Source organism: Capsicum annuum, chromosome 2, assembly GCF_002878395.1.
Source record: "Capsicum annuum cultivar UCD-10X-F1 chromosome 2, UCD10Xv1.1, whole genome shotgun sequence".
NCBI lineage: Eukaryota > Viridiplantae > Streptophyta > Magnoliopsida > Solanales > Solanaceae > Capsicum > Capsicum annuum.
This window is the reverse complement of record NC_061112.1, coordinates 59,543,389-59,615,477: the sequence shown is the minus strand read 5'-3', so window position 1 is coordinate 59,615,477 and position 72,089 is coordinate 59,543,389. Positions and strand designations below refer to the sequence as shown.

Genomic DNA, 72,089 nt, shown 5'->3' with positions numbered 1-72,089 from the left:
CTCCTGTATTAACACAGCACCTAACCCAATACTTGAAGCATCATAAAATATGGTAATCCCAAGCCCTCCTTGGGCAAAGTCAATATAAAATCTGAAGCCAACAAATCCTTGAGCTTTTGAAAGCTCGTCTCACAAGTATTGAACTACTAAAAAAATCTTCTTCTGAGTTAACTTGGTCAATGGAGATGTAATGAATGAAAAACCCTCAACAAAATATCGATAATAACCTGCCAAACCAACAAAACTTTGAATCTCGGTGGGCAAAGTAGGCCTAGCCTAATCACAAACCATTGCAACCTTAGCTGGATCAACCATAATACCTTCTTTAATCACTACATGACCCAAGAAAGAAACAGACTCCAACCAAAACTCGTATTTAGAGAACTTAACATATAACTTCTCATCCCTCAATCTCTGAAGCATAATACGCAAATGCTCCGTATGCTCAACCTCACTGTTAGAATACACCAAGATATCATCTATAAATACAATAACAAAGGAGTCAAGATACGATTAAAACACCCAATTTATCAACTCCATGAACGAGATAGAGGCATTGGTCAACCCAAATGACATGACCAAGAACTCATAATGCCCATATCGAGTTCGAAAAGCTATTTTTGGAATATTCGAAGCTCTAATCCTCAATTGGTGATAACCGAACCTCAAATCAATTTTTAAAAACACTACAACACCCGAAGCTCATCAATCAAATCATTAATGTGAAGAAGAGGACATGTATTCTTAACTGTCACCTTATTTAATTATTAATAATCAATACATGACCCTTCATTTTTCTTCCCAAACAAGACACACACACCCTAAGGTGAAACAATAGGCCAGATAAATCCCTTATCCAATAACTTCTGCAATCGATCCTTCAGTTCTTTCAACTCTGCTGGGGCCATCATTTAAGGAAGAATAGAAATAGTCTTGATGCCTGGCTCAACATCAATACTAAAATCAATAACTTGATCTGTAGGCATACCAGGCAAGTTCATAGGGAATACATCCATAAACTCACGAACAACACGGATAGAATCTAACGAAGGAGGCAAAACAACACTGGTGTAACGAATATGGGCAAAGTAATATAAACATCCCCTCTCAACTAATTTATGAGACTGAACATAAGATATAAATCTCTTAGGACCCGAATGAAGTATACCTTTCCAATCTATCCTTAGCACACCCGACGAAACTATATTCATAGTCTTGGCAAAGTAATCTAAGAAAGCATGATAAGGAGCCAACCAATCCATGCCTAAAATAACATCAAATCGACCATATCTAATACAAAAAAAACTACCAAAGTTTTACTCCCACCAACAGTCATAACACAAAATTGATGCGCCTGATCCACCACTAAAGAATCACCTACTAGGGTAGATACACGAATAGGCATGGTAAGAGGCTCACTAACAGAATTAAAACCCAAAGCAAAATATACAGAAACATAGGAGAAAGTCGATCTGGGATCAAATAATACAGATGCAGGTCTAAAACAAACGGGGACGATACCTATAATCATAGGATCAAAAGCTACTACCTCAGGTCTGGCTGGTATAGCATGACACTGACCACGACCACCAACTACTTGGGAGGTCGTGCTTCGGTGGACCCACGACCACCCCCTCGAGCTCTACTTTCTCTACCTCTCACACCTCTGGTAGTACCCCTACCCCTTATAGCTGGAATAGGAGTAGCACGAACCACTCGGTGGGGACAGTCCTTGGCCACAAGGCTAATCTCATCACACACATAGCAACCTCTATGACCAGTCTCAATAGAAGAAGGTATAACTGGGCCCGAGCGGCCACCCTGAACTGTTGAACTAGAAAATCCACCACCTGAACTTTGTAAAGCTGCTTGCACTGGCCTACTATGGTATCCATGAAAACTTCTAAAATCACTACCTCGAGAGGTCTGACTCCTGAACTCACCAAAATGTCGCACCTTTTTGGCACCTCCCTTAGATGTACTAAAAATACTCTATCATCTTAGCTTGATCCACTATACTCTAAAAAAAAAACCCAAACATAACCATCTGAGATAATGTAGCAAACTAAAGAGAAACATCCAACCCCTCCGTGAACTTTCAAATCTTCATAGACTTAGTGGAAATGCTATCATAGGAATAACTGGACAGGGCAGGTAAACATGCCTCATACTCAACAACTATCATGTAGCCTTTCTCCAAACGATCCGACTCATCCCACATTTGATACTTTAAACTGTAAGGTACGAATTTCTCTAGAAAGGCATCAACAAAATGATCCCATGACAACTCAGGAGCATCACTAGGCCTACAACCGACTAACAATCTCTACAAATCTCTCATAATATCTCTCAATTGATAGTAGTATAAGCCACACTATCCACGCTGAAAGAGTGAAACACAACTCAAAACACAAGTTATGAAAGAACTTCACACGATAAAGAATAAAATGATAAAAATTTCCTAAAGATATCCTATAGCCTCTCAAAGATAGATACGAACATCTACGTATCGATCTATGAGACTCTATTAGACATTCTGTTTTTACACTGGTGACACCAATGAAACCTAGCTGCTCTGATACCAATTTGTCATAAACTAAAAATGAAGGTCATGATGGCACTTATCGCGGCATACCTTGACAAGTAAGTCTATCACCCAAATTGATATAAAGAAAAAGCAAAAAAATAAAAATATCTCAAGGTAAGGTTTCTAGAACGAAGCCGAACCATGTCAGTAATCATAACAATGCAGAAAGAACTTATCCAAAATACCAATCATGCCCAAAACCAAGTGTCGATAGTGTAAGAACTACTAATACAATCCAATATTCAAATACATTAGTAAAATAACCACAAAGGAATAATATCTATCTCTGAATGCTAATAAAGACATAAGTACTATAGAAAGATAGAGGTAAACTTCAGATGCATGAATGTCCAATCGCTACCTTGGAAGCTCCAACAATCGCTCAAGTCAAGTTATCTGAGGCACACTCGAGTTATGACCTACACCAAAAAGAAGCAGTAGGCATGAGTACGATTCAATTATACTCAGTAGGTATCATAGGCCGACCAAACAACAACAACAATAAACCCAGTATATTCCCACTTAGTGGGGTCTGGGGTGGGTAAAATGTATGAAGTCTATACAACTACCTCTGAAGAAGTAGAGAGGTCATTTTTGATAGACCCTCGGCTCAAGACAAAGGACCATAGTCAAACGTCGCAAGCATACAACATGATAAAAATAACAATGATATAACAACCACAAAAATAGAGTACATTGACCAACGAAGGACACCTCCCCCCTAACCCTAGCATTACCAACCAGGATACACCAAACTCTCCTAGCTACAGCCTATGACTAGACTACACACCTTAGCCCTCTGCCCTAATACTCTTCCTCCAAACTTTCCTATCAAGGGTCATGTTCTCAATGAGCCATAACTGCTCCAAGTCACGTTTAATCACTTCTCTTTAATATTTCTTTAGTCTACCCCTACCCCGCTTGAAACCATCCAAGGCCAACCTCTCACACCTACGAAATGAGGCATGCATGCCTCTTCTTATCACATGCCCAAACCATCTCAACCTCACTTTCTGAATCTTATCCTCCACCGATGCCACTCCCACCTTCTCCCAAATAATCTTATTTCTAATCCTATCATCCCTCATTCATCCACATAACTAACGCAACATCCTCATTTCTGCCGCCTTCAACTTCTGGATGTGAGAATAAATAAAACATAAAAAATATATACGAAGGGCACGTCACCTGCAATAAAAAAATATCCTACAATGGTAGCCCACACCGCTTGCACTAACAGTTTTAATATATCTCACATATATCGCAACATTACACCAAGATAGAATAAAAGTACATATTATATCACATATTAGAAGAACAAGGAGGAACATGCATATACGATATCATCAAATACAAGTAAAAAAAGATACGATAAATACATAGATGACAAGTTAATATGGAAATACAACACAACATAACACAATAAAGTAAATGAAATGTATATGATGATGATGCACGAGGTTGACGCACAACCTTCGAGATCGTCGCACAATTCCCGTATACACCTATGGAGGCAAGCCTCTCAATGCAGGACCCATGGGAAGTTCGTCAACCCATATACATTCCATATATCTCATATCTTCTTTCCAGCACATCCCTCAGAAAGGGTTTCATAAGGTGTTACAATATTTTTTCCCCGGCACATCCCTTGGGGAGGGTTTTAAAAGGGTGTTGCCAGTGTTTCTCAGATGTTGCCACGGTGGTACCAATGTTTCATGAATGAATATGATATGAGGACAATGAGTATTTTTACAACCAATCACAATGATATATTTCCACAACTATGTGAGCCAATATCCACTCATTATTTTAGTTTCATCCACGAATTTCCACATGTCTCATATGCCAAATAAAGTATGAATGTAATCACAATACATCAGTGGTATCATATTAAGCATCTTAACAACTCAATACAATTATTCACATGTATTCAAGGCTATTAATATCACATAGGACCCTACACGGTCACACATATCATATAATGACACAATTTTGATAATTACATCACATATAGGCCCCTACAAGGGTGCAACGCAGAAATAACCACTTTTCATGATTAGTTCTCACCCTTAACATGAATTTTGTATCATCATTTACTACCCAACCCAATCTGAAAGAGTTAAGCCATAACCTACCTCAAAAATCAAAACTGGTCCGCTACACTTCGAACCCACGACCTTACTTTTCACAAATAATCTTGAACTCCTCTAAAAATATCAAATATGGAATCTATGTATCAAAACAAATCTAACGACACCCATAGTGGCTACTTTAGGTTCAAAGTAAAAAATGAACCCCCGAAATGAGTTTTCAAAAAAGAAGGGCAAAATTAGAACTTTACTTCAAAAACACTTTACCCATATTTTTAGAAATCTACAGGTCAAAATCAAGTCAAATCGAGTAAAAATAAGGTTCAAATTGAAGAAAAATTATTTTTAAGCTTTATCGGGTACAATCTTTGAAATCCAGATTAAAAACAAGAATCAGAGTTGTTTTAAGGGTTAAATTGATGAAAACTAGTAATTATAAGGTAAAAATATTATCAAGTGAAAAGAAGTAAAATTGGAGTTTAAAATTAAGTCCTAAAATTTTTGAGATTTTGAGAAATTAATCAAGAAGGGTGAATTCTTACCTTAAATTCATAATAAAATCAAGAAATGGGTGTTAATCTAGCTTCCCAAGCTCTTACAAACCTTAATTTTAAGCTTCCACACTACTTTAGGGTTTAACTCTCAAGAGGCAAGATGAAAATGAGCAAAATGGATCAAAAATAGGTGAAATCTGCTATTTATAGCAGATTTTCTACAATAACTATTTTTTTTGTCGATCGGACTTCGACGGGATGCCCGAAATTCATTTGAATTTTGATACATACTATGTAACCATACTAAATTCGATGTTCCAAACGCGATGGAGATATCATATTTTCAAAAAAACATCATTTTCACAAAGTTGCCCCCAAAATTCGAAATCACAATTTTCCAAACCGAGGGTCGAAATGAGATTTAAAAGCCGTAAAATCATAACAAACATGGTAACACCCTAAAATAGAATTTGGGATCTACTAGTGAAGTTATATTTTCCATCCGAGATCGTTTCAATCAAATGTGGGTCCCACACCCATGTTTCTAATTTTTCAACTTTCCGATCAATAGGTCGAATGAGCTCGGGTGCACTGAGACCCAAACCAAATATCTACCCAGCCTAAAATTGATATTTCAGAGCTGCTGGCGCAGTCCATTCGGCCATCCATTGCACGGATCAAAAGATATCCACATAAGTCCAAAATAAGGCTCTCGAAGCCATCAAAAATCACAATATTGCATAAATGATACCAAAATGCATTGAAAAATCATATCAATCACTCCCATACCCCAGAAATACTATAATGCAACTATGGGGAGGGGTAAAATTGTCAAATCACATAAATCACAAATTTCACATATTTCATCAAATTTTTTAGGTCGTTACAATCGTTGTTCAATGAGCCATACAAATAGACCGTGACAACATCCATTAGGCGCATATCAAGATTTTCATGAACCGCCAAATTTATTATATATCTGAAGGTACTTCTATCCACCACAGGAGAATATGTGCCTACATAGTCAATGTCAGGCCTTTGCGAAAAACTTTGTGCCACAAGTCGTGCTTTATATCTTACGACTTCACCTTTTTCATTTTATTTTCGCCCAAAAACTCATTTGAATTTCACTGGTTTGACACCTTCAAACGTTCGGACTATTGGTTCAAAAACTTTATGTTTTTCAAGTGAAGTCAATTTCGCTTGAATTGCATCCTTCCATTTTGGCCAATCATTTCTCTGTCTAAATTCATTGACAAATTTTGGTTCTATATCCTCATCTTGTTGCATTCTTTCAGTAGCAGCATTGTAAGCAAAAATATTGTCAACCACAATATTATTTTGATTTCACCTATTTCTCGTTGAGATATAACTTATTGATATTTCTTTATTCTCATTATTTCAAGTATTTTAACCTCCTCAATGGTCTTATTATTTGTTATATCTTGAATATCTTTTTGAGAAATTTCCATTATATCGTGATCATTCTGATCATTTATTTCTTTTTTTTACGAGAATTTTTATCCTTGGAACCAATTGGTCTACCACATTTCAAATGTGGCTTTGACTCATTTGCATTGACCATTTGTCCTATCGGAACATCAACTTAAACTGAAGCATTCACAGTTGGAATATAAGATTTAATAACCCTTAGAAGGTTAGTAAATGCATCTGACAGCTAATTTGCAACATTTTACGAGTAAATCATCTTTTGAACCTCTTGCTCACATTGATTTGTTCGAGGATCTAAATGAGATATTAATAATGCATTTCAATCTATCTCATATTTCAGCTTCTTATGTTCTCCCCCTAATGTTGGGTATACTGATTCATCAAAATGACAATTACCCCCATTTGGATTGTTTCAAGGTTATTCGCCAAAATAGGTATACTGGGTAATACCTCTTGAGGGATTATTTTGAGTATACCCATTTTGTCGAATAACTATGAAACTTAACAAGTTTATGTGAGATCAATGACCAATATCGCCCCCAGGTAGTAGTAATAAGGTCGCTCTTCCAAAGCCCTCAATTAACTTTGTGCTACCAGATATTATATTAACATAGACCATTTCATAATTAAATTAGAGAAATATTTCTTTTCTCTTAATATAGTGTGAGTTGTAGCACTATCAAGAAGGCATATATCTCCATTACCCATCTTGGATCCAATTGAAGTTTGGAGAAATTTTATTATCTTCACAAAATAAAAATACATGATAAGAAATGTGAAATCTCACAATCTTACAATAAAAGTTAAATACTTATTTTTTTATTGAAACGTAAAAACAACATAATGGAAAAACATGATAAAAAGAAACAACATAATAAAACAACATTATTTATTTTCCCAATAACTTGATCAAGATTTATTTTTGATCTCCAAAGAAGTCTTCAACTTCCAAATGAGTTATATCATCAAGACCGTCAAAATCATCATCTTTCAAGACCAAGTTTGCCGCAACATTGTCATTATATTTTTGTAAATTTTCAGCCTCATCATTATTTTTTAAAGTCAAGTGTGACTCCATTCGGGCATTAGAAGAGGTCCCACCTTCATTTTTCTTTATTTTGAAAGATTCTTGATAAAGCCTAGCAAAATGCTTAGGCGCCCGACATTCATTCTTCTAGTGGCCTTTCATGCCACAACGATGACAATTACCTCTTGAAGGATTATTTTGAGGACTCATTTGGATCTCTCTTTTTTGGTTACCACCACCACGATAATTATTATATCTTCCCCTATCATTGCCACGTCCACGCATATTATTATGACTCCGATCTTACCGTCTTTCAACTGGCCATGTGCTTGTACCCCATTTTCTTTTGGTAGTAGAGCAGCTTCAGTGGGACAAGCTTCATGATTTTTCATCAAAATGACATTGTGTTGCTCAGCCACCCGAAGGCATGAGATCAATTCAGAATACTTCCGAAAATCTTTTTCACGATTGTTACTACAATATCACATTTGAGGCATGAAAAGTAGTAAGTGTTTTTTCCATTATGTCCTCATCATTTATAGTTTTCCCACATAATTTCAATTGGGAAACAATCCTGAATACATCAGAATTATATTCAACAATGGTTTTCAAGCCTTGAAATCGTAAGTGCATCCACTCATAACGAGGTTTAGGCAGTACCGTGGCCTTTAGGTGGTCATACCTTCCCTTCAAAATCAGTCCACAATTCAAGTGGATCTTTCACTATAGGGTATTCAACCTTCAGTCCTTCATTTATATGATGACGAAGGATAATCATAGCCTTGGCCTTGTCCTTGTCCTGGCTCGACACTGCATTATCTGGGGTAATAGTAGCATTAAGACCCTTAGCAGCTAGGTGAATCTCAGCGTCGAGAACCCATGACAAATAATTTTTTTCGGAGATATCAAGTGCCACAAACTCAAGCATCGACAAATTGACATGATGAAAACTATCATAAAAATAATGAAGTTAGACAACAGTACAATAACATAATCTCAAAATAGTAGACCTTTTTTTTAAGAGTTAATACATTTTTTTAATAAAACCGTGTGTTACTTTTTTTTTTTCACAAATACAAAGGTTTTTAAAATACCCCTATAAAAACATCAACCCAAATAATAACTATAACAAAACACAAAATATTAAATTAAAAAAATTACACCAAAAATGTTACTGTCTAACAATTTTAAAATTAAATTTCATGTTGTATAGGATAAGAAAAATTAAGTGCTAGAGACATACAAACTATGATAGTGAGAAAAAAATGAAAGTGACAACTTAGTACATCAAACATGCAACTTATTTTTCTAGCATGAATATAAAGGTGGCCAATGCTATTATATTATTTTAATTTTGCATGTGTAACCTTTAATGTTAAAATTAAAAGTTTGGTAAAAAAAATAACAAACTGCAATGTTCAAGACAAGTAAGTTGATTATACCTGACGGATGGAAAACTTGAAAAAGAGTAGTCATGTTGATAACGTATTTCAATATTAAGAACAAGACTAGTAATGTAAAGAACAAAACAAGAGGAACAATAGAGAACAAATAACAAGAGAGCAATATAAAATGAGTTTCTTCTTTCTTTCAATTATATAAAACATCTTCCTCAAGACCTCTATTTATAGTATTACAAAGAGGGACTTCAAGGGGTGTCATAAACATGACATTAACTCATGAGAAGGTGGGAAAGAATATGGAGAGTGGATGACCAATGAGGAGATATTGGAGGTGTGAGAGTTGCTAACTTAATGGAGGAATTACACCTAGAAGTTATGGAGGAATTACACCAAAAAATTATGGAGGAATTATACCAATGAGTGATGGACATCCACATTATTACAACGATTTACAATATAATGCTCATACTCAGATTTCTCTAAATAAATACGAAGGTATGTCTTTTCATGCTTAATTTAAATTTTTTAGTTATTATTATTATTATTATTATTATTATTATTTATGATTAACCAAAAATTTATCTTTTGTCATAGATGAATCTAAAGAAGGTGAAATTTCCACAAATGTGATGTATGTAAATAAAAAAAATACAAAATAAATATATGAGAAATCGATAACTACAATTGAGACTTAAAATATAAAGAGGAGATTTAAAAAATTATTTTTGTAGAAAATAAATGTAAAAAAAATTCATATCTACTTTTTTCTAGGAGATTATAAAATAATTTTGTAGGCATTTAGATATTGTTGATCTATTTTTCATTGTTTTACTTGCAAATTTACATCTATTAATAAATTTTTGTTATTGATTATATGCATTGTTTAAAGTATAAAAAGTGGTATTTTTGCATCTCTTCTTAAATAATTCCATGCATTCTTGAATTCTTTTAATCATAAGAACAAAGTTAATAAATTTTTGATTTGATTTAAAAAAATTAAAATTGAATATGGGATAAAATTATTTCCAATAGAGGTGAAAGTGTTTAGCGAGTTTGAAGTTTAAACAATAAATATTCCTAACAAATTAAATTAGATTATATTGAAGTTTTCTTCTACTCTATATTTTATTTGGTAAATCTTATTCTCGATTTTATTTTATTATTTCTATTATGCATGATAAAACTTATAATTCTAACTTTATGTCATACAAAACTTATTAATTATAAAACATAAATAGATAAAATAGTTAACAAATATTTTAATTTATATTATATAAATAGTATGAAATTATAATTTACAACTAAATACTTTAAAATATCTATATTTATATTTTTAAAGAACATAATGATTATTTTTAATATTTTACAAATTTATTAATTTTAAATAACATAGGAAAAATGTAAAACTGTGAAGATAATAAAGAGTAGCAAATTGATCTTCTTTTATTCCATATTTGTTAATGTAAGAATATTTTTGATTTCAAATATGTATCTCAATTTTAAAAAATAAGTTATATATTACATTTAAAAACCAAGAATAAGAAAGAACATTAAATTGATCTTCTTTTAACAAATGATATGATATTTAAATTTAAAGTCAAAACAAAATTTGAGTTAGATAGAGTTCTAACTTCTAGTGTAGACAATGAAAATAAAAATAATATATATATATATATATATATATATATATATATATATATATATATATATAAAATAAATCAAATAGTTTTTAAACTAATTTTTAAAATATACTGAAGTAATTAGATGATACACATATTGCTATCCATAAATTAAAATTTTTTAAAAAATAGAATAAAAGTACAAAAAATTCATAAGTAAATAAAATAAAAATATTTATTTTATAGTAATAAAAGATGCGAATTTTTCAAAATTTGTGTTTGATATTATTGTTCTTCTTTTTATTGTTGTTTTATTTTATAGTTTTTATGTATTTAATTCAATTACATGCAATTCATAATTGTCTGATATCTTTATTTATTATCACATTCACATATTTACTTTTTAGGAGAATTATAAAACAATTTTATAGACTATTTGATATCTTAAATTTATTTATTCTCTTTCAATTTTACTTGAAATTAACATTTATGTATAAATTTTTTTTTTAGTGATTTTTGGGCGTCACTTAGTTTTATAATATAAAGAAAAAAAATAAGAGCACAAAGATGAATTATAGAATATGAGATAAGATTATATTCGATAAAAGTGTTTAACTTAAATTTTAAAATATAATGACTTCTAAAAGATTAAATTTAACTTAAATTTTAAAATATAATGACTTCTAAAAGATTAAATTATTTTGAAGTCTGCTTCTAATCTATATGTCATTTATTTTACTATGCATGACAACACTATCTATTCTAATTTCTGTATTTTGTGATAAGAGTGAAGAAAACTCAATTGTTTATGCGCGTAACACAAAATAATTTAATTTTAAATCAAATTATGAAAAAATAAAATAATTAAAATATAATAGAAAAATGCACACTAGGGATTGGTGGTGGTGGTGGTGGGGATTTGAATTAATTTTTAGAATATAATGAAGCAACTAGACAGTATTATAAATATGTTACTTTTTATAAATTTTACAGTAGAAAAAAATTACATTGTTTTTAACCAGAAATTTTTAGATTGAACAAAATAACAAAGAAAAACATGAAACATAAAAACTTTTTTGAATTACATGATTATTTTTACTTATATAAATTTCATTAAAGATAGGGTGAGGGGGGATTAGCAATCTATTATCTTTAAATTGTGAATAAAATAATTTAAAAAAATATGAAACATACTTTTTTTTTACAATTACATGATTGTTTTTTCCGTATAGATTTGATATAGATAGAGGGATTGGGATGGGTGAGGGTGGAAACGTGGGGGAGGGGTAAAATTTTTATATTTTTAAGAAAGTTAGAATTTACGAGAAGAAAAACTTATTGAGTTTGAAGAAAATTATTTTAACCAAAATAGGTTGTTAGTCGTATGAACAAGAAAAAAGCCATTCGAAATGAAATACTAATTTTTTTGAAAGACTAATTTTAGGAAGAAAAACCAAAGGAATCAATTTAATCCATTTAGACAAGATAAATTAGGTGGAAAAAATTATAAATTAAGTGAGAAAGTCGAGATAAAATAAGACGGTAACATCATGGGGAAACACTAGATTAATTAATTAAAGTTTTTTTTTTTGGTTTCCCATCCGGCGTCCGGTACCGCATTGGAGCCCGACTAATCCAGATTTGGCCCGCGTAGGGCCCCATTAGGGGAGAAGCGCTCCCTAACAGTGTTTTCTGCATACCCAGGATCGAACCTTCGACCTCTGGTTAAGGATGAAGCAGCCCCATCCACAGCCCATGTTGGTTAATTAATTAAAGTTCGTGTTAATACAAATAAACAAGTATAAATTGTAAATTATAAGAGACTAAAATATAAGAGTTGGGGTTGGGCTCCTCTTTGGGCCCATCAACAAGCTGCCCAGACTTTGGGCTATCCATTCCATGGACTTTAAGTCCACTTTAACAACTGGTATATCAACTGTATATCACATCTGTATTCCTTTTGTTTTCCTGTATATCCAGTGTATATATGACCATATTTCAGTCATATACACACAACTTTAGATCTCCCCCTGTATAATCAACTTCCTTTTCTCATATTCACCGTATATCACCTGTATACCAACCTCCTTGATGTATATATCGCTGTATACCAGTGCAAAAACTATCCTCTTGGGACTTGGAATTAAGGTTTTAATGCGATGTTGGGTTGGACCCAACGAGGATGCAAGGAAAGAGTCCATAAAGGACTCAAACGAGTTCATGCACAAGAGATAAAAGGATAAGGATTAGTATCCATACGAGTACGCAATAAGGATGAGAATTAACCGAAAGAAAGAAAAACAAAACTAGTGCACTTTTGTTCACCATGAGACACAAATCATAATAGTAATTACAACTAAAATTATAACTCTTTGTTCACATCCATTTAATATACTTTACATCAAAGAAATATACTTTAGCATATTTAATTAATATACAGAGTCAAAATGTATCATAATTAGGTGATAAAAGAGTAAAATAAAAATATATGTTGTTATAAATTTGGTGTACAAATATGTTTTTATAAATGAGTTAACATAGGCAGTTTATCATTTCAAGGCATATGTCTTGGTTTAAACAAAATCAAATCGATGCCAAACCTTGCTACAACAAGCATAAAGAAAAGTAGTTCCCAATTTGATAGTTTTGATGAATAGCCATACATTCACAAAGCAAACCTCTATTTTCTCATAAACTATAACACTTCAAAACAAGCCACAAGCGGGATTGACACGCCCCGAAATCGGGCCATGTCGTGTGGCATTATAAGCCCAACTTGGACTGAATATCGCCCCGTCAACCCAACCTAACCATCTATTCAACTCATAAGGGTCGGATAAATTTCGACCAAATATCAAAGTAGCGAAAAATAAAGCTAATAGTCAATACTTAGACCATTTTATTAAAGGCAATAATCTAGCCAATAAGCCCAAGTACGCAGTCATCCACAAAACCTCTACAAATTTGATGTCTAAACATGCCGGGACATGCCCCCGACAATAGCCAAAACTAAGTCAAGATAAATCAAGTCTATGACTTAAAGTAAAAGACTATGAACTGTATGCCTTCCGGAGAATGAAAGCTCACCACTTCAATGTCAACACACAATCCGTTAAATACTTGGTCACCGCATAGAAAAAGAAGAAGAAGCACCGAAACCTATGTCGCGTGGGGACATAGCATCTGGAGACGATTAGCGGTTGGAGCGCTAGCATGTATCTCATGGATAAGGATAAAATAGCGCATTAGTTCAATCCAAGTCAAACCATCATATGAATTACATTTACATTAGAATAGACATATATGAAGAGACAAATACACATGTTTATATATAGCATACCAAGTCATGGAAAGAGTCACAGTAATCATTCTTAAAGCATTCATTCATGAGATATGGAGTGAACAACTTTCAACCTTTCACCTTACCAATTCTAGAACCTTAAATTTCTCCATTAAATTAGTCAAGGGGATCCGAACCTCCAACCAGCTCAACCAATTCAACAAAACTCATTAGGAAAGGGACTCAAACCATAAGCCATTCATTAGACTAGGGACTCAAACTACAACTCATTTTATTGGACTAGGGACTTGAACCACTAGTCATTTCATTGGGAGAGAGACTCGAACCACAAGCCATTCATCGGACTAGGGACTTAAAAAACTAGTCATTTCATTGGGCAAGGGACTGAACCACAAGCCATTTATCGGACTAGGGACTCGAACCACTAGTTATTTCATTGGGCGAGGGACTTGAACCACAAGACATTAATTGGACTAGGGACTCTAACCACTAGTCATTTCATTGCCATTATTAGATGATATTTGAACTATTAACCCTTTTTAGTTCATGAATTAACATCCATTCAATCCATTTCACATTTAAGGGCTTGAATCATTTACCCACATTAACACCATACGAAGCCATAAGGTCTTCATGGAAGTATTCATTGATTAACCACTTTGTTAGGCCAATGCCTTCACTAAAATCATCATTCAATTCATATTATAGTCATTAAGACCCTTACAAGTCATTCAAGCTTCATTAGCCTTTCTATACCACACTTTATTCCCACATACAATTTAAATTCATGTTTAGGGAAATTAACCCCTTTCTTAGCCATCAACCAACATGGTCATAATTTAACTAATTACATGGCTAACAATATCATTACAATGCCATTTATCAACCATTCATACTTATTGGGACATCACACCATCTTAAGTCATAAATTAATCCATTAAATGATTAACAAGGTTCATACCAACCATTTACCAAGCATTCATATTCATTATGACTTAATACATGGCCAACAATGCTTTTACCAGCCACTTATCAAGTATTCACATTTATTATAACAATATTATATCCTATTAATGTTCACTAGACCAATACCATAGTTCAATACACCATTAACATGTGTCTGGACATTTCAATTAGATATTTTCACAAACACCTTGTGTGCATACCTTTATCAAGGCCAAGTTCATGGTAGAATTCATTAATATTAGGGTTAATCAAGACCCATTTGTTTAACCACATATAACAAACACCCACATATGCAAACCACCACCAATATCATATATAATCACATATCTAAGCAAGAGCAAACATAATTCATCATTTGACAATAAAATCCCTTTTTATTTGATTTCAAAATCACCATGTACACTTACTAATCCAAGTGTGAAATACATGATTTTTGAGTTATTTAACAAGGGAGAGAGATACATGCCTTAAACAAGATGATCTACCAAGAAAAACTTGACTTCTCTCACCCAAAAGATGAACTCCCTTAAAACCCAAGCCTCTAAATCTTCCAAAGTGTTTGAGAGAGTATTTTCGATGTTTGATCCACTCAAAATGTGTTTTAGGAGGCCATATTCACTTATATAGTGAGGGGACTTAGGGTTTTGGGGTTAGGAAATGACTATAGGGCCCATAGTTAAAAGATGAAAAATGGCCACGATATTGGCTTTGACTCACTTGAGTCAACCATACCCTAGGGTATGAGTGGTACCGTAACTCATACCTTAGGTCCCACCTAGGTCATCTAAACTCATCATGGTACGACTTCACACCTTTGAGTCATATCCAAAGGGTTCAACTCATGACCTAAACCGTACACAACACTCGTACCAAAAACAGTCCACTCTAACCAAGTGCCAAACACTATATAACTTACCTAGGTACAAATCATACCTTACTGTATGATTAAGGGGAGCCTAACTCATATAGTAGACAGTATGCTACCTTCTTAGGCTGCTCAAGGTATGAGAAGAGAGGTAAGAAATGGTATGACTCATACCCAAGGGTATGAGTTGTACAAGTGACACACCTAACCATACCTTGGTCAGAATGCACCCTTCAAGAGACTTTTCTTAAGGTCCAAAACCCAGGTATTTCAATTCTCCCCTAATTGGATCATTCATCCATGAATGATGGGTAAGGCAAGCATAAACACAAGTTAACACATTATCATCCATCAAACCAACCTTTTAACAAGCTAGAACAAAGGATACAACAAGGATACCACACATATCATGATCATCATCGGTCGACTATTTATTTTATTGGCTTTGGGATTCAAACCCATCATTTATCGAAAACACTTGATCAATTTAAATCTTAGGGACTTGAACCCATTGTATACCAAAGACATACATCAAATCAAGAATATTAACATATACCTCGATCATGAGTTTTTAGAATGGGAGACGAACATGGATACTTGGACTTCATGCCTATTTCGCCTTCCAAGTAGCTTTCTCAGACTATTGGTTCCTCCATAGAACCTTAACCGAAGCCACTTCTTTCATTCGCAACCAAAGAACTTGCCAATCCAAGATCCTTACTGGGATCTCCCCATAAATGCCAACATCCTCTAAAGGAACAACCAAGGAAGGGTCACCCACACATTTTTGCAACATAGAGACATGAAAACTCGGGGAAATGGAGTTCAATCTAGAAGACAACTCCAACTCATAGGCAAGATTGCCAATTCTTTTCAAAATCAAATAGGGACCAACATAACGGGGACTAAGTTTTTCTCTTTTTACCGAATCGCATCACTTCCTTCACGGGAGACACCTTCAAGAATACCCAATCACCAATACTAAACTCTAAATCTCTTTGCTCACATCCGCATAGGGCTTTTGGTGACTTTGAAAGGTTTTCAACCTCTTACAAATCACCTTCACTTTTTTTAAGGCTTGGTGAACTAGATCGGGGTCGAGCAACTTACCCCCACTGAATTTCTACCGTCCTCTAGAAGAACGACATCTCCTACCATACAATACCTCAAACGACACCATGCCAATGCTAAAGAGAAAGTTTGATTCAACTTATAGCTTTTCGGAGATATACCAGTATGAGTGCTTGAGTCTAGCTATGCAACACCACCTCCATGTTCTAGCCTATTCAAAGCTAAAAAGAGTTAAGACACCGAGCTACATTCCTTACATCCATCCCAAACACTGTTCTGCTTCATTACCATTATCATATGCAAACCACAAGTAGACAACATAGGAAAAATATAACCAACTATTTTATCCAAAATCACCAACATATGATTGAAAATTCAAAACCACAATACAACTATGCCATAAAATAATTCATACACATGCCTTTCCAAACCTCTTAAGTGCCCAACACGACTATTGGTATATCTACCAACCGCAAAACTTAAGCCTACTATTTTTTTTCCCGTGGTATGATCTATCCTTCCCAAGATCTAGCACTCCTTATCATTTCCATAATAGTTTTCACCGTCTGCTTTTTTTCCTACTCCTTTATCATGACAACAACCTTACCTCACCTTCCCAAAACCTTAGTTCTAAAAGTCTCTCTAGAATATCCTCCACTTAAGGACTTCTACATTTCCCCATTCCAAGATATCACCGTGTTCTCTAAGCCACTATTATCCTAGCACAAGAAAATCATTAAGAAACCAAAGTACAAAAATTATCCATACCACTCAAGGCAAGACAGAGATCCCCAAAACAAGACACAACACCATAGCCACGAAGGATTTCATAGCAACCATCTAGGTCATAAATGAGACCCATCCTGACATAACATACCAAAGAAGGAGTCCTTAGGTCTAGACACCAAATCAAAATTCACCACATATACCATTGGTAACATAATGTAAGGTCAATACTCATACTTGGGGACCAAAATATATGCAAGATACAGAACTTAGGCGTAAGGTCTAATAGAATGCATTCGCCACTAGTAAAGTGCCCTCTCGACCCAGATAGGAGAAAATCACTAAAGTATGCTCCTCCACATTCCTTGGGGACCACCGCTAAAAAAAATTTAGGATCAATCTTTGACCTTTCTTCTATTACGCCAATAAGCACAATACTCCACTCTAATAGGTATCACCGTGGAGGTACACTAGGGACACTTGGTTTTCTTATACTCAAAAAAATTCTATAAATGAGGAATACGAGTTGGACTAATGTTTGAAACAAGATAAACCCCATACTTAACCTCCCTATTCATCAAATCAAAGAATGCCATGGGGGCATTGATCAACCCAAAGGACATGACTAAGGACTCGTAGTAACTATACCTAGTTTTAAAGGCGGTCTTATGGATATACGCTTCCCTAACCTTAATTTGATGATAACCCAATGATGTTAGGTGTATTTATGCATTCTAGCATCATTATTCTAGCTTTTTTAGCCTTGTTTTGAGGATGATTCATGTGATATATGAGTTGATAATGAGATAAATATATATCAAAGTGTTTAAGCATGTATTTATGATTTTTAGAGTGACTTCCAAACAAATTTGTACCTAAAAGATTCATTTAGAGTTCAACTCGAAAAACTAGCATTATTAGCTTGAGCTAGGTGCTTGTCTAGTTGATTCTGGTGGATTCTATTGTGTTTAAGGTGTTCCAAATAGTCTTTATGAATGATTAAGAGTGGAATAACTTGTTGGGAATGAGAAAATTTCAATTGGAATGAGCATACAGCTTGAACAATATGTGAAATATCAATGCAAACTAGCATAGCTTAGCTCTTATTTTAATTCGTCATAATGGGTGTTGTGTTGTGTTTCTCTTTTGATTCGTGTGGTGTGATAATGTAGAAGGTATTTGGAGCTGAATATGATGATATTTTAATATTAATGAGGCTTTAAATTCTTGGGAAAGATGCCACAAGACAAAGGATCAAGAGGGGAGACTTAACACTTAACCAAAATTCAGAGAGCAAATTCTAGAGGAGCAAGGCGATGGAGAGGCGACGCCCCAAATGGAGCAGGGATATAACTAGGGAGGCTCCCTATCTATAGTGGGGGGATAACCATGGCGACTCCCCACCTAGTCCCAGCCTCAATAATTGACAGTTTTCTTGGCCAACACGGTTTTGGCTTGCTCCTACACTATAAATACATATTGTATCACATTTTTACATACTTTTGGATGACTTTGGAAAAGAGGAGGCTGATCTATATATTTTTTTAGGTTTTATAATTCTTTAATTTAGTTTATTTATGGTTTTTATCATCAATCCAAGGGATTGGATGATGAATATTTCCATTAAAGGCTAAAATTCCTTTTCCGAGGTTAAGGCCAAGATCATGACTACTTTTATTTTGAATTGATTTCATTTAAGTTGCTTATCATTAATTGTTTGTTTATTATTGTTTTAACTATTTTAAGGATAAGCTACCCTTAGAATACATCAATTATCAACCTTGTGAACTCGGGAGAGGTAATAGGGCGATAGAACATGGGAATAAACAAAGTATGGTTTGTCTTCTTTGATAAAATAAGGAATTCAAATTAGCGTCTAGGACAAAGATGTACTTAGATTCCTTACTTGATTCACATGTAGGATGATATCTTAATACACTTAATTGGATTATTACATCCTCGCTCAATAATGTAGTTGTAATATCCAAGTTAGGTAAACGGTTAGAGGTCGGGAGACTACAATCGTGCGATTAAACCTACCAATCAACAACCAAGATAAGTGATTTAATGAATGAAGTTCAATAATGTAGTAGGATTATTCGTAACCCTTAACCCTGGGCTTCTATCCATAGATTTTCCTAAGTCATTACGTTAATCCAATAGTTTAGTTTATTTTTAATTTTAAAACTCTATTTGCTACTCTCCTCAATTGGTTAAACTAGAATTGGATAGTCGGCGAACGCAAGTCCCTGAGATATCGATACTTGGGCTTCCTTAAAGCTACTTTACTATTTGATAGACCACGTATACTTGCATGTGCGCTTGGGCACTGTCAAGTTTTTGGCGGTGTTGCCGGGGACTTGTAACTAGGAAACTATCTTATTTTTAATTTTTCTATATTGAGTTGTAATTATTTTTTTTAGTTTATTGTTATTTTCTTTTATTTCTCTTTTTATCACACTTCTTGATATGTGAGCCTGGGATAGATGATTTTCGATTGATGACAATTCTTGTTGTTTCTATGGGGGACCACATCAAGCAGCTTATTATCCTGATTTTAATGAAAGTACGTGGATAGGACCTTCACAATGTGATGTGGATGTTGTTCTATCTGTGGAGCAGACTGCAACTTGGTGTTTGGTTTATGGTCAAAGTGGTCATACTGCAGCTATGTGTGCTGTTAATCCCAATTCAGAATTATTTGTGGGCTATGCTGAAAGGCAAAATTATATAAACTACTATAATCGAACGAGGTTGAATTAGTTACAAATTCAATCATGGACCAACCAACAACAATTTCAACAGCAACAACTAAACATATATGCCACTACTCAAACGAGCAATTTGGAAGAGATAAAACAAGTTTTGGTCTCTCAAGTTGAGTTGTTGGCATACATGAAGACCCAAAGGGAGGCTGCAGAACAAGTGACTTCCCAACCTGTTGTAGATGAAGTTGTGGATAATTTAAGGAAGTTTGAGAACTCAGAAACTAAAACTGTTGAATAGGTTGAGGAGATACCATTGCCACCATATTTACAGTGGCTAAGAAAAGAAAAATTTGAGGAGGATATTAGCCAATTTATGGAGAAAACACTAGAATCGTAGCCACTCGATTGGTATCTTTATCTTGAGATTAAAATTGAGAAGGTGAATAAAAGTGAGTGTGTAGTAGATTGTGTAAATTTTAAAGTAGGATTGGTTTGACCTCACTCAAAGCACTTTTCCACATTATGTTTAGATTATGTCTTGTTTGTGGAATCATTTAAAATAGTGGAAGAGTGTGAAGATGAGGAACAAGAATCCTATATTCTTAATTTTATACCGGATAAGAAATATAAAAACACACCTTACTTCAAGACCGAGTGGTTTACCATGCACATCCCATTACTCGGTTCCTTAATCTTTGTACCACCTCCCTATGATCGAGGAAAAAAGATAGATGCGATGTTGGGGGTGAAATTTATATCCTCACGGTGGAGGAAAAATTTTATTTGGGTCATGCCGTGACACTAAATTAGGCGCTTTTTAGGAGGCAACCCAATCTAAGGTATGTTTTCTTTTTAGTTTTTAGATTTTTACTTCACGTAGTTTTTGTTTTTGGTTGAGTCACAGGTTAATGGGAAGTCTGAGTACCATAAACTTGAGCTAAGGAGCATGGAAAAAACTGAGTGTGGGGTCCCATGAATTTCCTTATGTGAAGATGCTACTAGCTAAGACTAGAGGCCTCAGGGAGTATTTCTATCTCTTAATTTAAAATTTTACTTTGGGGACAAAGTAGATTTTTAAGTGTGGGATGGGGAAATTTTCAAAATTCCCAAATTTTTTGCTCAATTTAAAAATTTTCAGGTTAGGAATAAGTGAGATATTTTTGTTGGTGCTATTTTTGATTAGATAATGCAAGTTGATTTGTTTGTAAAAGCATGTTGATTGATGTGAATTGCTATTTTGTAAGACTCTTAGGCTCATTTTTGTGACTCTTGTACTTTTTGGCTTAATTTTGAATTCATGCTATTATTTAATTGGGAGTCTATGATGATCCTATTGAGTTAAGCATGTGCCATATGCATGTGAGATTTTTGTATATTTCTTGTTGCATGTGATGTTTAGAACTTTCCCGGTTTGTGTGTGAAGCAAAATAAAGAATGTGGATTTAGGAGATGATATAGACATTTCTTTGATAACCTTGTTTTATACCTTCTATTTGTCGTACCCTTGTGCCTAATCCTAGTTAACCTCCATTGAGCCTTTAGCTTTTTATTTGGCAACCTCATATGTAGCCTAATCCCTTTATTTGATAGACCATAATTTGATCCAAAAAGCTCCTAAGTGCTTTAATTGATAAAAATTAGTTGAAAAAGGAGTTTGAGAAATTAAAGAAGAAAAGGGAGAAATTCATGCCCCAAGGTAAGAGTTATTGGTGTTTATAATTGATTTTTGGTGGTTGGGAGTGATATAAGTAGTGTTAGAAATATTCCCATGGTTGTAGAGAATAAAAAAAAATTAATCTTCAAGGAATAAACAACACACCTACCATATGTTTGTGAAAATGCTTGAAAGAGATGGGGCAAAAATAAAAGATATGGGTGGATGAAAAGGTGTAATTTGGTTGTTAGAAGTTGGTTCTAGATGTATAATGTAGTGTATTAAGCGCTTAGAGAGGTTAGTCACTATTTTCAAATAGTTCCTACCCATCCCTTAGCCTACATTACAACCCAAAAAAGTCCTTATTGATCCTAAGATTTACATTCGATTATTAGTGAAGCATTACACTAAGGGCAAGCCTATGGTTCATTGTGTGTAACTTCTGAATTCTTTGTGAGAGTGAGCGTAATTTGATTTTTTTACCCATTATGTTATGAATTGCTTAATTGTGAGTGATTATGGGTAGCTCTTTTGTTGTGAGCGGCACATGATTGATTAATGTGGGTGATTTGTATGACATCCTTAATTGAATTATAAGAATGAGTTTTCCAACTAGGTGAGTCAATTCTTAAGGCTAGGATGTTTTAGAGTAGTGTTCATGAGCTTTCAATTGTGTTTATAACATGCTTAGAGTAGAAACTTACATTTCGTGTAGTCATGGTAGTACTAGCTTGAGTGTCTTGCACGTATTAGAAGTGTAGAATCTCCAGCTCATGATACTTAGAGTGAAGATTTGTTCGAGGACGAACAGGGCTTTAAGTGTGGCGTGGTGATGTTGGGTGTATTTATGTATTCTAGCGTCACTATTCTAGTCTTTTTAGCCTTGTTTTAAGGATAATTCTTGTGATATATGAGTTGATAATGATATAAGTGTGTATCAAAGTGTTTAATCATCTGTTTATGATGTTTAAAGTGAGTTCCAAACAAATTTGTACCTAAAAGATTCATTTAGAGTTTAACCCAAAAAACTAGCGTTACTAGCTTGAGCTAGGTGCTTATCTAGTTGATTCCGGTGGATTCTATTGTGTTTAAGGTGTTCCAAATAGTTTTTATGAATGATTAAGAGTGGAATAACTTGTTGTGAATGATAAAAGTTCAATTGGAATGAGTCTACAGCTGGAACAATACGTGAAAGATCAATGCAAACTAGCATAGCTTAGCTCTTGTTTTGATTCGTCGTAATGGGTGTTGTGTTGTGTTTCTCTTTTAATTCGTGAGGTGTGATGATGTAAGAGGCTTTTGGAGCTGAATATTATGATATTTTGATGTTAATAAGGCTTTGAATTCATGGGAAATATGCCACAAGACGAAGGATCAAGAGGGGAGACTTAACACTTAACCAAAATTCAGAGAGCAAATTCCAGAGGAGCAAGGCGATGGAGAGGTGCCGCCCCACCTGGAGCAGGGATATAACTAGGGAGGTGACCTATATTTAGTTGGGGGATAACCAAGGCGATGCCCCACCTAGTCTCGGCCTCAATAATTGTCAATTTTCTTGTCCAACATGGATTTGGCTTGCTCCTACATTATAAATACATATTGCATTACGCTTTTACATACTTCTGGATGTATTTGGACAAGAGAAGGCTTCTCTACACATTTTTTAGGTTTTATCATTCTTTAATTTAATTTCTCTATGGTTTGTATCATCAATCCAAGGGATTGGACGATGAATATTTCCATTAAAGGCTAAAACTCTTTTTTCCGGGGTTAAGGCCAAGATCATGGCTACTTTCGTTTTGAATTGACTTCATTTAAGTTGCTTATCATTATTGGTTGTTTGTTTATTCTTGTTTTAACTCTTTTAAGGGTAAGATATCCTTATAATACATCAATTATCAATCTTATGAACTCGGGAGAGGGAATAGGGCGATACAACATAGGAATAAATAAAGTATGGTTTGTCTTTTTTTATGAAATAAGGAATTCAAATTAGCATCTGGAACAAGGATGTACTTAGATGCCTTACTTGATTCACATGTAGGATGATAGCTTAATACACTTAATTGGATTATTACATTCCCGCTCAACGATGTAGTTGTAATGTCCAAGATAGGTAAACAGTTAGAGGTCGGGAGACTATAATCGTGCGATTAACCCTACGAATCAACAACCAAGATAAGCAATTTAACGAATGAAGTTAAATAGTGTAGTAGGATTGTTCGTAAGCCTTAACCCTGGGCTTCTATTCATAGATTGTCCTAAGTCATTACGTTACTGTAATAGTTTAGTTTATTTGTAATTCTAAAACACTATTTGCTACTCTCCTTAATTGGTTAAACTAGAATTGGGTCAGCGAACGCAAGTCCCTGAGAGATTGATACTTGTGGTTCCTTGAAGCCACATTACTAATTGATAGACCACGTATACTTGTGCGTGCGCTTGGGTGTAACTCTCCGAATCTGGTACTCGAAATGCTACTCGGTGCTCATGACTCCGAAGGACCACAAGCTAACCCATGACTGATATCTATACCTGTACACTGCATAATAAACTAAATAAATGTAGAAATAAAAGTTGTAAGGCCATAAGATTCACACTGAATCATAAATGAAATAAAAATATTTGAATAGTAAGGTATATCAATACCAAAACAAAACTGAAAACAACTGAGGTCTGAATCAAATCTGAAAGCCTCTAAGTACTGTCTGAATATGGAGTAGAAGGAACATGTCTCCAACTAACTCCGTCTAGAAAAACTGAGCTGAAACAAATAATAACATAAAGTAATGATCATATCCTCGAAGGATGAGGACTCACTACTAATTTTGACTGTGGAAACTGGGATACTACTGATGCCCTGGAGCTCGTGCTTTTGAACCTATGGTATAAGACACCATAGCGTAAATGCATCAGTACTTTGAATGTACTGGTATGCATGTGAGGTAGACTGAATGCGTGGGGTTCATATGCATAAACAATACTAAAGGGCTAACTAACATGAACGTGAGAAAGCATGCATGAACACATATTACTGTAAATGAGATCGTGAAAACATGATTACTGAGTTTGAGTACTGATAACATGACTTTACTGATATATCTGATAATATGGGTGACTGTATCTGACAGTCCTGAAACTAATGAAACTAGCTGAGTTTCGTATTGTATATGACAGTACTGAAATCTGAAGAACTATCTAAGTTCTTTTACTGAGACTGATTCTGAAACAGTGATAGATAGTTATCTAGCCGACATTCCCCAAATGCGCTATAATAGCTAAGCTGGGGTCCAATCTGTGCCCTGATTGGAAGGGTGTCAATACCGTACCACTGGTAGAGACAAACTGTGCATAATCCTTATTTGACAGTGTCCCCAAAAGAAAACAGTGGGGACCTCATCTGACAGTTCTTATCTACCTCATCAACCCTCATCTGACAATGTTGATTTCTCAACCTATGCTGGCTACATAGTTTTGGAACGCAAGGATGACTTCTAAGAATCATACCCTCACCTGACAGTGTGTGTTCCCATCCTTGGGTTCACTCAGTGCTAATTCCTACTCCCATCTAAATAGACATTGAACATGATTAACTGTACTGAACTAACTGGATTCATAAAGTTTCGTTGACTGATGGAATACTACTGAGATTACTGAGTTGCTGAATTTTCCTGAGTCACACGACTGACTGAATTCTATTAAAAATGGCTTGACTGAGAGGATCGTGAAAATATGACACTGGATCTAGGCACACAACTATCTTTTCGGGTACAATTACCCCCAGACTCGATAGAAGAAAACTGACATAACATGACAATTCTTGATCATAGGAATAAAGCCCACAATTCATAATTCCATAAGTTGGGATTTCATACTACACATAGTTCTCACAATTTTATACATGGAAGGGAATTCATATAACAACATGCCAAGTCCATCAAATCTAGTTTCATGAACATCCCATCAACAATCATAATGCATATAATATCATAGAAGTCATTGTTTTCATAAGGGTGTAACATGCATTTGTCATTTAGGCCACAATTTAGCTATAATACATGATTTCTAGTCTCCTAGATATTTTATCAAACACCTTACATGCACAACTTAGGCATAGGTGTAATCATCAAATTATTCATCATGAACAACCAAATTTACATGTTTCCAACTGATATGATATCATAGCTTCATAAAAATACACAAAGACCCTAACTTGGGGATTTTACAACATCAACTGCATGAACAAATCAACCCACAACATAATAACATGGTTCATAATTTAAAAGAGGGTTCTTGAGCTTTATGGATGGAAGGAATTCATAAATAAACACAACGCATACCTTAGATGAAAGTTCCTTAACGATCTACGGTGAAATCTCTTAGATTTGGATCTTCAAATTAAAACTCTTGTTGTTCTTCTTGATAGAAATTGATGAAAAGAAGTATATTTTGGTGTTTTGAGGGCTAAATTCTATGTTTTTGATATATATAGGGGTGGAAAAATGACCAAATTACCCCTCAAAGCACGGAGGTGGAATGCTGAAAAATTGAGCACAAAGGCTATAGCAAGGCGGCGCCTTTTCCAGAGCCTTTTGCAGCTGGGCGGGGCCTTGCTATTGAGGGAGGGGGCCAAGGCTATAAGCTGGGCGGTGCCCCCTTATAGCCTTTATCTACTAGTTCGAAATCTAAACGTGCCCTAAACGAATTTCAAAAATTTTGAAACTCAGCCGGAATGTTCTATGGACTTGCCCCATCGCAACACAACTTTAAAATTAGAAAACGGAGGTAGGAAAGGTCGTCAACTAAATCCTCAAAGTTTGTAGGCTTAAAATGAGACTGAGTGTTGAACACCTAGCTAAAATATTCTAAGTTTTGAACCTTCCAAAGAGCTTTTTGGAGATAAAAGAGTTGATTATCAATGGAAGATTTTACGGGGTCTTACAATATCTCCTCCTTGGGAACATTCATCCTTGAATGAGATTGACTAAGAGAGGAGAAAAGATAACTGACGTGAATACTGATCATGAACAGCTGAAATATGATTTCATGACTGACATGACCGATTAGTTGAACATATCATACTGAACATGCATATGTGATGCATGTATAACTGATACATGAATCTATAACTGACTGTTCTGATGAACTATGTTTCTCGTAATGAGAATGCATACCTGATGCATATTATAGAACTAAACTGATACATGAATGCATGACTGAATATGTAATGGAATTTGATACCAATTTATAATAGGAATATGAGCATGAAACTGGATATTAAGTTTGTAATAAATATTGGACATGAAGCTAAAAAGCTTAAGGAGAACTGTTACCTTGAGCTTGATCTGAGTTAGTGGAGAAGAGGTGAGGATACTTGGTATGCATGTCTGCTTCTACTTCCTAATTATCTCCCTCAATGGACTAATTTTGCCAAAGAACTTTGGCTAGTGGGACTTTTTTGTTCCTCAGTTTTCAAGTCTGATAGTCTAGGATTTCGACTAGAATCTCTTCATAAGAGAAGCTGTTCAGAACATCTATGCTCTGAATAGGGAATACAACTACTGGGTCACCTATGCACTTCTTGAGCAAAGAGACATAGAAGACTGGATGAACTGAGGCTAGATCTGAAGGTAACTCGAGCTCATAAGCTGCCTTTCTGAAACGACTGAGTATCTTGAAGGGACTGACATATCAGGGACTGAGCTTTTCCTTCTTGCCGAACCGCTTCACTTCCTTCATGGGAGAGATCTTTAGATAGGAATAGTCACCAATCTCAAACTCAAGATCTTTTCTATGAATATCTGCATAAGACTTGTGCTGGCTCTGATCAGCTCGAAGTCTTTCTCTGATCAACTGGACTTTCTCTAAGGCATCGAATACTAAGTCAGTCCCTATAACTGAGGCCTCACAAACTTCAAACCACCCGATTGGAGATCTGCATTTCCTACCATAGAAAGCTTCGAATGGAGCCATCTGAATACTGGAATGATAATTGTTGTTGTATGCAAACTCAATCAAAGGCAAGTGGTCATCCCCACTTCCCTTGAAATCAATTGCACACGCCCTTAGCATATATTCTAGAGTCTGAATGGTCTTTTTTGCTTAACCATCTATCTGAGGATGAAAGGCTGTACTGAAATGGACTTGGGTACCAAAAATCTTTTGGAATGCTTTCCAGAATGAGAGTTGAATTTGGTACCTCTGTCTGAGATAATAGATAGCGAAACACCGTACAATCTGACCAACTCTCTAATGTAGAGTTTGGTGTAATCCTCGACTGAATACGAGGTATGAACTGGAAGGAAATGAACTGATTTGGTCATCCTGTCTATAATGACCCAAACCAAATCATTCTGATGACGGGTTTGGGGTAAACCCGTCATGAAGTTCCTGTTTACTTCTTCCCACTTCCAAGTTAGAATAATGAACTCCTGCATAAGACCACTAGGCTTCTGATACTCTATCTTAACCTATTGACATGTAGAGCACTTAGCCATAAGCTCTGTAATATCTCTCTTCATCCCACTCCACCAATAGATTTCCCGCAAGTTATGGTACATCTTAGTGGCCCCTGGATGAATAGAGTAGCGCGCACCATGCGCTTCTGCAACAATTTGCCGCCTAAAGTCATCTATACCTGGGACATAGAGATCACCCTGACAAGCAATACACCATATTCCCCTTGGGATAAAACCTTTACTTTTTGATCCTTGACTGACTCTTTCAACTTAACAAGGCTGGGATCTCTATCTTGCTTTTCTTTTACCTCAGATACTAGAGATGATTCTGAATAACTCTGAACCCATATATCACCCTCTTCTGTATCGACTAAGTGAATGCCTAGTCTGGCAAGCTGATGCATTTCCTAAGCTAACTTCTTCTTACTGTCCTCAACATGAGCAACACTACCCATGGACAGTCTACTGAGAGCGTCGGTCACTTCATTGGCTTTGCCCGGATGATAAAGGACACTCATGTCATAATATTTCAATATCTCTAACCACCTTCTCTGACGAAGATTGAAATCTTTCTAAGAAAAGACATACTGAAGGCTCTTATGATTCGTGAACACATCTACATGAACTCCATAGAGATAATGACTCCAAATCTTTAAGGCAAATACTACGACTGCTAATTCAAGATCATGAGTAGGATAATTCTTCTTATGGGGTTTAAGCTGTCTAGAGGCATAGGCTATGACCTTACCATGCTGCATGAGGACATAACCCAAACCTACTTTGGATACATCACAATACACTTCAAACCCATCTGGACCATCTAGTAATGCTAGAACTGGATTTAAGGTGGTCGAGTCTTAAACTCCTGAAAACTCTTCTCGCAACGATCTGACCACAGAAACTTGACCTTCTTCTGAGTCAATCTTGACATAGGGGATGTAATAGAAAAAAATCCCTCAACAAACCGCCAATAATAGCCAGCCAAACCCAAGAAGCTCCTGATATTTGATGGAGAGACGGGGTGAGGCCAGTTTCTTACCGCTTCGATCTTTTGAGGATCTACTATAATGCCATCATCGAAGATAATATGACCAAGGAATGCTACTGACCTTAGCCAAAATTTGCACTTACTGAATTTGGCAAACAACTGATGGTCTCTGAGAGTCTGAAGTACTGTTTTGAGATATTCTGCATGATCACTCTCACTGTGGGAATAGACCAGAATATCATCTATGAGGACTATAATAAACATGTCCAAGTACTGCTTAAACACACCATTTATCAAGTCCATAAAATCTGCTGGGGCATTAGTAAGATCAAAGGACATGACTAGGAATTCAAAGTGACCATATCGAGTTTGAAAAGCTGTCTTCGAAATGTCACATTCTCTGACTCTGAGATGATGATAGAAGGATCTGAGGTCTATCTTGGAGAAGCAACTGGCACCCTAAAGTTGGTCATACAAATCATCAATTCTGGGAAGTGGATAGTTGTTCTTGATCATGACTTTATTGAGCTGACAGTAGTCTATGCACATTCTGAGAGAACCATCTTTCTTTCACACGAATAAGACTGGTGCACCCCAGGGGGAAACACTGGGCCTAATGAATCCCTTATCTTAGAGATCCTTCAACTGTTCTTTCAGTTTCTTGAGTTCTTCTAGTGCCATTCTGTATGACGGAATAGACATAGGCTGAGTATCTAGAAGAAGATCAATGCCGAAGTCTATTTCCCTTTCGGGAGGAATGCCTGGAAGATCTTTGGAAAAAATATCTGAATATTCATTCATAACTGGGACTGACTCAAGGCTGGGAGTTTCAAAACTAGTGTCCTTAACTCAAACAAGATGATAGACACATCCCTTAGATATCATTTTCCTTGCCCGAAGGTAGGAAACAAGCTGACCTCTGAAAATGGACACACTACCCTTCCACTCTAAGACGGGTTCATTTGGAAATTGGAACTGGACTATTTTGTTTTTGCAGTCGACTGTAGAATAGCAGGAATGAAGCCAATCCATGCCAAGAATGACATCAAAATCAGTCATCTCTAATTCAACTAAGTCTGCTGAAGTGACTTTCTGAAATATCATAATCGGGCAATTCCTGTATACCCGTTGGGCTATGATGGTTTTACCCACCAGGGTAGAGAATCAAAAGAGCTCTACTAGAATTTTGGGATTGACTCTAAAATCGCCTGCTATGTAGGGAGTAACAAAAGACAAGGAAGTACCTGGATCTAGCAACGCGTAAACATGAACATGAAAGATCTGTAACCTACCATTAACTAAATCAGGAGAATTTTCTTGATCCTGTCGAGTCTGAAGAGCATAAAGACGATTTGGGCGTTGCCCACTAGTAGCACTGGAAGTGGCACCCTGCTAATTTGGGCAATCGGACTGAGCTGGGAAATGGTTCTGTTGACCCTCATAACCCGACTGAGGACAATCTCTGACTCTGTTGTTGACACCCAATTTTGACCTCCCGATATCATTTTTCGGCCACTATTTTGTCAAATTTATTTAATTTTAATTATCAATATTTTGGTTTCGCAGGTTCAAATAGTCGTTTTTACAAAGTTCCGATGAATCGCTGGGATGTTAAACGTAATATTGTTATAGCTAGTTGTTTTTTTTTATTTTGTATTATTCGATTTGTAATATCTTTGTATAAACATTGTTCTTAATGTAATAATAATTTTAGAGGACTGCTTCGGGGGGCGAGGACTTACGTGCTCTATGAGTTGGGTAAGTAGGCACAATTTAGGTTCATGTGCAATACATGTTACGTAGTTCATCTAGGCACATAAATTTAGGATTCTATGAACATGTGAGACTGTCAATCTGTTTACTAATGATTCTAGCATATTAATACGTCTTTGGCAAGTCGAACATTAAGCGTAAACGATTTAATATGTTCAGCATGTTAATACAATTTTAAGCATATCAACTTGGCATTAAGTATGTGTTTTATCATGTTGAGTATATTAATTCGACATTAAGCATATTAATGCATTTTTGTCATGTTGATTATTTGAATTAAGCATACCTACATTATTTTCAGCATGTTAAAATAGATTATAAGCCTAGTAATATTTTCTTACATGATTAATAATTAATTCAAGCATTTTCGCATGTTTACATGCAAGTTATTGCGTTAAATGTTTCCTACTTGTTAAATAGTCTATTGAGCATTTTCAGCATGTTGTACAACTTATTTAATATTTTCCAGCATGTTTAAATGAAGTTTCCAACATGTCTACATTAAAATAACTGTATCAATGTTTTTTACATGTTAACGAACTCGCAGTATGTTAAACAGTTTACCTAGCCACATTTAGCATGTTCACATTAATTTTTTGCGTGCCTCACGTGTTAATTCATTGTTCATTAAAAATATAATTTTGGCATAATGAATCTAATTCCATCATGTTTAAAATGCTAGTTCTATACACTTATAGCTTGTTAAAATATTAGTGTTTAGGCATTCTTGGCATGTTTTCAGCACATCAACATGAAAATACTGCGCCTTAATGTTATTTTCAACATGTTTAATTAATTTTTATGCATCTTTAATTATTTTTTTTAGCATGCTTAAGTAACTTTTCAGCATGATTAATTAATTTTTCAGTATGTTTAATTTACTTTTTCAGCATGTTTGATTAATTTTTCAGCATGTTTAGTTGACTTCCAGCATGCTAAAATACTAATTCTCTACATTATCTACATGTTAATTTGTTCTCTGCATTTAAGTGCATCCCTATCATGTTAACGCATCCTTTAATATTTTACTAGTTTCTTATATTCTCCTTACAGTTTGTAACACTTAATTCACGAGCACATCTCTTGACACAATTACCACACTCGTGACACCCCTCATGAACAAAAATCACATTGTTGCATACACGAGTCATAGTTGTCCTTTGTCACCACTTTATTGAACATGTAGACATCATACCTATAGGTTAATGACATAATAAATAATAACTTGTCTTCGCATGCTATCACATTAACAAACGTTAATCAACCAAGAGGCAAACGTGGGACTATTATTTGTTAGTTGCTATCCAAAGTGTTACGCGTTTTGAGTCCTAAGCAACATATCTTTCTTTGCGTCTAGAACACCGATCCAAAATAGTAAATTCCAATGCTTCTTGGACGGTAGGTGGGACAATAAGTATTACTAGATAACGTTAGTTTTATCGTTGTAATAGAGCACCCTTAGACTTACATCCAGCCTAGGTGGGTTGGGACGGGTAGTTATTTGGAAATGATGATCCCAATAGATATTAACGGCAAGGCTAATGACATTATTACTTGTCTAAGAGTTCGGCCCTTGGGTCGGATGATGATTAACAAGTTGGGTTTCTGATCTGAATAAAACCAAAAAATTTCTTTGTTTGACTTGGACGATATTTTTAGTCTTTTTTATTTACTTTACATGTTTATTTGGGGTAGTTAGTTTATTACATAAGCAATCCCATTATTATGATTTTGTCACTTCTTTCTCCTTGTTTATCTTATTTACATATTTTTATTGATTTTATCACTTAGATAATTAATAATTAGAAATAATAAAATAATGTTTTTCTCATGAATTATTTTATCACTTAGTTAAACGTTAAATTACTAATAAAATAAGAGACTTTATTTGATCACATAGAATCCCCACGTAAAGTATGAATTCGGCTAGGAACCACCTTTGTGGACCTCGAAAGGTGCCTAACACCTTCCTTTCGAGGTAATTTGAACCCTTACCCAAACTCTAGTGAACTAAGACAAATAACAAAAATAGGTTCATAGTAGCCTAAATCGGTGCCTTAACGCACCTTAATTCGTTAGGTGGTGACTCTTCACATCATTACCCTCAAAACGATTCCAAAAAAATTTTTTCAAGTCGAATCTCGCTTTCTGCAAAGAAAATGGGGTGCGACACCTGTGGCCTGGCTTGCCACAACCGAAGCAGACATCGCTACCTGATCTGCAAACACCTTTGTGGTTCTTACCTCAAGTCTGACAAAGGGGATTGGCTTAGGCATTGCTGACACTGCCTTAAGACTTAGAGCTTGGCATTCTATCTCTGTGGCCATCTCTAAACTTAGGAGCTAGAGAACTGGCTGAAGAAGGAGCTGGAACTAATGACTTAGGATGAAACTGAAAACGGTTTCCTCTTTCTGACTTGGGCTGAGCAAAGTTAAAACTACTTGTCCTTACTCTCTTACTATGCTTCTTCCTTATCTTAATCTTTTGCTCCTCTATCTGCTGAGCATGAGGCATGAGTCTAGCTAAAGTAATGTTACTATTCAGTATAGCGGATCTGCACTCATTTACCATGCTATCATTCACCCTTGAAACGAACTTACTTATCTTAGCCCTACTGTCTGCAACCACATGAGGGGCATATCTGGCTAATTGAGTAAACTTAAGAGAATACTCTTTCACCATCATATTTCCCTGCCTGAGGTTGATGAATTCTAGCACCTTAGCTTCCCTAAGCTCTTAGGGAAAAATCAGTCTAAGAATGCAGTGACAAACTCCTCCCACTCTATAGGACCTGCATCATCTGACCTCTATAACTTTCACTATTTGAACCAAGTATGAGCCACATCCTTCAACTGATATGAACCTAGCTCAGCACTCTCAACAGTAGTATCTGACTTAGACCTAAGAAAGGATGGACGGTTCATTCGGGTAAAGTCCTAAATCCTGGTTGCAACTGAATTGGCCACTGATTTGGCTGGAATGACAGGTGGTCATTCATTCTGAGCAGCAACTGACTGAGTAAGAGTAGTGAATGTAGCCATGCACTCCGTATGAGAAACATGTTTGTCCAAAGGATCTTCTTGGACAGGCTGGGTTCTTTCCTTAGGAGGCTTGTTCTGAAATAATTAGAAGAAATAGATCAGACTGAGAGAATGACTTGAGATTATGCTCACTAGCAATACATGACTACCGAAAGAAGGGAAACAGTTCCTAAAACATCTTATAGCCTCCTGCACATAAATGTGGCACGCAACATATCCATGTACCAGACTCTACTAGATGCGGCTTTCTAACTTCCTAGGACTCTATTGAACCTTAGGCTCTGATACCTAGTTTGTAACGCCCCGAATCTTGTACCCAGAATGCTACACGATGCTCATGACCCTGAAGGACCACAAGATAACCCATGACTGATACTTGTACCTTTGCACTGCATAATGTACTAAATAAATGTGGAAATAAAGGTTGTAAGGCCATAAGGTTCACACTAAATCTTAAATGAAATAAAAATATTTGAATAGTAAGGTATATCAATACCAAAACAAAACTGAAAACAACTGAGGTCTGAATCGAATCTGAAAGCCTCTAAGTACTGTCTGAATATGGAGTTGAAGGAACATGTCTCCAACTAACTTTGTCTAGAAAAACTGAGCTGAAACAAATAATAACATAAAGTAATGATCATGTCCTCGAAGGATGAGGACTCACTGCTAATTTTGACTGTGGAAACTGGGATACTACTGATGCCCTGGAGCTCGTGCTTTTGAACCTATGGTATGAATCGAATCTGAAAGCCTCTAAGAGCTGTCCGAATATGGAGTTGAAGGAATATGTCTCCAACTAACTCCGTCTAGCAAAACTGAGATGAAATAAATAATAACATAAAGTAATGATCATGTCCTCGAAGGATGAAGACTCACTCTAACTTTGACTGTGGAAACTGGGATACTACTGATGCTTTGGATATCGTGCTTTTGAACCTATGGTATAAGACATCATAGCGTAAATGCGTCAGTACTTTGAATCTACTGGTATGCATGTAAGGTAGGCTGAATGCATGGGGTTCATATGCATAAACAATACTAACTGGCTGACTAATATGAACGTGAGAAAGCATGAATGAACACATAATACTGTGAATGAGATCGTGAAATCATGATTACTGAGTCTGAGCACTGATATCATGAGTTTACTGATATATCTTATAATATGGGTAACTGTATCTAACAGTCCTGAACATGATGGAACTAGCCGAGTTTCGTACTGTATCTGAGTTGACTATATATGACAGTCCTGAAATCTGAAGAACTATTTGAGTTCTTTTACTGAGACTGATTCTGAAACTGTAGGAGATAGTTATTTAGATTCTAAAATTATGGGAGATAGTAATCTAACCAACATGCCCCAAATGCGCTATAATAGATAAGCTAGGGTCCAATCTGTGCCCTGATTGGAAAGGTGTCAATACTGTGCCACTGGTAGAGACAAACTGTGGGTAACCCTCATCTGATAGTGTCCCCAAAAGAGAATGGTAGGGCCCTCATCTAACAGTACTTATCCACCTCATCAACCCTCATCTGACAGTGTTGATGTCTCAACCTATGCTGGCTACATAGTTCTAGAAGTCAAGGATGACTTCTAAGAATCATAACCTCACCTGACAGTGTTTGTTCCCATCCTTGGGTTCACTCAGTGCTAATTCCTTCTCCCATCTAAATAGACACTGAACATGATTAACTAGACTGAACTGAATGGATTCATAAAGTTCCATTGAATGATGGAATACTACTGAAATTACTGAGTTGCTGAACTTTCCTTGGTCACATGACTGACTGAATTTTACTGAAGATGGCTTGACTGAGAGAATTGTGAAAACATGACACTGGATCTAGGCACACAGCTATCTTTTCGGGTACAAGTAACTCCAGGACTCGATAGAAGGAAACTTACATAACATTACAATTCTTGATCATAGGAATAAAGCCCACAATTCATAATGCCATAAGTTGGGGATTTCATACTACACATAGTTCTCATAATTTTATACATGGAAGGGAATGCATATAAAAACATACCGTAAGTCCATCAAATCTAGTCTCATGAACATCCCAGAAACAATCACAATGCATACAATATCATAGAAGTCATTGTATTCATAAGGGTGTAGCATGCATTTGTCATTTAGGTCACAATTTAGCTATAATACATGATTTCTAGTCTCCTAGGTATTTTATCAAACACCTTACATGCACAACTTAGGCATAGGTTTAATCATCAAATTATTCATCATGAACAACCAAATTTACATGTTTCCAACTCATATGATATCATAGATTCATAAAAACACACAATGACCTTAATTTGGGGATTTTACAACATCAACTGCATGAACAAATCAACCCATAACATAATAACATGGTTCATAATTTAAAAGAGGGTTATTGAGCTTTATGGATGGAAGGAATCGATAAATCAACACAACGTATACCTTGGATGAAAGTTCCTTAACGATCTACGGTGAAATCTCTTGGATTTGGGTCTTCAAATTGAAACCCTTGTTCTTGTTCTTGAGAGAAATTGATGAAAAGAAGTATATTTTGGTGTTTTGAGGGCTAAATTCCATATTTTTGATACATATAAGGGTGGGAAAATAACCAAATTACCCCTCAAAGCACAGAACTGGAATGCTGAAAAACTGGGCATAAAGGCTATAGCAAGGCGGCGCCTTTCCCAGAGCCTTTTGCAGTTGGGCGGCGCCTTGCTATTGAGGGAGGGGGCCAAGGCTATAAGCTGGGCGGCGCCCCCTTATAGCCTTTAGCTACTGGTTCAAAATCCAAATGTGTCCTAAACGGATTTCAAAAATTTCAAAACTCACCCAGAAACTTTCCCTATCACAACTCAACTTGAAAATTGGAAAACCGAGGTTGGGAAAGTCGTCAACTAAATCTCTGAAGTTTGAACGTTTAAAATAAGACTAAGTGCTGAACACCTAGCTAAAATATTCTAAGTGTTGAACCTTCCAAAGAGCTTTTTAGAGCTAAAAGAGTTGATTATCAACGTAAGATTTTGCGGGGTCTTACATTGGGAGATGTCACCCGACCTAAGATCAATTTTGGAGGAACACTTTGCACCTTGAATTTGATTAAACAAATTATCGATTCTAGGGAGACGATTCTTATTGACTATGGGGACGGGCTCTACGGAATATCCTTTTGAGTTAGAACTTTAAACTCGGATCAGACGATACAAACGCCATTTAAAGGTTAACTTACGAACTCAAGATACGAAATAAATCTCCCTTTAGGCACCAAAGAACCACATTATCGTGCAACGAACAGCTCACTAGGGAAATATGAACATGACCCCATGGGTCAGACAATCTAAGGAAGCATAACACGAATGTAACCAATCCATCCCCAGGACAACATCAAAATCAACCACACCTAACTCTATCGAGTCTACAAGAGCTTTTCTACTACTAATAGATACCACACACCCCCTATAGACGCTCTTATCAACCACAGAGTCTCCTACCAGGGAAAAAACAAAAAGGGGGAACTGGGAGACTCTCAGGACCAAGAACTAAGAATCACAGTCACAAACGAGGTCAGATAAGAAAGTGTAGAGCTGGGGTCAAGCAAGCAATCTACATCACGAGAGAAAAGTTTTAACATACCCGCATCAGCATCAAAAGATTCCTCAACTCCTGAGGGATAGTAAGAGCATTGAGATGGTCCTAATAATGTCGGAGCTAAAAGCGGCACCCCTAGGTACAAAAGCTAGCTAAGTGGTAGCCGGTACCCTTTTTTCCCAAGTGGCAATCATTATGGGATACTCCCATTGCATGTGAACCAATTGACCATATTTAAAAAACTAATTCTTCCTTCCCCGCAGTAACCAGGGTGTGATTGATCATAAAATTGACAAGGAGGATAGGTGAGTAAGGATTAGGCCTCGCTGACCTGGTGTCAGGCACTTTATGCCCTATGGGCATTACCAATCAGAAAATGTCGGCCTCCCGATGGGCTCGAGTAGGGATCACTAGCCACAAAATGGAGGCTAGGACCTACCCAATACTTTCTCTTAGACAACTTTCCACTAACCTGAGCTAATAGAGCAAAGGAGCAATGAAAATCAGCATTTTGAGGTGACTAAGGAGAAGTGTCACCCCCAAAAGTAGGGTTAGTGGGAACAGGTGGAATCCCTCGAGGATAGTCAGATGTCACGACCCTTAATCGGGTCTGAATAACAAAAATTGGATAAGCTTTGTCCATATTGCCCTCAGTCGGGATAGAAGAGCTTGCCTAAACATCAGATCCTTTTGGATACATGATCTGAAAGATGAGGAATCCAAAATCAGACGAATTCATAACCTTAGACTCTATATAGCTTGAGATTAAAACACAAGAAAAAGGGAAACATTCCTAAATGTCTTATAGCCCCTCTTTTATAAGTGTGGCATGCTATACACCCATAAAGAGACTCTACTTGACACGGCTTTGTGGACTTCTATTGACCACGAACCTAGGCTTTGATACCAACTTAACAAGTCCTAAAACCGAGCCATGTCTTGTGGGCATCTCAAGCCCAACTTAGACCGGAGATCACTCCATCAACCCAACCTAACCATCTCTCCAACTCATAAAGGTCAGATGAATTCCAACCAAGTATCAAAGAGGCAAAAAATAAAGCTAATAGTCAATACTTACACAATATCTAACATTTTATTAATGGCAACAATTTAGCCAATAAACCCAAGTCCACAGTCATCCATAAAACCTCTATAAATCTGATGTCTAAACATATCGGGACATGCTCCCAATAATAGTCAACACTAAGTCAAAATAAATCAAGACTATGACTTAAAGTAAAAGACTAAGAAATGTAAGCCTTTCGGAGAATAAAATCTCACCACTTCAATGTCAACACACGATTCGTTCGAACACTAGGTGACTACGTTAAAATAGAAGAAGAAGCTCTGAAACTTATGTCGCGTGGGGATATAGTGTCTGGAGATGATTAGCGATTGTAGCCTAGCGTGTATCTCGAGGATAAGGATAAAATAATGCATTAGTTAAATCCACGTCAAACTATTATATGAATCATATTTACATTATCATAGGCATACATGAAGAGATACATACACATGTTTATATATCATATACCAAATCAAGGAAAGAGTCATAACAATCATTCTTAAAGCATTAATTCATGAGACCTGGAGTGAAGAACTTTCAACCTTTCACCTTACTAATTCTAGAACGTTAAACTTCTCTATTACATTAGTCAAGGGAATCCAAACCTCCCACCAACTTAACGAATTCAATCAAACTCATTAGTCATGAGACTCAAACCACAAGCCATCCATTAGACTAGGGACTCAAACAACAAGCCTTTTTATTGGACTAGGGACTCAAACCACTAGTCATTTCATTGGGCGAGGGACTCGCACCACAAGCTATTCATCAAAATAGGGACTCAAACCACTAGTCATTTCATTGGGCGAGGGACTCGAACCACAAGCTATTCATCGGACTAAGGACTCGAACGACTTATCATTTCATTAGTCGAGGGATGCAAATCCCAAAATATTCATCAGACCAGGGACTCAAACCACTAGTCATTTCATTGCCATTATTAGATAACAGTTGAATTCTTAACCCTTTTTAGTTCATACATTAATACCCATTCAAACCATTTCCCATTAAGGGCTTGAACCATTTACCCATATTAACACCATACGGGGCCATAAGGTCTTCATGAGAGTATTCATCGATTAACCACTTTATTACGCCAATGCATGCATTCAACTCATCATTCAATTCAAATTATAGTAATCAAGACCCTTACATTGCATTCAAACTTCATTAGTCTTACTATACCACACTTTAGTCCCACACACAAATCAAGTTCATGTTTAGTGAAATGAATTCCTTTTGGTCATAATTTAATTAATTACATGACTAACATTATCATTGCATTACCATTTATCAACCATTCATACTTATTGGGCCATTACACCATCTAAAGTCATAAATTAATCTATTACATAATTAACAAGGTTCTTACCAACCATTTACCAAGCATTCATATTCATTATGACTCAATACATGGCCAACAATGCCTTTACCAACCACTTATCAAGTATTCACATTCATTATAACAATATCATATCCCATTCATGTTCACTAGACCAATACCATAGTTCAATACACCATTAACATGTGACTAGATATTTCATTTAGATATTTTCACAAACACCTTGTGTGTATACTTTTATCAAGGCCAAGTTCATGGTAGAATTCATTAATATTAGGGTTAATCAAAACCCATTTTTTAAACCACATACAACAAACATCCATATATAAAAACCATCACCAATATCATAAATAATCATAAGTCTAAGCAAGAGCAAACATTATACATTATTTGACAACAAAAACCCTTATAATTTGATTTCAAAATCACTATGTACACTTACTAATCCAAGTGTGAAAAAAATAGTTTTTGAGTTATTTAACAAGAGAGAGAGAGATACGTGCCTTAAACAAGATTATCCACCAAGAAAAACTTGACTCCTCTTGCCCCCAAGTGAACTCCCTTGAAACCCTAGCCTCCAAATCTTCCAAAGTTTTTGAGAGAGTATTTTGGATGTTTGATCCACTCAAAATGTTTTTTAGGAGGCCATATTCACTTATATAGTGAGGGGACTTAGGTTTTTGGGGTTAGGAAATGACCATAGGGCCCTTAGTAAAAACCTGGAAAATGGCCACGATGTTAGGTACGACTCACTTGAGTCAATTGTACCTTAGGGTACGAATGGTACCCTAACTCATACACTAGTCTCCATCTAGGTCATCTACATTGATCATAGTATGAATTTACTATCTACCAACCGCAACACTCAAGCCCACTATTTTTATGCCCGCGGTATAATCTATCCTTCCCAATATCTTGCCCCCTATCATTTCCACAACAATTTTCACCGTCTTCTCCTTTCCTACACCTTTCTCATAATGACAACCTTACCTCTTCTTCCTAAAACCTTAGTTCTAGAAGTCAGCCTAGAATCTCCCCCACTTGAGGACTTCTACATTTCCCCATTTCAAGACATCACCATGTTCTCCAAGCCACTACCATCCTAGTACAAGAAAATCATTCAGGAACCAAAGTACAAAAAATATCCATGCCACTCAAGGTAATACAAAGATCCGCAAAACAAGACACGGCACCACAGGCATGAAGGGTTTCATAGAAACCACCTAGTTCATAAATGAGATCCATCCTAGCACAACACACCAAAGGAGGAGTCCTTAGGACTGGACACCAAATGACCCACCATCACATATACCTTTGATAACGAATGTAAGGTTGAGACTCATACTCGGGGAATAAAACGTATGCAAGATACAGACCTTAGGCGTAAGTGCTAATAGAATGAATTCCACACTATTAGAGCTCCCTCACGACCGACATAGGAGAGAATCACTAGAGAACGCAACTCGACCTTCCCTTGAGGACCACCGCTAGACGAAAATTTAGGATTAACCTTTGACCTTTCTCCTATTACACCTATAAGCACAACACTCCACTCTAATAGGTTTCACCGGGGAGGTATACTAGGGACACTTGGTCTTTTTATACCTAAAACCATTCTATAAAGAATAGATAAAAGTTGGACAAACATCCAAAACAAGACCAATCCCACACTCAACGTCCCTATTCTTCAAATCAAAGAATGCCACAGGGGTATTGGTAAACCCAAAGGACATAACTATGGACTCGTAGTGACCATACCGAGTTCTACAGGCGGTCTTAGGGATATCCGCTTCCCCAACCTTAAGTTGATGATAACCCGACCTAAGATCAAATTTTGAGGAGCACTTTGCACCTTGAATTTGATTAAAAAAGTATTGATTCTATGGAGAGAATTCTTATTGACTACGGGAATGGGTTCTAGGAAAGAACCTTTGGAATTAAAACCATTAACTCGGACCAAATGATACAAACGCCCTTTTAAGGTTACTAATGGACTCTAAGATATGAAATGAATCTCCCTTTAGGAAACAAAGAACCACCTTCTCGTACAACTATCGACTCATTAGGGAAATATGAACATGACCCCATGGATCAGACAATCTAAGAAAGCATAACCCAAATGTAACCAATCCATCCCCAGGACAACATCAAAATCAACCATGCCTAACTCTATTGAGTCTACAAGAGCTTTTCTACCACTAACAGATACCACACACCCCATATAGAGTCTCTTAATAACCACAGAGTCTCCTACCAGGATAGAAACAAAAAGAAGAATAGGGAGACTCTCAGGACCAAAAACCAAGAATCACAGTCATATATGAGGTCACATAAAAAAATAGAGTCGGGGTCAATAAAGCAATACATATCACGAGAGAAAAGTTTCAACATACCTGCATCAACATCAGAAGGTGCTTTGAGATCCAGTGGGATAGTAAGAGCATTGAGACGGTCCCAACCAATATCGAAGCTAGAAGCAGCACCCCTAGGTGCAAGAGCTAGAGAAGTAGAAACTGGTACCCTTTTTGCCCAAGCGACAGTTATTATGGGACACACCCATTGCATGTGACCCAATTGACCATATTAAAAACACTGATTCTTTCCTTCCTAGCAACAACCACTGTATGATCGACCGTAAAATCAACAAGGAGGATAGGTGAGTAAGGATTAGGCCCCGCTGACCTAGAGTTAGGCACCTTGTGCGCTATAAGCATTACTATTCTGAAAATGCTCGCCTCCGGACAGGTTCAGGTAGGGAGTAATAGCCGCAGAATGAAGGCTAAGACCAACCCAACACTACCTCTTAGACCACTTTCCACCAACCTAAGCCAACAGAGCAAAGGAGCGATGAAACCCAATATTTTGAGGTGACTGGGGAGAAGTGTCACCCCCAAAAGTAGGATTAGTAGGAATAAATGGAATACCTCCAGGATAGTTAGATGTCACGACCCTTGACTAGGTCTGAATCCTAAAAATTGGATGAGCTTTGTCCATATTTCCCTCAGTCGGGACAGAAGAGTTCGCCTGAACATAAGATCCTTTTAGATACATGATCTAACAGATGAGCAAGCAAAAATCAGAGGAATCCATGACCTTAGACTCTATATAGCTTGAGATCGAAACACAAGAAAAAGGGAAACATTTTTAAATATCTTATAGCCTCTTTTTTATAAGTGTGGCGCGCTACACACCCATAAAAGCTACTCAACTTGACATGACTTTGCGGACTCCCAACTAACCATGGACCTAGGCTCTGATACTAACTTGACACACCCCGAAATGAGCCATGTCGTATGGGCATCCCAAGCTTAACTTGGATCGAAGATCACTTCGTCAACCCAACCTAACCATTTATCATGAATTTTGACCAAATACCAAAGAAGCAAAAAATAAATCTAATAGTTAATACGTTGACAATATCTAACATTTTATTAATGGCAAAAATCTAGCCAATAAACCCAAGTCTATAATAATCCACAAAACCTATAGAAATCTGATGTCTAAACATGTCAGGACATACTCTCGATAATAGCCAACACTAAGTCAAAATAAATCTAGACTATGACTTGAAGTAAAAGACTATGAAATGTATGAACTTTGGAGAATAGAAGCTCACCACTTCAATGTCAACACACGATCCGTCCGAACACTTGGTCACTACGTAGGAAAAGAAGAACAAGCTCTAAAACCTATGTCACGTGGGGACATATCATCCAGAGATGGTTAACAATTAGAGCGCTAGAATGTATCTCAAGGATAAGGATAAAAAAGGGCATTACTTCAATCCAAGTCAAACCATTATATGAATCACACTTACATTAGCATAGGCATATATGAAGAGACACATACACTTGTTTATATATCGCATACCAAGTTATGGAAAGAGTCATATCAATCATTCTTGAAGCATTCATTCATGAGACATGGAGTGAAGAACTTTCAACCTTTCACCTGACCAATTTGAGAACCTTAAACTTTTCTATTACATTAGTCAAGGGGATATGAACCTCTAACCAACTTAACCAATTCAACCAAAATTATTAGGCAAGGGACTCAAACCACAAGCCATTTATTGGTCTAGGGACTCAAACTATAAGCCATTTTATTAGACTAGGGACTCAAACCATAAGCTATTTCATTGGACTAGGGACTCGAACCACTAGCCATTTCATTCGGTGAGGGACTAGCACCACAAGCCATTATCGGACTAAGTACTCAAACCACTACTCATTTCATTGGGAGAAGGACTCGAACCACAAATTATTCATCGAACTAGGGACTCAAACTACTAGTCATTTCATAGGGCGAGGGAATCAAACCACAAGATATTCATCGAACTAGGGACTCAAACCACTAGTCATTTCATTGCCATTATTAGATGACATTTGAACTCTTAACCAATTGTAGTTAATACATTACCATCCAATCAATCTATTTCATATTTAAGGTCTTGAACCATTTACCCACATCAACACTATACAGGGCCATAAGGTCTTCATAGGAGTATTCATCGATTAACCACATTATTAGGCCAATGTATTCATTCAAATCATCATTCAATTTAAATTATAGTCATGAAAACCCTTACAAGCCATTCAAGCTTCATTAGCCTTTCTATACCACACTTTAGTCCCACACATAATTCAAGTTCATGTTTTGGGAAATGAACCACTTTCTTAGCCATCAACCAACATGGTCATAATTTAACTAATTACATGGCTAACAATATAATAACTAATTACATAATTAACAAGGTTTTTACCAACTATTTACCAAGCATTAAAACTCATTATAACTCAATACATGGCCAACAATTCCTTTACTAACCACTTATCAAGTATTCACATTCATTATAATAATATCATATCCCATTTATGTTCACTAGACAATACCATAGTTCAATACACCATTAACATGTGACTAGATATTTCATTTAGACATTTTCACAAACACCTTGTTTGCATACTTTTATCATGGCCAAGTTCATAGTAGAATTCATTAATATTAGGGTTAATCAAGACCCATTTGTTAAACCACATACAACAAACACCCACATATGTATACATCACCAATATCATATATAATTACAAGTCTAAGTAAGAACAAACATTATTCATCATTTGATATTAAAAACCCTTATTATTTGATTTAAAAATCACTATGTACACTTACTAATCCAAGTGTGAAATACATGGTTTTTGAGTTATTTCAAAAGGGAGAGAGATACATGCCTTAAACAAGATGATCCACCAAGGAAAACTTGACTCCTCTCACCCCAAGATGAAATCCCTTGAAACCCCAGCCTTCAAATCTTTCATAGTGTTTGAGAGAGTATTTTGAATGTTTGGTCCACTCAAAATGTGTTTTAGGCGGCCATATTCACTTATATAGAGAGGGGACTTATGTTTTTCGGGTTAGTAAATAACCATGGGGCCCTTAGTTAAAAGCTGGAAAATGGCCACGATATTGGGTATGACTAACTTAAGTCAATTGTACCCTAGGGTATGAATGGTACCCTAACTCATACCCTAGGCTCCACCTAGGTCATTTACACTGATAATGGTATGACTTCACACCCTTGAGTCATATCCAAAGGGTATGACGCATGCCCTAAACCATACATAACACTCATACAAAAAATATTCCACTCTACACCAAGTGCCAAGCACCATAAGACTTACCTAGGTACGACTTGTACCTTAGTGTATGATTGAGGTGAGCCTAACTCATATAGTGGATAGTATGCTACCCTCCTAGGCTGCCCAAGGTACCAGAGGGGATGGGAGAGAGGGTACGAATTATACCCAAGGGTACGAGTTGTACGAGTGACACACCTAACCGTACCTTGTTTAGAATGCACCCTTCAAGAAACTTTTCCCAAGGTCCGAAGCCTAGGTGTTTCAATTCTCCCCCACTTGGATCTTTCATCCGCGAATGACAGGTAAGGCAACCATAAACACAAGTTAACGGATTATCATCCACCAAACCAACCTTTAAACAAGCTAGAACAAACCATACAACAAGGATACCACATACATCATGATCATCATCGATCTGCTATTCATTTTATTGGCCTTGGGATTCAAACCCATCATTTATCAAAAACACTTGATCAATTTGAAGCATAAGGACTTGAACCCATTCTCTACCAAAGACATACATCAAATCAAGAAGATTAACACATACCTCAATCACGAGTTTTTGAATGAGAGACGAACACAGATACTTGGACTTTATGTCCTCCTTCACATCCCAAGTAGCTTTCTTGGACTATTGGTTCCTCCATAGAACCTTCACCAAAGCCACTTATTTCATTCTCAACCAAAGAACTTGCCAATATAATATCCTCATCAGGATCTCCTTATAGGACAAAAGTCAGAAATGCCAACATCCTCTACGGGAACAACAAAGGAAGGGTCACCCACACATTTTTGCAACATAGAGAAATAAAAATCTGGGGAAATGGAGTTCAATCTAGAAGACAACTCCAACTCATAGGCAACATTGCCAATTCTTTTCAAAATCAAATAGGGACCAACATAACTGGGACTAAGTTTCCCTCTTCTTACAGAATCGCATCACTCTCTTCATGGGAGACACCTTCAAGAATACCCAATCGCCGATCCTAAACTTTAAATCTTTTCGCCTCACGTCCGCATGGTACTTTTGGAGACTTTGAGCAATTTTCAACCTCTCACAAATCACCCTCACATTTTTTAAGGATTGGAGAACTAAATCAGGATCGAGCAACTTACCCTCACTAAATTCCTAACACTCATTAGGAGAACGACATCTCCTACCATACAATGCGTCAAAAGGCACCATAGTAATGCTAGTGAGCAAGTTTGAGTCAACTTATAGCTTCCAGGAGACACACCACTGTGAGTGCTTGACTCTAGCTAAGCACCACCACCTCCATGTTCAAGCGTATTCAAAGATAAAATGAGTTAACATAAGCCACTGGGCTACATTCCTTACATCCATCTAGAATACTATTCTGCTCCATTAGCATTACCATATGCAAACCACAAGTAGATGGCATAGGAAAATAATAACCAACAATTTTAGCCAAAATCACCGACATATGATTGAAAATTCAAAACCACAATACAACTATGCGATAAGACAATTCATACACGTGTCTTCCCTAACCTCTTAAACACCCAACATGACTATTTGTATATCTACCAACCGCAACACTCAAGCCTACCATTTTTATGCCTGGGGTATGATCTATCCTTTCCAAGATCTAGCACTCTCTATCATTTCCATAACGGTTTTCATTGTTTGCTCCCTTTCTACCCTTTTCTCATAGTGACAACCTTACCTCTCCTTCCTAAAACCTTAGTTCTAGAAGTCAGCCTAGAATCTCCCCCACTTAAGAACTTCTACATTTTCCTATTTTAAGACATCACCATGTTCTCCAAGCCACTACCATCCTAGCACAAGAAAAAAGTTAAGGAACTAAAGTACAAAAATTATCCATGCCACTCAAGGCAAGACAAAGATCCCTGAAACAAGACACGACACTATAGGCACGAAGGGTTTTATAGCAACCATCTAGGTCATAAATGAGATCCATCCCGACTCAACACACCAAAGGAGGAGTCCTTAGGAATGGACACCAAATGACACAACATCACATATACCTTTGGTAACGCAATGTAAGGTCGAGACTCATACCCAGGGAACAAAACATATGCAAGACACGGACCTTAGGCGTAATTGCTAATAGAATGCATTCCACACTAGTAGAGTGCCCTCTCGATCGACATAGGAGAGAATCATTAGAGTATGCAATTCAACCTTTCCTTGGGGACCACCGCTAGAAGAAAATTTAGGATCAACCTTCGACCTTCCTCCTATCACGCCAAGAGCATAACACTCTGCTCTAATGGGTATCATCGGGAAGGTACACTAGGGACACTTGGTCTTGTTATACCCAAAACCATTCTATAAAGGATGAATAAAAGTTGGACAAAAGTCCAAAATAAGACCAATCCCACATTCAACCTCTATATTCATCAAATCAAAGAATGCCACGGGGGCATTGGTCAACCCAAAATACATGATTAAGGACTTGTAGTGACCATACAGAGTCCTTAAGGCGGTCTTAGTGATATCCACTTCCCCAACCTTAAATTTATGATCACCTGACCTAAGATCAATTTTAGAGTAACACTTTGCACCTTGAATTTGATCACACAAATCATTGATTCTAGGAAGAGGATACTTATTAACAACAGGAGCGGGCTCTAGGGTAGAACTTTTTGAGTTAGAACCTTTAACTCGGTGACAGCACCCAAGCACACACGTAAGTGTACGCGGTCTGCCAAGTAATATAGTGGCCTTCAAGAAAGCCTAATATCGATCCCACAGGGACTTGTGTCAACAACTATCCAATTCTAGTTTAACAATTGAGATCAAGCAACCAAAATGAGTGCTAAATAATTATAAACTAAGAATAAAATAAACATTGCATAAAAATAAAAGTCTTGGGACAATCAATGGATTAAAACCTAGGGTTAAAGAACTTCAAACAATCATACTATGTTATTGAATTTCATTCGTTAACTTGTTTATCATAGTTGTTGATTCATAGGGTTTATCGCATGATCATGGTCTTCGACCTTTAATCGCTTACCTAAATGGACATTACAACTACATCGTTGAGTGGAAATTTAATAATCCAATTAAGTTTTTAAAGCTATCATCCTATGGTTGAATCAAGTAAGGCATCTAAGTACATCCTTGTCATAGACGCTAAGTTGAATTCTTTATTTTATAAAAGAATAAAAACCCAAACTTCGTCCTAGATACTAAGTTGAATTCTTTATTTTATAAAAGAATAAAAATCCAAACTTTGTTTATTCCCATATTCTATCTCCCTATTCCTTCTCCCAAGATCAAAAGGTCGACAATATATGTATTTTACGAGTGATCAATCCATAAAATAATTAATACAAGAATAAACAAAAAACCAAATATGATAAGCAAATCCAACAAAATTAATTCAAAATAATAGTACTCATGTTCTTGGCTTTAACCCCGGAAATAGGATTTTTAGCCACTAATACTCATAATCACGATCTAAGAATTTGAATACATGTTATGAATAATTAATATCTAAATAAAATAATAAAAACCTAATAAAATCGTGTAGCAGCCCCTCCACAATTAATCCACCATCACAGGTGTCCAAGAAGTGTACCAAAGTTGTCCAAGGTTCTCCACCAAAATAATCCCAAGTTGTTGTCCTATTTGTCCCCTACCTTGTGTATACATATTATATTATATTCCTAATCTTATTAGGATTAAGGGGTTGCACAGGATGCAAAATATTCTCACAAAGATTCCCCCTCCAGCAATCCATGTGTAAGTATATTAATTGTGCAGTATTGAAGCAGTGGAATAACTCATGCATCGCATGCAGTAATGCCCTAAAATAGAGGGTGCGACGCATGCATGGTTGCACCAAAACGAAGTGTGTGTCTCATGCAAATCGCACGAACACACTGGAATTCCTCTTCTAAAATTTCTCTAAGGCAAAGGAGCACCGTATAGAAGCAGGTATCACACGCAAATCGCATGAACACACTGGAAGTTGCATCCAAAATTTTAATTAAGTCTTTATCGTCCCATCTTTCGTTTCTTGTATCGTGGTGTATTTCTCATGGATTTCCATCCTTTATATTATCATTATATCATCGTATTCAGCTCATAAAGCTTCTTACATAATCACACACCACAAATTAGAGATAAAAATAACACAATACTTCAACGATGAATCAAAACAAGATCTAAAGTAAGGCTAATTCACAATGATCTTCACTTATTATTTCAACTCTAGACTTAATTAAATTGAACTTTGCCCATTACAAACAAGTTATTCATATCATAATTAAACATTTCAAACACTTGGAACAAATTAAACACGTTAGAATCCAATGAAGCCAACTAGACATACACCTAACTCAAGCTAGTAAAACTAGTTTTCCGGGTTGAACTCTAACTGACTCAATTAAATACAAACTTGTTTGAAAATACTTTGGACCATCATAATCACGCACTTGGACACTTAGATGCTTTTTTATATCAATATGAACATGTTAAGCACACAAATTGCGCTCAAAACAAGGCTAAATAGGCTAGAATAATGATACTGAAGTGTATAAAACCACCTCAGATCACTCGGACCAAATAATACAAACGCCTTTTTGAGGTTAACTTTTGTTCTCTAAGATATGAAATGAATCTCCCTTTAGGCACCAAAGAACCACCTTCCCGTATAATGACCGACTCACTAGGGAAATATGAACATGACCCCAAGGGTTAGACAATCTAAGGAAGCATAACACGAATGTAACCAATCAATCCCCAGGACAATATCAAAATCAACCACACCCAACTCTATCGAGTCTACAAGAGCTTTTCTACCAGTAACAGATACCCCCTCATAGACCCTCTTAACAACCACAGAGTATAGATAGAAATAAAAAAGGGAACAGGGAGACTCTCAGGATCAAAAACCAAGATGCACAGTCACATACAAGCTCACATAAGAAAAAGTAGAGCCGGGGTCAAGCAAGCAATACATATCACGAGAGAAAAGTATTAACATACCCACATTAACATCAGAAGTTGCCTCAAGCTCCCGAGGGATAGTAAGAGCATTGAGATGGTCCTGACTAATGTCGGAGCTAGAAGCAGCACCCCTAGGTGCAAGAGTTAGAGAAGTAGCAACCGGTACCCTTTTTGCCCAAGCGACAATCATTATGGGATGATCCCATTGTATGTAACCCAATTAACCATATTTAAAACATTGATTCTTTCCATTATCACAACAACTATGGTGTGGTCTATTGCAAAACCAACAAGAAGGATATGTGAGTAAGTATAGGGCCTCGCTGACCTGATATTGGGCACCTTGTGCCCTATGAGCATTACCAATATGAAAATACCTTTCTCCCGACACATTCGGGTAGGGAGAACTAGCTACAGAATGGAGGCCAGGACCCACCCAATACTTTATCTTAGATCACTTTCCACCAACCTGAGCCAAACGAGCAAAGAAGCAACAGATTCCAGTAATTTGAGATGACTGAAGAGAAGTGTCGCCCCCAAAAGTAGGGTTAGTGGGAACAGGTGGAATACCTCGAGGATAGTCAGATATCACGACCTTTGACCAAGTATGGATCCCAGAAATTTGATGAGCTTTGTCCATATTTCCCTCAGTCAGGATAGAAGAGCTCACCTAAAAATCAGATCCTTTTGGATAATGATATGAAAGATGAGCAAGCAAAAATTAGAGTAATCCATGACCTTAGAATCTATATAGCTTAAGATTTAAACACAAGAAAAAGGGAAACATTCTGAAATGTCATATAGCCCATCTTTTACAAGTGTAGCGCACTACACACCCATAAAAGAGACTCTACTTAACATAACTTTGTGGACTCTCAACTGACCATGAATCTAGGCTCTGATACCAATTTGACACGCCCCAAAATCGATCCATGTTTTATGGGTATCCCAAGCCCAACTTAGTATAGAGATCACTTCGTCAACCCAACCTAACCATCTATTCAACTCATAAGGGTCGGATTAATTTTGACCAAATATCAAAGTAGCGGAAAATAAAGTTAATAGTCCATACTTAGAAAATATCCAACATTTTATTAATGGCAACAATATAGCCAGTAAACCAAAGTCCATAGTCATCCACAAAACCTCTACAAATTCGATGTCTAAACATGTCAGGACATACTCCCGACAATAGCCAACACTAAGTTAAAATAAATTAAGACTATGACTTAAAGTAAAAGACTATGAAATGTATTCCTTCCAGAGAATGGAAGCTCATAAACTAATCTATTACATGATTAACAAGTTTCTTACCAACCATTTACTAAGCATTCGTATTCATTATGACTTAATACATGGCCAGTAATTCCTTTACCATCCACTTATCAAGTATTCACATTCTTTATTGTGAGCAACGGACTGGGAACCTTGAGCTTATCACAACTAAGTTTCTGCCACAATAATTTGAGGACGTTAAATTTTAGTCTTTTAAGTGTTCTTAGAGAATTTTGGTTGCATGAGGTTAGAAGCGTACGCCTCCAAAACCACCAAAGTTTTCCCAAAAACCCTCATATTTTTCACTCTACACAAATAGATATTTATAAAGGATTTTGGGAGCTTCTTTTAGGGGAATTAATGGAGCAAAAAAAAGAAAATTAGTTAGAATTTTGAATTTCAAAAATAGGGTAAGATGAGTTGGAATCAGCCATTGTATGCATCGTAGTTATTGCTCGTATGGTGTTATTGCTACTCTAGAAATTATACATTATAACTGTTGTTGTCGTTGTTTTGTTTTATTAGGTAAAAGGGGAAAGGAATGTGAGTTGGGATGGTTTGGGGTTTGGTGTTGGGCTTAGAGCAGGTTATGTGGGATGTTGTTGCTGTTATTTTAGGAGTTGGTTGCTTTGGCCCAAAATCTTTTTTTTAAAAGGAATTGAAATTTTGGGAAAAGGGTAGAAAATAGGATTTTGGGACTAGGGTTTAAATTTATTTATGTTTTAAATAAATTGGATACCACTTGGCCCATTGCATTGCAATTACGGTAGATTTGATTTCAATTATGGTCAAATTTAATAAATTGACTAGGTTGAACCATAATTCGAAATAAATTAACATCCAATTCCACCTCGGGCTTCTTGGTTTAACAAAATCAAAATAGTTATTTTCCAAATAACTCATTTTAACAATGAAAATATATTTAAAACTATGATTTACACTTTTTTGAAATTTTTCAAGATAGTTCTAGATTAAAAAATAATATTTGAAATAATAATGTAAGATCCCGCAAAATTCTAAGCTTAACTCAGTCTATTAAAGCTTGAAAAGAGGTCCCAGACTTAGAAATTTCAGCTAAGTATTTACACTTAGAATTACATTAGCCTTCATAAGTTGGCAATCTTATTTCATGATCCATTCGACCTTTAAATGTTAATTTTTAGAATTTTTAGACCTCGTTTGAATCAAGTTTGGGAGTCCTAACCAGTGGATTGACGCGATCTCAATGCGCCACATCGACTACCATATCAATAAATGTTTTTACTAGCTCCCAGTGTCAAATTCCAGTGAGCCAACGTGGACTCGACGCGGCACGCCGGCCATAGCGTTGATCCCATCGATGCGGCACGTCAGCCATAGCGTAGATCCCATCGATGCGGCACGTCAGTCATAGAGTTGATCCCATCGACGCAGCACATCGGGATGCGTGTCACTCGGCACATTTTCAGTCATTAAAAGCTGCATCCATAGTGGTATTTGGGTAATTTTTCCACCCTTAATCAGCCCCTAAAACATAAAATTCAGCCCTCAATAAGCAAAATACACTCACTTTCTCTCAAATTCTCTCAAGAGACATACCCTAACCCATCAAAGTCAAGATCAAGATCCAAAAAATTCATCATTAATCTTTACAAATCCAAGTATCAAGGTATGTTAGGTGTTTATCCAAGGGTTTCGTTCCACCCTTAGAGTTCAAGAACCCCTTTTAAATTTACAAGTTGATTTCTTTCATGAATTTTATGTTGAATTGATTATATTCATGACTATGATGTTATTTGGATTTCTAATCCATGATTTAGTACAAGATTTATATAAATTTATTTGACATGTGAGTGGTATTATGTGAATTGTTGTTTAAGCCCTTGAAATTGTAATTTGGGGATTTGAAATCACGAGGCCTACATGTTATTTAGTATCATGTGTGTAGATTATGTTCCCCAGGTGTTTGTTAAAATGCTTATGTGAATTGATTAGTGGCAAGTATGACAAGTTGTTATGTGATTTCATTCATGCATAAGCTCATGTATATCAAGTGTTTGACAAAATATGTAAACTAAATGTATTGCTACTAAGAAAGTTTATTATGCCTCTAAGTTCATGCTATGTTTATTGTTCATGCTATCGAGTCCTGGGGGTATTCAATACCTAAAAAATCTAGTTGTTTACCTAGAGCTATAGTAGTTGCAGAACAATCTCAGTCATGTCACAAAATCATAGTACTCAGTCAGTCAATCGAACTCAGTCAGTTACAAAACTCAATGAACTCAGTCCAATTCAGTCAGTTAACACGATCAATTATAGTTCAGTCCAGCCTAGTACAGTTTAGAAATCAGTTCAGTGTCTATTCAGTTGAGAGTAGGATTCAACACTGAGCATGCTTAGGGATGGGAGTACACCCGTTATATAAGACTGGTTCCCTAGAAGCAATCCCTAAGTTCTAGAACTACATAGCCAGCATAGGTTATGATATGTCACCCGTTAGCTAGGACTGACATTCTCTGGGATCAACCGCTATGTAGGATTGATCTCAGGGGTCACCCGCTAGATTATAAATAACTCCATAGCCAGTGTTAGTACCCATGGCACGGTACTAGCACCCTTCCAACTAGGGTCATAGGTTGGACCCCTATCAGCTCATATTTGAGGCATGTCAGTTAGATGATTACCTCCCATAGTTACATTTCAGTTTTTGTTTTAGTCTCAGTATAGAACTCAGTTCAGTTATTCAGAATCAGGACTGCCAGAAACAGTTATTTAGTTAAAAGTAATATAGTATTAATAAACTCAGATATCAGTCAATCAGTATTCAGAACTCAGTATCCAGTGTTAGCATGATCTCAGTTACAGTATATGTATTCATGCATGTACTCTCATTCAGTTACATCCATGTTACTCAGTTAGTTATCGTTCATGCATATCAGCCTACCTCACTTAGCATACCAGTACATTCAAAGTACTGACACATACTTTTCTTTTGTGCTATGATGTTGTATATCATAGGTTCAGATGCACTAGCTCCTGATCGTACTTAGTAGTTCAGATTTTCAGCAGCTGAGTTAGAGGTGAGTCCTCATTGTTCGAGGATAGAGATTTATTATTTCATTATTTTGATAGTTTAGTATATTCAGTAAACAGAGTTAGTTGGGGACCTGTCCCATCAACTCCATATTCATACAGTTAAAGGCTTTCAGACTAGTGTATTTCAAACAGATGTGTTAGTATTCAGTTTTTCAGTATTCAGTATTTGTCTTAGTTATGAACCTTATGGAGATTTTTAGCATATATTTGACATTTATTTCAGATATATTATCATTGCAGTGTTCTTATGATTCAGTGCTCACAATAGGTACCAATTGTGAATTAGCTGGTGCTCCTTCGGGGTCACTAGCACCGTGTAGCGTCAGGGGTACAGACTTGGGGCGTTACAGATAATTATGTAAGAAATAAAAATTATAAGATATCGTATACGTGAGTACAAAAATATATAATTCGTTACTTAAATGACAAAATTCACCTTACTTAAATGACAAAATTCACCCAAATAAATATTTCAGAAATCATTTATCCTAATATAATAAATATTTTAATTTTATTTAAAACTGAGGAACCCAAAATCAAACTTAGTTGTGGAGGGAAAAAATCAGGTGTCAACAGTCCTTACAAAATAAATATATGAAAATTACTTTTCAGAATCTTATAGAAAAGGAAAATTTGTTATAAAAAGAACACACATCCATTTTCAAGTCATTAGTATACATTCCAAGTAACTGTCCTTAACCATTTTCAAGCCACTAATTCACATTTCAAGTGACTACACTTGATCATTTTCAAGTCACTAGTTCTATTTCCAAGTAACTAATTCATATTTCAAGTCAATACACTTAACCATTTTCAAGTAACAAATTCACATTTCAAGTTACTACACTTAACTATTTTCAAGTAACTAATTCATATTTCAAATCATTACATTTAATCATTTTTAAGTCAATAATTCACATTTCAAGTGACTACACTTGATCATTTTAAAGTCACTAGTACACATTTCAAGCGACTACACTTAACCATTTTCAAGTTACTAATTCACATTTCAATTTACTGCACTTAACTATTTTCAAGTAATTAATTCATATTTCAAGTCAATACATTTAACCATTTTCAAGTCACTAGTACACATTTCAAGTGACTACACTTAAACATTTTCAAGTAACCAATTCACATTTCAAGTTACTACACTTAACTATTTTCAAGTAACTAATTCATATTTCAAGTCAATACACTTAACCATTTTCAAGTCACTAATTCACATTTCAATTAATCAATTTGTGCTATTTTGATCCCTGGCTAATAAATATCATCAAATTAAACGAAATAACTATTAGTAAGGACACTTTATTGGACATAGCACATATAAATTTTTAGCAATAAATAAATAAAAATATTAATTATACTCATTGCAATAAGTAGAGAAAACTCGAAAAAAGTACTGACAAGAAAAGTCAAAATCGAATGAACATCCTTTATGAGTAAAGGAAAGGCGAAATGGTCTAACAGACCCCTGTACTTGGATGGTTTTATATTCTACACTCTTCTACTTACCTCTTTGCCAACTAAACCCTTAAACTCATCAAAACACAGTATTTTAAATCCCTCTGACCGTTGATCAAGCCTAGATAGCAAATTGATGGATGACTTGAAACAAATGTTTGATTTCATATATATAAGATGCGTACGCTTGAAATTTTTAACCAAAAGTTAAAATAAATAAATAAAAATAAATATTCCTTTCTTCTTTCCCCGCCCACCCCATACGACTATACCTACTCAATTGCCTTGTGTAGCTTTGAAATTACTTTCTTCATTCTCCGAGTTCAATCAATTATTTGAGTTGGGTAATCTCAAAATTACTTCAAGAACCGTAAATCTCATGTTTTTCTCATACTTTCCCCTCAAATTTGATTAGATTTCTAGTGATTTTTCCAGTCAACTCATCAATTAACCGCCTAGTAAGGATTTGACAAATTATTGTTATTTTTTCAACTGGGTCTCTCCAAATTTGATTAAATATTTTGTTTTCTAACAAGTTTTTGCTCAATTTGATAAAAGAAATTCATTTGTCTTGCTCAATTTTCAATTGGGTCTCAGAATTTGGTTAAACATTTCATTTTTCTAACTAGTTTTTGCTTAATTTGATGAAAGAATTCATTTGCCTTGCTCAAATTTTCAACTAGGTCTTTCTCAATTTGATAAAAAATATTATTTTTCAACTGAATTTTGCTCAATTTCTAATTTATCTCTCATTTGATCGAAATAATATTCTGCAATGACAAGAACATGTTACATATAAGCATTTTAGTTAGGAATCGTAGGACACAAAACGTTGGTGTTGCAAGAAAAAAATTTAGACGCCACATTGTACCTCAAGTTTTGATCTTTCTTGAAGCTTTTATACATCGGATAATTTCAATCGATTTCTCAATTCGTCACTAGTGTGGAAAAATTCACATCAAAGTTCTTACTCCGTCCACTCTTTCATCAGTTGCAGGAGAAGAGTTTCATAGAGGGTCAGTTGAACTAGTTGCTCAGTAGGCTTTGCTCCAATTTTGCCCAATGTTTTTTGCGTCAATTTAATTATTTTTTTTTGCACATGAATCATCAAAAAGAGTCCTTAATGAACTAATTAACAATGTTAATCGATGAAAAAAAATGGGGGAAGAGGGGTGGGGTTGGGGTGGCAAGAACGTGACGGAAAAAAAAAAAGAAATTGAGGCGGGAGAGGTTGAAGGGGGGGTTATTTGACTTTTCTATTTTACTAATATAATAATTTCTTATATGACAATAAAAAATGATGTGAAATTTCATCTGTACTTATTTATATTACACGCACCTTAATTGGATGAGAAAAAAGTTTAAAATATTGTGTTTCAATAGGTTTAAGGTTTCAGTTAGCAAAAGGGTGAGTAGCAGGATCCAGAATACAAAATCGTACAAGTACAGGGTTTGTTAGATCATTTCGCCTAAAGAAAATTGTACTCTAGAATGTGAAAGATGGATTTATTATTTCCATGTACTAGAAAGTGTAATGATCTGGAGCTAATATTGTACAATAATTATTATAGTGAGTAAAATTAATATATTTTATTTATTTATTATTCAAAAAACTCACTTACGAATGAAAACTTGTATGTGCTATATCAAAGTGTCTTATTAATAGTTATTATTTTGTTTAATTTGATGAGATCCATTGGTCAGGAATCAAAATAACAAGCAATGCTTAATTGAAGGTAAGAAATGCTTAGTCGAATATCACAAGGACTAAAATTGAAATAATGCGATAACTCAATGACTAAAAACATCATTTTTTCACTTATTACACTTTCTATTATGCATAAAATAATATATAAATTTCATTATATAACTTATATATTTTTATAAAATACAAAGAAAGAAGAACAAGTGTAGAGAGAGAAGAGAGAGTAATTTTTATTTCTCTTGAAGATTCTCTTGAGATACGAAAAATTACACCTAGTTTCTCTATAAAAGGTAGATACTTCATATCCTAATAGATATTAAATAGATCATGATAGATCTTATTTATATTCTTGATAGACATTCATTATAATGTAAACACATTTATAACTCTCCTCTTTGAATGTCTAATTAATATATAATGTGCCTCGTTAAAATCTTACTAGAAAAAAATTCAGTGAAAAAAAATTCAGTGAAGAAAAAAGAGTACACATCTATAATAATACGCATTTTAGATGCCTCATTAAGAACCTTATAAGGAAAATGAATGGGACAAAACCTTGAAAGGGAAAAAGAGTACAACACGTATTTGCTCCCCCCTGATGAGAACATCAATGAACCTTTGCATCTCGATCTTGTGCACCATCTTCTTGAAAGTTGTAGTTGGAAGAGATTTGGTGAATAAATCAATCACATTATCACTTGAACCAATTTTCTGCACATTAATATCACCATTCTTTTGTAGGTCATGTGTATAGAAAAAAATTGATGAAGTGTGCTTCGTTCTATCTCCTTTTATAAATCCTCCATTAAAATGTGCTATTCATGCTCCATTATCTCTATATAAATTTATTGGTACATTGTCACATTTCAAACCACATTTTTTTCAAATGAGATATATCATGGAACTCAGCCATACACATTCTCGGCTTGCTTCATAAATAGTTATTATCCTAGCATAATTCGATGAAGTGCTAGATAGATTGCTATATCTCCAAGATATGACAGTATCCTCACGTTGACACCCAATTTTGACTCGCTCTTTTTCCTCTAATTGTTTTACCAATACTCCTCGACCCTAAATAATTTTCAAAAAAAAAAGATTAAATAAGAAATAAGATTAGTATTTTTATCTCTATTTTCTGTAAATTTTTAAATAAAAAGAATTTTTTTTTATCATAATATAAAATATTTTAATCAAATATAATTAAATATTTTAACAAATAAAATAAAATAAAATATTTTTTGGTAGTTGCATTCGCATTTTTTTGTAATTGTATTTTTTTAGTCGATACTTTGGGACTATATATATATATATATATTCTCATACATATATACATACATACATACATACATACATACATACATACATATATATACTATTGTCGTTATTATTACATACATACACATTTATTAATATTGTGTACATATGTTTTTAATTTAATTCTTATATATACGTATTTGTATACATATTTTGTCAAAATTATAAATATTAAATTATGAAATCAGCAAATCAGGCACGTATACAAATTATGTCTGTAATTTATATACGTTAAAGTAAAAAAAATTTTAGGATAGCAGGGAGCATCAATAAAACTAATTCTAGTAGAAGAGAGTATTCGGGCCAACAATAATCCAATTTCATTTTTTATTTCACCCGAACTCAACTCTTATTTTATGAATTTCAGCCAGGAGCCCAAAAATTAGTCTGAAACTCAGTATAATTTCTATGTCCGCCCTGCCATTCCACTTCAGCAGGTATAATTTAACCTGATCCGCCAATTTATTTTAGTTCGAAGAATCCTGATAATATATATATATATATATATATATATATATATATATATTCGTGTGTGTAAGAGTATATAATTTATTTTCATTTATTAAATTATCTATTATTTATATATTTATCTTTTACTCCTTTTCACTTCTCTTTAAAATGAAATTCGAACTGTCCGATCAAATATCAAACGGATCAAAAATAGTCATTTTAAAATCGACTTTTCATATATTTATTCGTATATACATACATTCTTATTTTTTCTTATTTTTGCTATCATTATTTTTTAAGGGTAATCTTTTAGGATCGTCTGATCAAAAGATCGGACAGAACCAGTCCAAAATTATCCGACTAACACTAATTAATCTAGTACGTTAAAATTTCAGGTCCGATAGTCTCAAAAATTCTAATTATTTAATTATTTTTTATATTTATATATATAATTTATTTTTTATTATTATTATTATTATTATTATTATTATTAGCATTATATTTTTATATTAAATTTAGATCGTTCATCAAACAATCGGCCGACTCATATTTTAGTCAACAATATAGCAGAGATGCGTCCTTTCTCGGAGAAAAGAGGCACGCGCGAACAGCTAGGGTGTGTTTGGTATGATGGAAAATATTTTCCATGGAAAATGTTTTCTTGGAAAATAAGTTGGTTTTCTACTTATTTTCTCATGTTTGGTTGGTGATTGAAAAATATTTTTCAGAAAATATTTTATGGTGTTTGGTTGGTGAGTAAAGAATATTTTTTAGAAAAATATTTTTTAGTGTTTGATTGGTGAGTGAAAAAATATTTTTTAGAAAATACTACTAACTGTTAACTAGTATATCAGTGTCTCTAACAAGTCAACAATTTGTAAGAAATAATTTAACCATAACAAATAATATCAATATCGAATTCTAAAATACTACAATCACTAAATTTAAGCAACTATTAATTAGCAAATATAGAAGACACTTTTCAACATTTTGTCAGGACAATCTCAAAATACTATAATCCATAGAAATATAACGGAACGACAAGCATATTCAACGTCGTGAAACAAGTTACATCTATGACAAGATGAAATATGCAATTAGCAAAAGTAACATAGGCAAGTTTTTTTCTATGAATATGAAAATAACGAACATTGAAAATGAAAAAAATTCGAGTTTTATTTTTTTTTATTTCAAGCAGTGAAAAATTGAAGCAAAACATAGTGAAAAATATTTCTAAGTAATGTAAATTTTTTAAGTCATATGAATATGAGTGTTGTTGGAATAGAAAAAAAGGGATAGAGATGGAGTCATAAGTCTCATTTGTCATTTTCTGTAAAATAACTTCTCTTGCCTCATGAGGAAGTCATTTTTAATCAAATGGAGAAAAATAAGTTATTGTGAAAAATATTTTTCGAACATTTCATTAAACTAAATAAGGAAAAATTAAAAAACATTTTTCATCGTACCAAACACACCCATAATCCCATCATATTTTCCAAGAAAAAGAAAGCTTTCAAACGCTCCCCTCTCTCCTCCCCTTCCTCATCTCTCTCTCTCCCAAGTTGGAACGGCTAGCAGCCATAGCCGCAGCAGCCTGCATTCCCTACGCAAGTTGCTCACTATTTCCGTCCGGTCCATCACGTGAATCGGCAGGAACAGGAAAGAATAGTGAAAAAATCACACTATTCCGCCATCAATAGCCTGAGAAAGCTGGGATTGGAATAGTTTCGGATTTGGTTGCAAAAAAAAATTCATTCTTCTTCCCGTTTTTTTTATTTCTAAGGTTTAAAAGTCGGACTTGAATTTGATCATCTGAGGGACAGACTTGAAGATCAGAGAAGAGAAAAAAGATTAGGAGAAGGGCAGTAAGGAACAAGTGAAAACAGAGAGAAAAGGGGGTCTCAAAATTGATAAATTTCTTATCGATTTGGGATCCAAGTTAGGAGTTCTACCGTGAGTTCGTCCCCGGAAAAGTCCTCGACGGAGAGCTTCACGTTTGCTGCACCAAGAAAGGTACGAACTCACCTATTTTATCTTCACTGTTCATTTTTCCTCTTTTGCTTGTCTCAGTTGTGCGATATGGAATTTCGTCGAAATTCGTTCATCTTGTGCTAAATAAATGGATTATGTTTTGGCTGGTTGATGCTAAAATGAGGTCATAAGTGATTTCCGATTAAGATTATGTTATTATCGATTTCGGAAGATTGACTCGAAGGTGAACATGTGATATTCTTGTTTTTTCGCCATGTTTTGATGTTGTCGTCCCTTAGTCACGAATCGATTTCCTGAATTTAAATACGTTTTAGATTTTCTTTTGAGGACACTCCCTTTCCCCTATTTTTAAAATCTGATATGTACGAAAAGTGTCTTATTTTAAGCCGCTCAAGCATCTCTCAAATTGCTGCCAGTTGAAATATTTTTTAGCCAAAATCCTTCGCGAATATCGTGTAGATGTTGATGTAGTCGTGTTTGTGCACTTATCTTTGACCAAATTCAAGTTTAAAGTTGTTAATTAATTCTGGAAATCGGGTAAGTATGTGAAATGCTATCTCGTCTAATTACATTATACTTAGTTTTTTTTTTTTTTTTAAATTTTTCGGTAGATTCTGGAGATGAATATAAGATACAAAATGACGTCTGGTCATTTGGTTTTGTTCACAGTATGTGATGCATTTACAGAATATTTTTAGTTTGTGATTTGGTTTGAATGGAACCTATAAATTCTGAGGATTCAAACAGAGTGGGCTGTTCTTGTGTCGCTAGCCGTGAATGTGAATTTCAAAACGGTAGCCCTTGAGTCGTTTGATTTCATATAGGTAAGGTGATACAATTATTCACAACCTTGAATCAACTTGGAATAAATCCCATGAAGGTTTTAAGTTTTCGATATATGTTCAGTTGGACGTTTTGAGCTCATTGTGATGACGGTTTAGACACTTTCAACTTGCTAATAGTGATTCAGCTATGTGTTGGTTTGTCTGGTGTGCTTATAAGGTGTCGGCCACTATAATTTTATATGAAAAGGAGTTCTAAAGGGCTCAAAACTTCACAGATATTTTGTTGTCCGTCTAGATATTTCATGATGTGTTTCAATATTGTGCAAAGTTAAACCATCCAATAAGTGTAGTTCGAAGGTTTCATGGTAACGTAGTTCTAGGTAAAAATGATGGAGTATCGAAGTGTGATTGTTTTCCTGTTGTAGCTGAGCACATATGCTTATAGATTGTCGCTTTTACCTTTGTTTTATCAAGAATATCTAAGCCTTTCTCATGAGATTCATTTTATGGATTCACACTTGTAAACTTCTCAGACTCATATGAGTATTTTTTTTCTAAAGAGATAATCTGGTAATCTTGTTTGGCTTAAAGGTTTTGCTTCATGGACTAGAAATAGGTTTGACTGAACTACTTGTTTTATCCCAAATCATATTCACAAGAACTAATTACTAAGTGTGTGTTCCACGTTCATGTAATTCGTGTAAGTGATGTTAATTTCCTATATTGACTGCTTATAATGTCTTCGATGGACTGCTCATGAGATATTTTCGTGTAACCTCGGTAAGGTACGATTAAACAAGTTAGTTGTAGTGCCTATAGGAGATAAAGATTTTTGAAACATGTATACTGTGAGCATGCTTTGATTGTTCGTTAGAAAATGTTGAAAGATTTCAATGAGTCATTTTCACCAAGTGTTTGAACTTTGTTAAATTTTGGTTGGGTTTTAAAACTAGTTAGTCACTTTAATTATCTTATACTTAGTAAGAAATAATTTTAAAATTTGTGTTGCTCCCAGTAACCACTTGCCAACCTCACTAATGAATTTATGAGGGTCAAATTTGGTTGAAAGATTAAACTCTTATTCATGACCTTTTGCTAGAAATAACTAAACTCTCATAAAGCTCATACTCCCTCCTTAAGATGATCTCTGTTTCCTTTTTTTTTTTTGGTTTTGTGTCATTCATGTATGCTCCATCTTTTGTATTCCTCTGCTTGATAATCCCTCGGCTAAAGGCCTGTCTATTATGATTGAAGTCATGAATGATCTTTAGAGATCTCCAGTGCTTCGTGTGGTCGTGCATTTTCTTGGTATGTAAAATTTGCTTGAATTGATCTACAATCTGAAAAATTTGGTTAGCTAGTGAGCATACCACCCTCCCTTTCTCTTATTTCCAACAAAAACCAAGATAATATAAAATATGAACATGTTTATAATATAGTGCAGTACTATTATTATTACTTTTCTTTTCCATCTTTTACCTTTCTTAAAACAGTCCGCAAATTTGCTACCACCAAAAGAGAGGTGATGAAAATAACGATGTTTATTATTTGCCTTACGATAATGATTTGTGGGCTGAACTCATGATTAATTGTTGTTATTGTTATTATTAGTATTGTTGTTATTATTCGGGACAATGGAGGAAACCTGACCCGTATCTTGGCGAGGCAATCCGGATGACTAGTGATTTTGTGTCATGCACCTGTGTTTGTAGCCATATAGTTGCCTTCATTCTCGTCTTATTGACAGATTTGTACCTCCAATATTACTCTTATGTTGTCTTTGGTATGGAGGGAAACTATCTATCATGGTTGAAATTAGTACTACTTGGTTTCTCATAATATCCTTTTAAGACGAGAAATTTTATACTCCCTCCGTTTAAAAAAGAATGACCTATTTTGACTTGGCACAAAGTTTAAGAAATAAAGCAGATTTTTGGATCTTGTGACTTTAAATTAAAGTTGTGTCAAATGTATCAAAATGCCCTTTAGTCCTGGTTGAAATTAAAGTATTGCTAAAAAGGAAAAGGGATCATTTTTTTTAAAACGGATTAAAAAGGAAAATAGGTCAATCTTCTTTAAACGGAGGGAGTATTACATGTTAGAATAATATAATCCTTAATACTCTTAATTGGTTTCTGCCCTTTCCTACTTTTCTAAAGTCCCTTATTTAATGGAGTTTGTGGGAGTAAGAGCCACGAGAAAATACAACTTCAGTCCTTAATCATTTTGACGCAAGAACCTATGTTAGCAAGGGTCCTTCTCAACAATTTGAGTTATAGTGGCATATTTCGTTTCCGGTAACAAAATGAATCAATTTTATGTATGTGCTATGTCCTAAGTGCATGTGTTGTGATTTACATATCTTTACGTCAGGTTTTATTCATTTATGGAAAATTTGAGTTAGTTACTAATCCTTATTTTTCTTTTTTACATGTGAATTCGGGAGCTAATTCGGGAGCTAATGGAACTCATTTCTGACCCATCAGGTAGTAGCATTGCTACTAGGATCACGAGAGCTTCGGAGTCACGCAAATTAGAAGCCCAAACTCCTAAATGGAGTATCTCTTATCTTCTTTGAATTTAATTTATACGTGTAATGTTGAGTTTTAGAAAGATACTAACTCTTGATTTTAAATTTTTTAAGATAACTTTACTTAATTATTAAATTTATGTTGTCTTGTTATTTGTCGATCCTTTAGAAGTAGTTTTAACATTCCAACTTTCGCAAATAATACGTGGCTATCACCAAGGAAAATATATTTTTATCATAATCGGTCAACTCCGTTGAAAACTCACTGCCAATATTTTGAGTAAGGTTAGCATAGTGACCTTCACATTTTTCTTTAAAATATAACAAAAGACAAATAAATAAAATTTCAGCTTTAACTTAATCGAGAAAGTTATCAAAATTTCAAATTTTCCTAAAAGAGTTTATTCATCAACTTTAACTTTCTTAGTACATAACTCTAATGTTCAAGCTATTTTATATTTTTAATGTTCATTTGGGTTTTTCGGATTCTCAAAGATCAGAAATGCGAGGTATTATACATTCTTTCGCTACCATGTACAAGGTATATCGTATTACTTTCACAACAATTATTTTACATCATATCTGCTATTACCATTATTATTTACACCATAATATTTATTACTATTTCAATTATTATTATTATTATCGTCGTTATTAATACTATTATTATCACCACTATTGTTATTATTATTATTATTATCTTGATTTTGTTACGCTTATGTATGATATTATCACATTTTACTTTTCAATTATTTTTAATCTAAATCTATTTAAGTTTCACAAATTAAGTAAAATTTTGCATCTTTTCGTGTTTTTAAATACATTCATATTCACGTTTATCTTAAATTATTCCATGTGTTAAAATATTTTTTCTTTTAGTCATCTATTTAACTTTACACATGTATAGATAATAAAGTTTTTCCCTTTATATTATTCAACTCATAAAAAATAAAAAGCTATTTTTCTCATATCTTAAAATATTCATGTAACATTCATATATGCGATGATTGCATTACTTTCTTGTACATGGTAGCATCACGTTTGTTATACCTTAAGTTTTCTTTCTTTTATATAAAATAATAAGTAGAAAATAATGATGAAAGTTTTCTTATCAGCATTTTCGTAAATAAATAAAAGCAATGATTTTTTTCTAAACTGAGCGTAAGGACTATCTTCGGATAGGCTCTGGGAGGTGCCTAACACCTTCCCCTCGAGTAACCAAAATTCTTACTCGGAATCTCAAAACGTTTTCGATAGACTAAAACAGAGTTCTACATAAAAAATGATTTTTCTTAATTTTCCTAAAAAGTTAGGGGACGACTCTAAAAAATAAAATTTTTAAAACCCAAGAGTCACGACACTCACCACCATACGTTGTGTGCTTTTTCGATCGATTTGAAATAGGGCTCGACACCTCACATGTGAACACATAACCTGTTTGAGAACGAAATTTATGCGGGTCAAATAAGTACCCAGCATCAACATAACTAATAAGATTTGGAGTGCAAAAATAAGCCCATATCGATAGTCCCTTTTAGATACCGTAATATGTGTTTGATCTCATTCCCATGTCTCCTAGTAGGAGCAGAACTATACCTTGCTAGCAAATTGACTAAAAATTTATATCAGGCCTTGTAGTATTTTCAGGATACATTAGTGCATTAATTGCACTAAGATATGGTACTTTAGGATCAATCCAATTCGGTATGTTTCTTATTTCAGCAAATAATTTATTGCTTTTGAAAACTCTCTAAGAGTTCCAATAATTTTCAAACTATAAGCTTATACAATAAAAGAATTATAAATAAGTTTTCCAGAAACTTTTATATGCTTCAAACATTTTGAATCCTTAAAAAAGTTTTCATATAAATTTTGTCAAGTGACAACATTCAACATTTCATAAGTGAAATCTTTAAGTATCTGTACTGCAAATCAAATAAGTTTTATTCTTACCAAGAAGCATTCTTTCAGGTCAATTGATAAATATTTCTACGTTAGCATGCTTAAATAAACATAGAATTTAGATCCTTATAATCTTTTACAATATTGCGTTAATATTTTATCAAAGATATTAATGATATATCATTTTGTATCGGGGTCATGGGCACCATGTAGCGTTTCGGGTGTTAGATTCGAGGCTTTACAGTTGATAACTCTCAAACTCGTTTAGTTACTTTAACACTTGTTTAATCTTGATAATTGAACTAGAATTGGATAGTTGTATAACACAAGTCCTTGTGGGATTGGTACTTGACTTTCTTAAGGCGATTTTACTATTTGATGGACCACGTACACTTGTGTGGACGTAACAGTCTCATATAAAATGTCAAGTTAATTTAAAACATCAATAGTTAATTTATCATTTTATGTCTACTTTATCTTTTTCATTAAATATTATTAATTTTTGTAATACTTATTGGATGATTTATAATAATTAATTAGATGTGATATAATAAAATTACGATTGAAGCAGCTAAAACAGATATGTCAGAAATGTCTATTTTATTTTTTAGTAAATATTATTAGTTTTTTAAGACTTAAATGACATATAATAATTAATTAAAAATGATATAATAAAATTATAGAGCAAACAAATACGACGTCATGGAGGTGCATCTTTTTCTAGGCTTTTATATAATAATACTAATACAACGTTTGAATAAACACACCTCTTAAACTTTTTAAATTTCTAAAGTGAGTTAATTATTTAAAGACTTTAAGGTTGTTGGACTATGACAAGACTCTCGACTCTTAAACATTTTGAGAACGCTGCCACGGTTCGGTTAGTATTTGAGTAGTAGTAGTTTGACGGGAGATATAAGGTATAATAATTTTAGGATAAAATATAAGAATATTTTATTTTATGTTTGGTTGGAAATATTTGATATTTTCGTGATTATTTATCGTATTATTTATATTATAATAATGAAATAAGTTATTTTATAAATATGCTGGGATAACTTATCTCGAAAAGACTAATTTTTTGATAAATTATTTCGAGATAACATGTTCCCAACCAAAGTAATGACCTTCGTTCCTTGATAAAGCCAAATCCCTGTTATCATAAGGAGTTAATTACATACTTCCAATTATCATGCCAATTCACAAATATTAGTTCCATTGGTTGAGCAAACTAAGAAAAAATTGTGTATGATTTGATCAATTATCAAAGCCGCACTTTCGGACCCTAAGCATAAGCGCGTCCCAAGTCTTCTATAAAGAAATTTGGCATTCCTTACCTCTAGATTTATGGAATATATGTTATTTTCTTGCTCGTAATTTATATGACATAATTTTATTTGTGGGAAATAAATTTTTTTATTTTGATTATGCCTTGTGATTACACTTTGTAAGGTTTTAAAAAAATAATTTTCATAGTTAAAAATTATATAAAAATATTATAAGCTATAAAAATTAATAATTTAAAATATTTAAATAAAATATAAATAAATTGTGGTAAGAAACTTTCTTGAAACAGAGACTCATTAAGGCATGTGGAGACTACCGAATAAAAAAATTATTTATTCAGACACGAACATGTCAACCTCTATGTTTTTCTGGTCTATCTTCTTTCTATAAGTATCAAAGTCAAAATAAGGAAGCTTCATAACATATACGTGTCCATCTTCATATCTCACTTTACTTGTATTTTAGTGCCACTTTCACATTCTTAAATTAAACAATCTCAAATTACTTGTATAATCCCCTTCAAAGTCCTATATACACAATAAAAATCTTGGTCGAAAAAGAAACATTTGTGTACTCTATATATTTGCTCTTCTTGTTTTTGCACTTAATTTGTAACTACATTTTTCTCTATGGCTGATCAGCAAAAAATCCATCCGGTTTCGGCTCCGGAGCCGGAGCAGGAAGCGCTACCCAAGCCAACAACCCCGTTGGTGCCACGTAACTCTTCCCGGTCGGAGAATGGCGATCCTGAGCGCCAGCAGCCACCGCCGTTGAAAAGGTCATTAACTCCATATTCACCCTCAAAGCCAACAAAAAAAAACTGTTGCAAAAGATGTCTATGTTGGACATGTTGCCTATTTTTCTTACTAATAATACTCCTAGGCATTGCAGCAGCCATAATTTACTTTGTCTTCCAGCCAAAAATACCAAAATACTCTGTCGACAGCATGAGAATTACACAATTCAATCTCAACAACGACATGAGCTTGTCCGCAACATTTAACGTGAACATCAGTGCACGAAATCCCAACAAGAAGATTGGAATTTACTATGAAAATGGAAGTCATTTAAGTGTAAGGTATAAAGGAACAAATTTATGTGAAGGGTCATTACCAAAGTTTTATCAGGGCCATAAAAATACTACTTTACTCAACATGAACTTGACAGGACGAACAGAAAATGCTACAAATTTGTTACAGTTAGTGCAGGAAGATCGACAGAGAGGAAAAATTCCATTGAATATTCGTGTGAAGGTTCCTGTGAGGATTAAGTTGGGCAAATTGAAGCTCATGAAGTGGAAATTCTTGTTGAAATGCAGGCTAAACGTGGATAATTTGTCTCAGGATAATGTTATTCGGATTAGGGATAATAAGTGTACGGTTCGTTTTAGGTTTTAATTGGTACATTAATTCGTTATTACTATGGTACTCCACTTGACCACCATTATTATATTTCTCTTTTTATTTTTTGCTTACAATAATCAGGTGGAGGATTGTATATAGATTGTATTTTTTTTTCTCGCTGAGCTTGTTAGAATAATGGTGATACGTTTATACATCATTCTATTCATACTACTTTGTATTTAAGTTATTATAGTAATAAATTACTACAGTTGAAACTTTTTATCTGCAGCACTTCCTTTGTTTCAATGTGTGTTATATTTATTATTTTTGGTCTGTTTAGGAGCATTTCATTTTCTATGAGCAGGAGTATTCATGGTTTAATTTGGGTTGAGCTTTGATTATAATAAAAGTCAAATTGATTTAGTCTATTTTTCTAAATTATTAAAACAGAATCAAAACAAATATTATCTATTTTCTAAGACTTAACCCAAATCAAATCCAACAAGACATTGATTTGGTTCCATTTTCAATTTGACTCATCATTTAACGGTTTGAACACCCCTATATTTGTGAGAACGCTTATAGCATTCTTTGTTCCTCTGTTCATCGAGTACAAGAAGCTCCAATGATTATCATAACAAAGAGCAACAGTAAATGCACATTTGCTTTTACATTCTACTAAATGGTCCATTTCCGGGCTATTTCCTAAACATTGTTGTACAACAGAGATTTAATAATGAAAAAAGTAAATTCGTGTTTGCTTGACTCACGTAGTAGGATTATACAAAAAAGAAAAAACATAAAGCTAAATACTAACATGTGTATTCTAGTACATACATTTATCTGAAGACAAAATCATTCCATTACTATCTTGAGTTCACTAGAAAAACAATCATATTGTCCATCATAGCGTGATTTTGATAATACAAGAATTGATTTTATAATTTTGTAAAATAGAAATTTTAACATCTGTCGTTGATAGCATATTTCATATGAGAAAAAGAAAATCAAGTATTAGAATGATCAACGCAAAGAAAAAATCTTGTGGAAGTTATAACATATTTTATATTGTAAGTTATTCTGAAAATTGAATCAAATTTCAAAAACTGAAAGTAAAAATATGCTTCTCAGAGTGAATATGCTTTATATGACCAAGTACATGTTCATAATCGTTGTTTTCTCCTACTTGTACTTCACTATTTGAACTCATTATGAATTTGACTAATGTTATTGAGTAGTACAGAAACTAAAAAATGATACTGAAAAAAGGTTACTTGTAAGAAGAGACTTGAAAACCAAATAGACAAATAGAATTAGTCTAATAAAGACGTCTAGCCTACTGTCATTGCAATTCAAATGATAGATAAAATAGAAATCAAGAGAACTATACGGTCATTTTTTCAGAAAAGAGAGATATCTTAGAAAAGATCAGTTGCACAAATTGAAATTACTGGAGTTCAGATTTTTCTTTTTGATTTTTATTGAGTTTATTAGTTATCAAAGCATTCATGTAAAATTCATGTTTTGTGATCTTTTCTATTGCATATCTTTCTCAAGAGTTATGTTTTCTTACTAATAGTTTGATGCCCCAACAGACGTCAAGAAAGCCTGCATATTAAATAACTTTAGCAATTATCATACGAAGCTACTAAATTGAAGATAAATTCAGGCATCAAAATCATACTTTTACTAAGTGCATATTGAAATTAACATAGGCTAAACTAAAAGTACAATCAAGTCAACACAGAATCTTCTTTTCCACTTTAGCATTCAACAAAAAGCTAAGTAAGGCAAAAAATTCATAGATGATAATACAATGAAGGAACAAGTTTAATGGTTATGTAAAGATGACCTACTAATTGTTTTTTTTTTCATATCAATTTGTGCTTCATATAGTTGAGAGTAAAGGAAAATAAATATACGGAGTGGGCAAGAGAGACTCTTACCATGTTATACTGGTCCTACATATATTGGTGGTATTTTAACAAATGATTAGTACTGCGAGGGTGGTTTGGTTTGAAAACAACTTATAGCGAGATTAATTATGCTGGGATAAGTTGTGATGGAATAAGTTATATTGAGATTAGTTATGCTAGGATTAATTTTTATTGAGTGTTTGGTTTGTTGTATTCAAAGTAATATGCATGGTATAA

General features: G+C 34.8%; 1 protein-coding gene and 1 long non-coding RNA gene across 2 annotated transcripts; both read left to right on the top strand.

The window, feature by feature from the left end:
- Window positions 1-61,580: 61,580 nt before the first annotated feature.
- LOC124895876 lies at window positions 61,581-65,557 on the top strand. The gene is made up of 2 exons (XR_007051928.1): window positions 61,581-62,110; window positions 65,361-65,557. It is a non-coding gene; the product is annotated as an uncharacterized LOC124895876 (long non-coding RNA).
- A 3,509-nt stretch (window positions 65,558-69,066) lies between these two features.
- LOC107860843 (NDR1/HIN1-like protein 6) lies at window positions 69,067-70,224 on the top strand. The gene has a single exon (XM_016706325.2). The coding sequence runs from the start codon at window positions 69,223-69,225 to the stop codon at window positions 69,988-69,990; it is 768 nt and encodes a 255-aa protein (XP_016561811.1). The 5' UTR covers window positions 69,067-69,222; the 3' UTR covers window positions 69,991-70,224.
- Window positions 70,225-72,089: the final 1,865 nt, after the last annotated feature.

What these genes read in the sequence shown, in the direction of transcription:
- LOC107860843 (XM_016706325.2), top strand. Translation starts at nt 69,223, where the DNA reads ATGGCTGATCAGCAAAAAATCCATCCGGTTTCGGCTCCGGAGCCGGAG.